The sequence below is a fragment of the Sander lucioperca genome, chromosome 4 (genome assembly GCF_008315115.2).
Source record: "Sander lucioperca isolate FBNREF2018 chromosome 4, SLUC_FBN_1.2, whole genome shotgun sequence".
Taxonomy (NCBI): Eukaryota; Metazoa; Chordata; class Actinopteri; order Perciformes; family Percidae; genus Sander; species Sander lucioperca.
Window position 1 is genome coordinate 36,099,290 of NC_050176.1, and position 72,089 is coordinate 36,171,378.

The 72,089-nt window shown below is 41.3% G+C and overlaps 4 protein-coding genes and 3 long non-coding RNA genes across 9 annotated transcripts in view; 5 read left to right on the top strand and 2 right to left on the bottom strand.

Annotated features, from left to right (window-relative positions):
• Positions 1-7,620: 7,620 nt before the first annotated feature.
• On the bottom strand, positions 7,621-9,669 carry LOC116039073 (GTPase IMAP family member 4-like). Its single transcript, XM_031283809.2, has 2 exons — positions 9,468-9,669; positions 7,621-8,828 (listed from the first exon to the last, which is right to left on the bottom strand). Exons 1-2 carry the CDS (start codon positions 9,481-9,483, stop codon positions 7,744-7,746), a joined length of 1,101 nt encoding a protein of 366 aa, XP_031139669.2. The 5' UTR covers positions 9,484-9,669; the 3' UTR covers positions 7,621-7,743.
• Positions 9,670-20,029: 10,360 nt separating this feature from the next.
• On the top strand, positions 20,030-21,560 carry LOC118494854. Its single transcript, XR_004897067.1, has 3 exons — positions 20,030-20,227; positions 20,650-20,714; positions 21,517-21,560. It is a non-coding gene; the product is annotated as an uncharacterized LOC118494854 (long non-coding RNA).
• Positions 21,561-25,219: 3,659 nt separating this feature from the next.
• LOC118494922 lies at positions 25,220-25,553 on the bottom strand. The gene is made up of 3 exons (XR_004897130.1): positions 25,510-25,553; positions 25,356-25,432; positions 25,220-25,270 (listed from the first exon to the last, which is right to left on the bottom strand). It is a non-coding gene; the product is annotated as an uncharacterized LOC118494922 (long non-coding RNA).
• Positions 25,554-29,305: 3,752 nt separating this feature from the next.
• Positions 29,306-60,675, top strand: LOC116036646 (sialoadhesin-like). The gene is made up of 15 exons (XM_036000608.1): positions 29,306-29,383; positions 30,988-31,002; positions 31,170-31,206; positions 31,301-31,374; positions 32,256-32,612; positions 32,778-33,005; positions 33,975-34,316; positions 34,450-34,677; positions 35,552-35,815; positions 53,075-53,186; positions 56,963-57,111; positions 57,499-57,595; positions 58,298-58,346; positions 58,742-58,929; positions 59,076-60,675. Exons 4-15 carry the CDS (start codon positions 31,305-31,307, stop codon positions 59,140-59,142), a joined length of 2,151 nt encoding a protein of 716 aa, XP_035856501.1. The 5' UTR covers positions 29,306-29,383; positions 30,988-31,002; positions 31,170-31,206; positions 31,301-31,304; the 3' UTR covers positions 59,143-60,675.
• On the top strand, positions 43,320-45,176 carry LOC118494830. The gene is made up of 3 exons (XR_004897033.1): positions 43,320-43,398; positions 43,809-43,981; positions 44,128-45,176. It is a non-coding gene; the product is annotated as an uncharacterized LOC118494830 (long non-coding RNA).
• A 1,358-nt stretch (positions 60,676-62,033) lies between the features above and the next one.
• On the top strand, positions 62,034-69,486 carry LOC116042139 (sialic acid-binding Ig-like lectin 7). The gene is made up of 5 exons (XM_036000609.1): positions 62,034-62,099; positions 62,194-62,267; positions 67,668-68,024; positions 68,198-68,419; positions 69,224-69,486. Exons 2-5 carry the CDS (start codon positions 62,198-62,200, stop codon positions 69,484-69,486), a joined length of 912 nt encoding a protein of 303 aa, XP_035856502.1. The 5' UTR covers positions 62,034-62,099; positions 62,194-62,197.
• A 1,059-nt stretch (positions 69,487-70,545) lies between these two features.
• LOC118494829 (B-cell receptor CD22-like) overlaps positions 70,546-72,089 on the top strand; it is a 105,431-nt gene continuing 103,887 nt past the window's right edge. For all 3 annotated transcript variants that reach the window (XR_004897032.1, XM_036000158.1, XM_036000159.1), the window contains exon 1: positions 70,546-70,846. Coding sequence is in view for 2 of the 3 variants with exons in the window: in XM_036000158.1 (XP_035856051.1) it covers positions 70,561-70,846 (286 nt within the window). In the remaining variant the exon portion in view is untranslated. The remainder of the gene's footprint in view (positions 70,847-72,089) is intronic.

Genomic DNA, 72,089 nt, shown 5'->3' on the forward strand with positions numbered 1-72,089 from the left:
GTTTTCTGTCCTGTCATGTCTAGTTTTACTTTTTGCCTTTGTTGATTGTCCTGCCCCGCCCTGATGTGTTTCACCTGTCGTGTCACCTGTCCCTCATTTGTTCATTACCTCTTGTATTTAACCCCTGTGTTCCCTTTGTCTTTTGTCAGATCGTTTTGTGTCCTGGTGCCGTCTGTTTGTATCTCCTCCCGGTCAGTTTGTGTGTTCCTGTGTCCGTCTCGGCTCCCTGGATTCCCTGTTCTTGTTTTTTTGTACTTTGGACCTTTTTGCCTGTTGCCTTCAGGACTTCCTTTGTTGTTTGCTCCCCTCATTATTTTCCAATAAATCTTTGAGTTTCAACGCTGTTCCTGCCTGCCTCCCTCTCTCTGCGTTTGGGTCCACCATTCCTCACACCCACGACAACAATGGGTTATTACTGTCGCTCTGTTGGAGGCAAATGTTCCACAGTGCTGTAGTTAGGCAGATCACAGAGATTTTATTGAGTGTAGACTTTACGGCAGTTAAGTGGAAGTAGGTCAAATTGTAATGAACTGCCCCTACCAGCAGGCGGCAGCATAGCCATATAATACTGTCAATTTACAGAGAGCATTTAAATGTGTATGATAGTTTCTATGTTAATGTTAGCTGTTAGCCCATATGTGTATAACTGGTAAGGATTTAGATATAGGCCTACAGATATACTGAATGCTGTCTATTTAATTTGGGATTTAAGTTAATGGTTTATTTGTAACTTAGTTCTAGGATCATACCCAGTATTTACTTTGTACTTATATCATTTCAGAACCACACCTCCATGTAGGCATCCATGTACTGTTGGAGAAATGAGCGTGTGTTGATTGTGAGGCAATAAAGGATAATTAAGAAGTGACACTTTATATTTTTTTTTCACTCTGTTGCTGTGATTGCTGTCTGTAGTTTGGTTTTTGCTTCTATTGTTTTTCAGGGTTTGATTACATTTATGTATGTCTTGGTTAAAATGAAACTCAATAAACACATTGTTTAAAAAAAAAAAAAAAGAAGTGACATTTGTCTGGTTCTTATCGGACCCCCTTCAGTGGACTCAGATTCACTACTAACCAGTCAGGTAACGATACATGGGTAGCACCATCGTGCACCCGTATTTTCAATTAGTTATCATTTCACAACTTAAAATTATTTCACAATGTATTGGTTCACTAATATGTTACTGTTTTAATTATTAATTAATATAGTAAATTAATAATATAGTCATTTGAATTATTTATTTAATATAAGACATTTTAGATTTTCATCATTTGCTCATTGACCTATGTAAACAAATAAACATAAACAAGAGCCAAGAGATGGTAAAGCAAGTTTATTTGAATAGCACATATTATACACAAAGGAGATTCAGAGTGCTTTATAACATGCATGAACCACATTAAACATTAAAGTACAGAATGAATAGAAACCACTGATTATATTTTGTGTAAAGAGAAAGAGAATTACTTGATTGATGCAATATGTGCTTGAGGTCCATTTGAATGGCATTGGAGAACATCAAAGTATTGATCCTGGTTTTAAAGGTAGTCAGAGTTTGTTTAAATCTAAAAGCCCTGACACAGCAAGCAGACGGCCAAGAACTAATGGTGATGAAGGGAGACTGCGGTGACGCCACACATCCCCTTTTGTCTCGGCCAAAAGATTGCACTTGAACATATCACAAAGACTAATGCCGACGGCCAACTACCACGTACGTTCTGCACCTGGGTGAGAGGAAATAACTCTCCATGCCAGCAGCCGGCGGTCATCTATTCATCATTCAAAAAGGGAAACCGGATACAAACGTTGCTCTGATACCTACAACTAAACAGTGTTTGCCTAAATCAGCAGTGGCAGCACAGAGTCTATATGGTCCCTCTGCTTCTCTCACATTGTTTTCAACCCTTTGTTATAAACAGAGAGCGCCGTCTAGTGGGCTCAGAAAATAAAGAAAATGCTTCATTTGGACATACAGCAACTACCAACCAGACTGTTCATCTCTCTGCTGGTCGGCTAGTTAGCTTGCTGGCTTGCTGCGGGGGGGCTCAGTTGTCAGTTGAGAGAGACAGGTCTACGTCTCCATATTACAGTTTTTTCCAACTGCTTACACACAAAATCTTTTCATGTTACACGATTTTTGAAACGTCTCACTCAAAGTGCAAAACTACCAACCCAGTCTCACATCAGTTCATGAAATGGTCACGTTATTTAAATTTATGGATTTGTGTACCCAGACACGTTTCTGTCGGGGTTTTTTGTGGTGATGAGCACGATTTTTAAACTAATGTATTTCAATGGGAAGCATCTTTCGTGATCACAGCACGACTACGGTAGCTAATAGTATGAAAAGCCAAAAATCTGCGTAGGGAGGTCGGTTGGGGGGGTGGATGGGTCAAACAACACAGGACTTTCACCCCGGAGACCGGGGTTTGTGTCCCGCGCGTAGACGTTTAATTTCCTTGTTGTTTTTTTACACACATCCCCCAGAGACCACGGCTCATGTCCCGGCATGTGGCATGTGGCATGTCCTTTCCCCGTTCTTCTTTTCCTAAACCCAACCTCCATAACCTCACCACCACGAAAGAAAAACAAGAGAAACGTGTCTGGGTACACGAATCAATAGATTAAAAATAACGTGACCATTTCACGAACTGCCGTGAGACCGTGTTGAAACTACACACCAAATCTCCAAAACCATAAACTATTTCTCAGTCTTTAACTCAGTTTTCAAATGCATAAAACACTTTTTTTCAAAACATTACACACAATTCTCTTCCTAAGACACTAAAATCCAACAGGAAGCGACTTGCTTTCCTTTTCCAAACACAATCAATCAAAATGCTACACTTATTTACCAGGGCACACACACACTCCTCACATGTACAAACACATTATGTCATAACTAAACACTAACCAATCACTGCTTTAGTATAGGCCTATACAGAGGTCAAAGGTCAGATTACCTGTTTTGAACAATGGATGCCAACAATAGACAGAGAGCAAGAGGAGGAGGAGGGAGAGACAGGGGACGAGGAGGAGGAGGAGGAGGAGGAGGAGGAGGAGGAGGAGGAGGAGGGGGAGGCAGGGGACGAGGAGGAGGAGGAGGAGGAGGAGGAGGAGGAGGAGGAGGGAGAGACAGGGGACGACAACGAGGAGGAGGAGGAGGAGGAGGAGGAGGAGGAGGAGGAGGGAGAGACAGGGGACGACAACGAGGATGAGGAGGAGGAGGAGGAGGAGGAGGGAGAAACAGGGGACGACAACGAGGAGGAGGAGGAGGGACAGACAGGGGACGACAACGAGGAGGAGGAGGAGGAGGAGGAGGGACAGACAGGGGACGACAATGAGGAGGAGGAGGAGGAGAAGGAGGAGGAGGGAGAGACAGGGGATAACAACGAGGAGGAGGAGGAGGAGGAGGAGGAGGAGGAGGAGGAGGAGGAGGGAGAGACAGGGGACGACAACGAGGAGGAGGAGGAGGAGGAGGAGGAGGAGGAGGAGGAGGAGGAGGAGGAGGAGGAGTTAGAGACAGGGGACGACAACGAGGAGGAGGAGGAGGAGGAGGAGGAGGAGGGAGAGACAGGGGACGACAACGAGGAGGAGGAGGAGGAGGAGGAGGAGGAGGAGGGACAGACAGGGGACAACAATGAGGAGTAGGAGGAGGAGAAGGAGGAGGAGGGAGAGACAGGGGATGACAACGAGGAGGAGGAGGAGGAGGAGGAGGGAGAGACAGGGGACGACAACAAGGAGGAGGAGGAGGAGGAGGAGGAGGAGACAGGGGACGACAACAAGGAGGAGGAGGAGGAGGAGGAGGAGGAGGAGGAGGGACAGACAGGGGACAACAATGAGGAGTAGGAGGAGGAGAAGGAGGAGGAGGGAGAGACAGGGGATGACAACGAGGAGGAGGAGGAGGAGAAGGAGGAGGAGGGAGAGACGGGATGACAACGAGGAGGAGGAGGAGGAGGAGGAGGAGGAGGAGACAGGGGACGACAACGAGGAGGAGGAGGAGGAGGAGGAGGAGGGAGAGACAGGGGACGACAACGAGGAGGAGGAGGAGGAGGAGGAGGAGGAGGAGGAGGAGGAGGAGGAGGAGGAGGAGGGACAGACAGGGGACGACAACGAGGAGGAGGAGGAGGAGGAGGAGGAGGAGGGAGAGACAGGGGACGACAACGAGGAGGAGGAGGAGGAGGAGGAGGAGGAGGAGGGACAGACAGGGGACGACAACGAGGAGGAGGAGGAGGAGGAGGGACAGACAGGGGACGACAATGAGGAGGAGGAGAAGGAGGAGGAGGGAGAGACAGGGGATGACAACGAGGAGGAGGAGGAGGAGGAGGAGGAGGAGGGAGAGACAGGGGACGACAACGAGGAGGAGGAGGAGAAGGAGGAGGAGGAGGGAGAGACAGGGGACAACAACGAGGAGGAGGAGGAGAAGGAGGAGGAGGAGGGAGAGACAGGGGATGACAACGAGGAGGAGGAGGAGGAGGAGGAGGAGGAGGGAGAGACAGGGGACGACAACGGGGAGGAGGAGGAGGAGGAGGAGGAGGAGGGACAGACAGGGGACGACAACGAGGAGGAGGAGGAGGAGGGACAGACAGGGGACGACAATGAGGAGGAGGAGGAGGAGAAGGAGGAGGAGGGAGAGACAGGGGATGACAACGAGGAGGAGGAGGAGGAGGAGGAGGAGGGAGAGACAGGGGACGACAACGAGGAGGAGGAGGAGGAGAAGGAGGAGGAGGAGGAGGAGGAGGAGGGAGAGACAGGGGACGACAACGAGGAGGAGGAGGAGGAGGAAGAGGAGGAGGGACAGACAGGGGACGACAACGAGGAGGAGGAGGAGGAGGAGGAGGAGGAGGGAAGAAGAGGAAGGAGAGCCATCTATGATGAGATCAGATTCACACTTATTCATCATGTGATCAACCACGGATTGACCAATGAGAGAAGCCCATCTTGAGTAGCTTTACAGTGGCGTCCATACTGCATGCAACTATCTATCTATTTCAGCATTACAAATCAATCAGACTTTGTTTGTGCATACAATCCCCCCCCCGCCACACAAACACATACAAACACACACACACACACACACCACACACAACACACACACACACACACACACACACACACACACCACACACACACACACACACACACCACACACACACACACACACACATTCTTTATTCTAAAAATGATACCTTTGGTTTCTATATGTTTGTAGTTGTGTTTTCTTGTGTCATACTACTGTATACAACACTGAGTTACTCTTACAAACGTGATGTTTTGTCCAATAAATATTTTCTGTTTTACTGTAACATTATATTGTTTACAACACACTTTTCAACCCCTCTCAGCAGATAACTTTCTCTCTAGAACTTTGTAAACGTAGATATACGTCTATGAAAGACAAAAGAGCTTTAGATTTAGAACAACAGTGTGTACATGGTATATCCAAAAATGTACTATTATGAAAAAAGTGTTTGTCATTTGATGCAAATGCTTCATTGTGAGATGTGTTTATGGTATTTTGAATGCAGTGTTTCATGTTGAAGGAGATGTGAGGCATTTAGCATTTTGTGTGTTCAGTTTTGGGAATTGTGTGTAGAGTTTTATGGTATAGGACATTATTTTATTATTTATTATTATCAATATTATTATTATTACTCCAACAAAGGTTTTGTCTTAATATCACATCTTTATCTCTTGTTCAGTGTAGCACATGAGCACATAGATAACTTGTTCTTGAGTGGCATCAATTATCAACATAACCCATGAAATAAAGTCTTTGTGACAAACTGTGACCAGGAACAAAATCAAATAACATAAGGATTTACTACAATACATTCATGTAAATCTGACAAAAAAACAGAACAAAAGAAAATAGTTTATATATATAGTAAAATGTTAACTTACATTATAGAATATCTCCTTGGGCTTTGTTACAGTTTTTTTTTCAACTGCTTACACACAAAATCTTTTCATGTCACACGATTTTTGAAGCCTCTCACTCAAAGTGCAAAACTACACAGCAAATCTCCAAAACCATAAACTATTTCTCAGTCTTTCACTCAGTTTTCAAATGCATAAAACACTTTTTTCAAAACATTACACACAATTCTCTTCCTAAAACACAAAAATCCAACAGGAAGTGACTTGCTTTCCTTTTCTAAACACAACCAATCAAAATGCTACACTTATTTACCAGGGCACACACACACACACACACACACACACACACACACTCCTCACATGTACAAACACATTATGGCATAACTGAACACTAACCAATCACTGCTTTAGTATAGGCCTATACAGAGGTCAAAGGTCAGATTACCTGTTTGAAAAATGGATGCCAACAATAGACAGAGAGCAAGAGGAGGAGGAGGGAGAGACAGGGGACGAGGAGGAGGAGGAGGAGGAGGAGGAGGAGGAGGAGGAGGAGGAGGAGGAGGAGGAGGAGGGAGAGACAGGGGACGAGGAGGAGGAGGAGGAGGAGGAGGAGGGAGACAGGGGAGGAGGAGGAGGAGGAGGAGGGAGAGACAGGGGAGGAGGGGGAGGAGGAGGAGGAGGAGGAGGGAGAGACAGGGGACGAGGAGGAGGAGGAGGAGGAGGAGGGAAGAAGAGGAAGGAGAGCCATCTCTGATGAGATCAGGGCCACACTTATTCATCATGTGATCAACCACGGATTGACCAATGAGAGAAGCCCATCTTGAGTAGCTTTACAGTGGCGTCCATACTGCATGCAACTATCTATCTATTTCAGCATTACAAATCAATCAGACTTTGTTTTGCACAAAGTGCATACAATCCTTTGCATTTAGCATTTTGTGTGTTCAGTTTTGGGAATTGTGTGTAGAGTTTTGAAAAAAGGAGACATAGTTTTGAAAACGTGTGTAAGCAGTTGGAAAAAACTGTAAAATAATGCCAAGGGAACACTAGATGGCAGTGTGAGAGTATGATATGATGAGTGAACCATGGAGTGAACTAGCCTTACTAACCTACAGTATATAGTAGGGATGTCCAGATCCGATCACGTGATTGGAAATCGGGCCTGATCACGTGGTTTCAGACTCGATCGGAATCGGACGTTACCTCCCGATCAGGACTCGGATATATATGTATATATATTGTCATAATTTTTTAACACATCTATAGTTATGCGGTGGCACAGAGGTAGACCCTTTTGACTCCACACAGAAACAGCAACGCGTGCGGCATGACATCACTTTGTTGCAGAGACGCTATTGGTTAAATGCCGGCAAAGTAGAACACGGAAGCAGTTTGAAGCGGAAAGCGCGAGTATGTCTGCGGTCTGGAGGTATTATAAAGTTGATGACAACAACATTGCCATAGCAAACTGTGAGATATGTAACAGAAGTGCTCTGTTTGTTAACAGAGTTGTTGAATGTTAAAATAAGGTGAATTAAATAAAAAATAAGGAACATCCTGGATCTGTTTTTTCGCTCTTCTTTATTCTTTTTTTATATATTATAGAAGTATCGGATCGGGACTCGGTATCGGTAGATACTCAAAATCAAATGACTCGGACTCGAGGGCAAAAAAACCTGATCGGGACATCCCTAGTATATAGCTCTACTTTAACAAATACAATTAGCTTTATTATCATTCACTCAGATAATAAAAACGTAAATAGTGATTTTAGTTCTGTGGATGAAATAATTGTTTCATATATTCTTGTGTAGGAGCTTCTAGAGGGTTCCTCTGTAGTTGTGCTGCCTGAATCACTCACTATTTGAACAATCCCTCAATTGTTTTTCCCAATCGGTCAATTCCTTCAACTACCATCTTGCCAACTACTACCAGAGGATACAATGGATGAAACTCCTCAGCTTCCTCTCTGGCCTCACGTTCATGTCTGTTCTGCAACTTTTCTTTTTCCTCTCTCAGTTCTTTCTCATGCTGTTCCTTCATTTTATTCATCATGTTTGCATACTCCCTTTCTTTCTCCTCTCTGTCTCTCTTTCTCTCTGCTTCTCTCTCCTCCTTCTCCCTCTTTCTCTCCTCATTCATTTCCTGCCTCTCCCTCTCCCTCTCCTCTTCTCTCTCTTTCCTCTCCCTCTCTCTCTCAGCCTGAAGTTGTTCATTCATTTTCTTCATCTGTTTTTTATATTTTTCCTGAAGTTTTCTCTCCAATTCCTCTTTTTCTTTGCGTATTTGCTCTTCTTTCTCTTTCAGGATGCGTTGTTTCTCCTCTTCGACTGCCCTCTCGGCCTCTTGGAACATCTCGGTTGTGTAGTGGCTTCCTCCGTTCTTCTGGTTTAAATTTCTGATCTTCTGGAGCAGCTCAGTGACCTGAGAGCGATCCTTCAGCTTATTATTGAAGACATGGTACTGGCCATTACATCTGGCCACGAGTTCTTGCAGGTCTGAGGATTCCATCAAGAAGTCTTCAATAGTTGTGTCAAGTTGGTCCCCATGAGTAAAGAGAACCATGCTGTATCTGTCTGCAGCCTGTCCAAAGATTTCTTGAATCCTTTGCACTGTCTGCATTTCCTCGTCGGTGTATCTGCCCAGCCGGATGACCACCAGGAACACATGGGGTCCAGGAGCAGCATAAGAGATGCACTGGCATAGATCTTTAGTTGTTTTATCCTTGCCAAACCTGGTGTCAAACAGGCCTGGGGTGTCGATAACAGCAACCTGTTGCCCGTCCACCACAGCTTTGCCCTTGGAACAGTCTACAGTCATAGACTTTGCACTGAACTTTGATTCAAAGCACTGTCGTCCCAGAATGGTGTTTCCAGTGGCACTCTTCCCAATTCCTGTCTTCCCCACCATCACTATCCTCATATTCTCATTATTTCTGCTCCAACCTGTGTAGAAGAATGCGTGACACTGAATAAGAATCAGGTTGTACATGCATTGTAGTTAATCCTACAGACCATGTCTAATTGTGAATATTTACAATGTGGCTTATAATGTTGGCTTATTTGGTTTTCTTTCCATGATCTAATATGGCTTCCATATATTGTTTAGTTCAATATTTACAGGAAAAGGCACAAGGTATTTTAAAGTACCCCATGCATTAGTGTCTAAGTGACTAATGTGTACAAGAATCTTTGAAATTGGTCCAGTATTGAGCAAGAACGGTGTAACCGGCAGCCCAGACTGGGCTGTAATGTAATCATATATGTCAAATAGACATCGTCAATTTCCATCCACCATAAGTTTAGTTCTTGCCTCTGACAGGCTCAGATTATTATTCTGTCTGATAACATTATGGTACGGATCCATACAGAGATAGACCTTTTTGTTAAGGAGTAAAATCCTTGTGTGTAACTGGAAGTGTAACTACCCAGTAGGCTATGTCTATGGAAGCATTAGTCTATAGGAGCTACACAAAAACATTACATATCTTAAATTAAGATCACTGTGATAAAATTATTTGTAATAGTGATCAAAACATAAAAAATATAACAAATTATTAAAATGGATACAGCATCATGACTTACCAAAATTGCTATCCATGTTTAGGTTGTAATAGTTCCTGTCCCTGTTTGGGTTAAAGAGTACGGAGTAGATACTACAGCTGAAGTAAAGACAGAGTTCAGAGTGTGTCTCCTGCAGCTCCTTTGGAAAGGCTCTATATATGAGCCAAACCACACCCAGGAATAGCTGCACATAATGAAAGTGAAACTAAAGCTTTATATGTGGCCCTCCCCGACCACTAACAGGAAATGGAAGAACTTATCACTTAACTACAGACCCTGGCGCACAAAGCTCCCCCTTCCCTTCAGTATTTACAAGAAATGGCAGCAGTTATCTTAAGGTCCTCATGATTCTGCCACTCCCATACTGGCTGGTGGTCAAAAAAGTTAACTTCAGGCCTATGGAGTTATATTCCTATCTTTATTCAAGAGCGCATTCTTTCAATTTGAGAGCATTTCTTACCGATATTATGTTCAGATTTTGTAATCATTTCCCTCAAAACCTTGCTCTCACACTCAAATAGCCACTGCTCGAGCTTGGATTTGCTGGACTTCTGCTCAAACGTTATGCTTGGACTCAGTTATGTTGTTGCTTCGACAGATTTCCTGCTCTCAGCTTTAGCCCTTCTCCTCGCACTCTGATTCTGCACGCTTGCAAATCTTCTCCTCTCGGATTTCTGCTGTGCTCTCGGATTGTTTGTGTTACAACCATAGACTGTTAATATTAATATTAATAGCCTATGGTCCAGTATTAAGCTAGATCGCTGCAGTTGGCAGCGGCGAAACAAGCTACAATGTAAGTTAATAGGACAATTGTCCAGCTTGTATTTACCTTCACAAAAGTGCTTATTTTGCCGATGACAGGCTCAGATTAATATTCTTAGTGTCTGACAACATTATGGAAAGGATCCCTACAGAGATAGACCTTTAAAACCTTTTACCTTTAAGACCTTTCTGTTTAACAGCTCTGAAGTTGCTAGCACTAAACCCACCAGACTCCATTTAAAAAAACAATACTTTTAGCGTGTATAGAGCCAACATATTTTAACATGTAAATCAGTAAACTATGTGGTTATTTCAACCAAAACTAGAGTTGTTTTGCTTCTGTCGACTTTAAATGAAATGTATTTTACGATGCTAAAATTACTGTTTATTTACACGGAGTCTGGTGGGTTTAGCGAACCCAATTGCGCAGATGTTTTTATGTTTTAAAAAAGGATCTAACTCCGTAACAGAAAGGTCGACCTCCTTAGAAATCATTTCTATAATGTTGTCAGACACTTAGAATATTAATCTGAGCCTGTCAGTGGCAAAACAAGCACTTTTGTGAAGGTAAATACAAGCTGGACAATTGTCCTATTAACTTACATTGTAGCTTGTTTCGCTGCTGCCAACTGCAGCGATCTCTCTTAATACTGGACCAATGTCAAAGAATGTTGTTCCATCAGTCACTTAGACACAGAAACATAGGAACATAGGGGTTGAAAAAACGGTGGTTATGTTGTGGTTGTGTATATTTCTGTTCTCTGTGGTGTATATTTCTGTTGTGTATATTTCTGTTCCCTGTTGTGTATAGTTCTGTTTCTTGTTTTATTTTGACAGTCTGTTTTTCTCCCTTGTCTTGTCTAGTTTTACTACCTGTGTTTTCCCGCCTTTTTGATTACCCTGCCCACTCCTAATGTGTTGCACATGTTCCCCAGCCCTAGTGTCACCTGTTCCTCTTTTCTCATTTACCCTGTGTATTTAGTTTCTGCATTCCCTTTGCCTGTTGTCACAACATTTTGGTTGCTGTAAGTGTGTTTCAGTCAGTGTCAGTGTGGTAAACCCTTCCCTGTGGTCTATGTGTTCCCGGTTTTTGATATCCTGTGCTTTTGTTTGATATTCTTTCTGGACTTGTTTTTGCCTACCACTGTTGGTACTCCTGAGGCCTGTACTATGAAGCAAGATTTTGCGTTACCGAGGTAACTTCAGGTTCAACCCAGGGTTTTCTGTACCACGACGGTGGATCACTCGTTACCGGGTTAAATCGCCATGGTAACTTATGCTGAACACCTGAACTGCATTTAAAGCATCGGCTATTTTTTTGCCAGCTTTCCTCCTGTTTTAGGAAGCAGTGACTGTATTGCGTTTTGCCTGTAAAACTATGTCAGTGTTCTTCATATCTATATAGAATTATAATTTGCTCTTCTTATATAAAATATGCAGCTCTGGTAGATGTTTGTGATTGGTCGTGCTGTGCAAACACCGCCTCTTTTATGTGAACGCGCGCGCCGCTGGATTGGGAAACCCTGGGTTGATTGAACTAGTTGTTAACCACCGTCGTGAAAATAAAAAATAAATATATTTTAATACTTAAACCTTTGTGAGTCATTTTTGGCCAGTTTTGACAGCTCTATGTGGATTGATCAGATGAGATGAAGATGAGAAATGTGTGCACTCTCACAGTCGTTTGTTTGCTTTCCTCACTACCGTTTGTTTTCTCGTGTGAACAGCCAAAGAGATGGATTCCTCGCACAGACGCAGAGACCAATGCCGAATCAACTAAAAAAAGGCCGACGGTGCGTGACTCACCGCAAAACCTAGGGCGGCCCAACTAGATCGACAGCCGACGATCACCTTTGTGTATCAAGGCCTTTACAGTATTTGTTCCAGCTCTCTGATGCATATTGACTGCATGCTGCTATATCATGTTTAGTTTGAACTCTGGATCTGCATAGTTGCCAAGTGTAACAAGTAGTTCCTGACCTAGAGATTGCTTTTTCAGGAACTATGATTCGATAATTAATTTGCAGCATATGTCTAATACACTGAATTTTATTTCTAAAGAAAGGAGGTAGTGAACTTGCTTCTCCAGGGCTCTCAAGTGTCATGCATTGAGCGTGACAGTCACTCATTTCGGTCTTTTGTCACGCACTCCCACCACACATTGTATTTCTCACGCGGAAAAACTATTTATAATATATTTAATATGCCGCACCGCCCAAAATTTCTCTGGCGCGCCGCTCTCACTATGGAACCGGCAGGAATCAAGTGCGTCTCCCGTGGAGTTCTTTGTTGAGCCTGCCACTTATCAGCCAATCAAAAAAAACCACCATCACATCATCCTCATATTCTTCTTTTGTTCTGTATGGAAGAATTAATAGCATTAGAAAAAGAATGAATGCTCTAGATATCTATAATCTTTTGTTAAGTGCATCAACATCGTGAAACAAATTTAAAAAAGAACATTAGACTGTAAAATATAATTCTCTATGCTTCTCATTTCAAAAGAGATTCAGTCTTCAGGAGCAGTAATTTGCAGCACATTCATATACTACACAGTAGGTTACCGCCTCAAAAAATGGCTCCTGAGAAATAATATTTGTCCCAAACTGGCTCTTGAAATTTGACAAGAAGGAGCCCATGCAAGGCAACTTTTAAGTAAAAAGTAATTCTTTACTAAACAAAGGTTAACTCAAATGAACAATGGAGTGTGTAAATCAACAATATCAACAATGCAAACAATGCATGGATGTGTTGCATGTGTGTTGTGGGAATGTTGAAGGTGCAAAACCAAAAGACAATGGTGCAGGCTGGATGACTCACGAATCGCGAGTCTCTAGTATCATTAACCCGGTTCAGTTGAGTCCTACTACAATTCAATCTAAAATGATAACAGTGCCACACACAAACCTTTTGCAACATTAGCTTCTACTATGCTAGCCATCTTAGCTGCCAAAAGCTTTATAACTTACAATTTCGTAGGCAACAACAACTCCACAAGTCAACTCAAGCGCCCGAGTGAGCAGAGAGACAGTCCCGACCCACAGACTCAGAGCCGGAAGCTCGCAGACCATGGGATTCACTCGAGAACTCACGAGTCAACGAGGGCTCGTGACTTGTCGGAGATTCATGAGTTGTCAGTGATTCATGAGTTGTCAGTGATTCATGACTTGTCAGTGATTCATGACTTGTCAGTGATTCATGAGTTGTCAGTGATTCATGAGTTGTCGGTGATTCATGACTTGTCAGTGATTCATGAGTTGTCAGGTGATTCATGACTTGTCAGTGATTCATGAGTTGTCAGGTGATTCATGACTTGTCGGAGATTCATGAGTTGTCAGTGATTCATGAGTTGTCGGGTGATTCATGACTTGTCAGTGATTCATGACTTGTCAGTGATTCATGAGTTGTCGGAGATTCATGAGTTGTCGGGTGATTCATGACTTGTCAGTGATTCATGAGTTGTCGGGTGATTCATGACTTGTCAGTGATTCATGAGTTGTCGGGTGATTCATGACTTGTCAGTGATTCATGAGTTGTCGGGTGATTCATGACTTGTCAGTGATTCATGACTTGTCAGTGATTCATGAGTTGTCGGGTGATTCATGAGTTGTCGAGTGATTCATGACTTGTCGGAGATTCATGACTTGTCAGTGATTCATGACTTGTCAGTGATTCATGACTTGTCGGAGATTCATGACTTGTCAGTGATTCATGACTTGTCGGAGATTCATGAGTTGTCAGTGATTCATGACTTGTCAGTGATTCATGACTTGTCAGTGATTCATGACTTGTCGGAGATTCATGACTTGTCGGAAATTCATGAGTTGTCAGTGATTCATGACTTGTCGGAAATTCATGAGTTGTCAGTGATTCATGAGTTGTCAGTGATTCATGAGTTGTCAGTGATTCATGAGTTGTTGGAGATTCATGACTTGTCAGTGATTCATGACTTGTCAGTGATTCATGAGTTGTCAGTGATTCATGAGTTGTCGGTGATTCATGACTTGTCAGTGATTCATGAGTTGTCAGGTGATTCATGACTTGTCAGTGATTCATGAGTTGTCAGGTGATTCATGACTTGTCAGTGATTCATGACTTGTCAGTGATTCATGAGTTGTCGGAGATTCATGAGTTGTCGGGTGATTCATGACTTGTCAGTGATTCATGAGTTGTCGGGTGATTCATGACTTGTCAGTGATTCATGAGTTGTCGGGTGATTCATGACTTGTCAGTGATTCATGAGTTGTCGGGTGATTCATGACTTGTCAGTGATTCATGACTTGTCAGTGATTCATGAGTTGTCGGGTGATTCATGAGTTGTCGAGTGATTCATGACTTGTCGGAGATTCATGACTTGTCAGTGATTCATGACTTGTCAGTGATTCATGACTTGTCGGAGATTCATGACTTGTCAGTGATTCATGACTTGTCGGAGATTCATGAGTTGTCAGTGATTCATGACTTGTCAGTGATTCATGACTTGTCAGTGATTCATGACTTGTCGGAGATTCATGACTTGTCGGAAATTCATGAGTTGTCAGTGATTCATGAGTTGTCAGTGATTCATGACTTGTCGGAAATTCATGAGTTGTCAGTGATTCATGAGTTGTCAGTGATTCATGACTTGTCGGAAATTCATGAGTTGTCAGTGATTCATGAGTTGTCAGTGATTCAAGTCTCTCCTTGAGCTCAGAGTAAAGCAAATCCACAACAAAAGCCATTCTTTCACTTCTGAAATAACATACAATGTTCTGCACGTAGCCTAGCTAGGCCTACTGTAGGTTTGGTGTATAAATGTCCATCCATCTTCGTCCGCTTATCCGGTAACGGGTCGCGGACGAAGGTCGCGGTGTATAAATGTAGTATATTAAAATGCAATTAGAGCGAGCAGACAGTCCGTAAGCTCACCTCGCCGACAACTCATGTTTTTTTTTTGTCTTCAAAAAACTTAATTATTCAAGTACAGATACACATACACATTGAAAACATTACATGTATACATACATACATGAAAAAGGGGCGCATGGAACTTACATTAAAGAGGTTGTAAGTCATTGTGAATGTTCAGAGTCCGGATGGCTTTCTTATTTGTCAGTCCTATTAAAGTTTCAAAAATGTAATTTCATGTCATTTTTAAATGAATATTCAGGTTTTTTTCAGACCATTTACATTTATGGATATAACGTTTTCCAAATAAAATTAAAATATTCTAAATGAAAACATGGCATTTTATCCAAAACAAAAGCCCGCCTTGTATGTAGCAAACAATACTGATTCAAGCGACTCAAGTGACTCGCACAACTCGGATCAGTTTAGTGAGTGACTCAGAATAACCTGAATCCTTAAAAGGAATTGAGTTTGCCAGGCCTAGTGAAAATGGGCCAGTATTTATAGCTCAAGCAAACAAGCACCATTGACACTTAGCCGTGTCATATTCCCCAGCACCGCCGTTTGTCCAAATATAGTCACTTCTCTCTCAACTTTAAGAAATAGGTGCTTAAACGACGTGTATAAACACCTGTCTCTTTCACAGATAGCATGAGAAAAAGAATGTTGTTTTTTTACATTAAAGTATGTAAACTAGTAGATCCCCAAAAATAAAAGTATGAACCCAAACATGACCATAATATAACAACATGAGTAATAGTATCTCGACTTACCATGGTAGTATTTGCTGGCCATTTCTGGTTGAGTGCAGGTGCTGGAACAGTCTTTCTGCTGCTTCTCAGCTTCATCAGCTGGCTGCTTGCAGCAAACCACACCTACAAGTAGTTCCACAGTGGACGTCATAGTGAAACTGAAACTAGTTAAAGCAGGCTTTTTTACAGTCCAAATGGGAATATCACTCTAAGAAATAAATCTGTGAACTAACAGAAAAAGTACTGGTAGCTCATTACCTGGACTTTGTCCAGTAATTAAAAAACTGAATGTTTCAGTTAAATAACCGTGTCTATCGTAAAAAAAAAAAAACAGAGAACATTTTCTGTTATTTAACAGTGTACCTACAGTAAATCAACAAAACATTTTCTGTTGTTAAATGGTGAACCTATAACTGTAAGGAAAGTCCGTAAAAATACTGGCTAATATAGCCTACTGCGTTCATATGAAGGGATTTTCTGTAATGATTTTTCACAGGCGTTTTTCCCGTATTTGGATTTGTGCAATGCATCTTGGGAACAAGAAAAAAATAGGAAAAAAATTCACAAAGCTGTTCAAAAGTTAACTGTTTCACTGGGATTTTGGAGCAACCAAAAAGTACAAATGGCAACGCCGTCCGTGCTACTATTACGGTTGAGCTGACTTAACCAGCTGATGTTATCACAAGATAAAATGGGGTCAGTTGGGCCGGCTAGTTAACGTTGACCGTAATGTAACCGTCAACGTTCACAGATATTCATTATGGCAGGTCGACAGGCTAACGACATGTTATTATAGCCGGTTCGTCTGCTTTGTACCTAGCTAACGTTACAGGCCCGTTGGCGGTGCTTAGCTGACGTTACAAATGATAACCTTAGCCCTCTGTGCCCTTCTCACAGTTGGGCAGACTATTTAGCTAGCTAACCAGATATCACAGGCTAAAACGGGGCCGGTTGGAAGAAAAAAGTGGCCCTGGACTTTTCCAGAGGATTTGACTGACCCAATGAAGCGCTTACGTAGCGAACTGGCTAGAAAAGACCTAAACGAATAAAATAGAAGCCTTTTCCTGCCATTCTTGTACAGAATGCCACTAAATGAGCGTTTCCTGATCAGTGCATTAAAAAAAGTCAACACAGGTTCTACAATAATAATTAAAATGATAAATCCATTTTGATTTTGCTCTAGATTTGGTGCATTTTTTCCACAAGAATTAATTGCTCCATATGAATGTACTACTGTACAATAGAATATGTGTAATTATTTAAATATTGCACTGGGATACATTTAATTATTGCTGAAAGCAGATAGCAGTATTCTGTAACACAGAACAAGACTTTATGCCGGTGTTTCCATTTTCTGTACGCCAACATATACATTATATTTATGTAGGTTATTTATGTAGGTATTTCCTTGTGGTGTGATAATTGTAGCCTTGAGATTGATTTGTATTGTACGTATTGGTTGTGATTATGTAAGATTAAGATTTAAATAATACTTACAATATTTAGATCATAGCAATTGAGAAATGCTAATTCCCTTTAATGCTATTCTAATATTTTTTCTTTTTCCTGCTTTACAGCTTTGCAACACATTGACACCCACAACACACACATATCCACACACACCACACATTTAACCAACGGCACTTTTCAGAGCCCCTCTCTGCACTCTTGTCTCCTTTACTCTCTCTCACTAGCCCTCTTTCAATCACTCTCTTTCCTACTCTCTTTTCAATTTGTGTATTGTTTGTATTTTTGGCCATTTCATGGCAGGAGGTTCCCAAAAAAAAACCTGCCCAAACTGCAGGGAGAAAATAAACTGTGGATTGAAAATTTGTAATTTTTGTAACCATCCACAACCCCAACACGTCAGACTCCAAAAAAAAATAGATCGCTTTAAAACACAGCAAAAGCAGTGGTTGTCGTCCATGAATAAAAACAATCTGAAGTCCCATGTTCTTGATGATGCCGCCATTCTGGTATGTTATTTACAGAATTATCTCATTCACTAAATGTATGAAGTTAGTTGTATTACTTTGACATAGGCTAATAATAAACTGGTTTTATATTTTGCCACAATATTCCATTTATGTTATCGTTCATGAGAATCTAATTCGTATGACAGTTACAAATTATAACATAAGGCTAAATTCAGCTAACTAGAGTTTTATCTAATTGATCTGTCTGCCTCTTAAAAATTGTTTTTCTAACTTGAGAAGTTGTATGCCCTTGGCCTGAAGCCCCTGCTGCTGATTGCACATCCTCCGAAGACGCCAGGGACAACATACAAAACAAAGGTTATGATACCAGTGCATGCCCACCTTAGCACATCCGCTAAGACTTGTCTAGAAAACGTGGATGCCATCTACAAATTGATGGTTGGAGGTGGGATTGCATTAATTTAATATCCATGAAATATGCATACATATTGATTTGTTGTACAATTTTTGGTGTTGATTTGTCCTTTACATTTCCAACAGCAAATACCAGAAATGTCTGTCCTAGCTGCAACCTAGATTCATTTTAAAGAGCTGGTATTGTGGAATACATGAACAAACAATATATTGTACGAAAATGTATTTACACCAATTTTTACCCTACGAAATTAGGTGAAATTCCCTCCCTGTGTAACCTATAACCAGGTAGGTTATAGGTTACATGTAACACGTAATGTATCTACTGCCTGCAGCCACCGGCATGAGACCAAACATGAGAGAGGACGACAAATATGTTGAGCACACCGGGAGCTGCTGTGCCATTAACCAGAGGCTTTGGCTTTAAAAACTTCAGACAACAATGCCCAAACAAAAGAATGACTGAATGCAAATTATGTGGTATCAAGATAAAGGATTCTGGGTGCCTGGGTAGCTCCCCTGGTATTGCACGGCCATATACAGAGGCTCAGTCCTTGATGCAGCGGCCCCGGTTTCTTTTGCGACCTGCAGCCCTTTGCTGCCCTTTCATTCAATTTCTTTCTCTCCCCTTTCGTGTCTAAAACTGTCCTGTCAGAAATAAAGGCCTAAAATGCCATAAAATTTATATTAGAAAATGATTCTGGCTCAACCACATCTCATTCTATCAGGCACCTGAAAACACACCCTGATAGGTTAGCAAATGTTTAGCTCAGCATTGGCCAGCTAATGTTTAAGCTTTCTCCAAGAGGTTAACTTTGATTGTTGTTAGCTATATGTTATGAAAAGATGATGAGCGTTTGTGGTATTAGATTTACTTTATCATTTACTGGCTGCGATGCTTTGAATTATAGTATAGGCACTTTGGCATAACTATATATTGTATTTGTGGGTGTTCCAAAGGTTGGACAAGACTCCCAGATGAACTTGAGGACCCCCACACAGTGCCACCACTGGAAGACACACCTAACCAACTACCTCAAGAAGAGTCTTTTATCTTGCATTTGGTGCCATGTGACCCATCGCCCATCCCCTATAACCAGCCACAACAACAGGAAACACCAGACCCACCACCACAACACCAGGCTCCTGCCATCCACACACCACCACCATACCAGGCTCCTGCCATCCACACACCACCACAACACCAGGCTCCTGCCATCCACACATCACCACCATACCAGGCTCCTGTCATCCACACACCACCACAACACCAGGCTCCTGTCATCCACACACCACCACCATACCAGGCTCCTTCCATCCACACACCACCACCATACCAGGCTCCTTCCATCCACACACCACCACCAGGCTCCTGCCATCCACACACCACCACCATACCAGGCTCCTTCCATCCACACACCACCACAACACCAGGCTCCTTCCATCCACACATCACCACCATACCAGGCTCCTTCCATCCACACACCACCACAACACCAGGCTCCTTCCATCCACACATCACCACCATACCAGGCTCCTTCCATCCACACACCACCACCATACCAGGCTCCTTCCATCCACACACCACCACCATACCAGGCTCCTTCCATCCACACACCACCACCATACCAGGCTCCTTCCATCCACACACCACCACCATACCAGGCTCCTTCCATCCACACACCACCACCATACCAGGCTCCTTCCATCCACACACCACCACCATACCAGGCTCCTTCCATCCACACACCACCACCATACCAGGCTCCTTCCATCCACACACCACCACAACACCAGGCTCCTTCCATCCACACACCACCACCATACCAGGCTCCTTCCATCCACACACCACCACAACACCAGGCTCCTTCCATCCACACATCACCACCATACCAGGCTCCTTCCATCCACACACCACCACAACACCAGGCTCCTTCCATCCACACACCACCACCATACCAGGCTCCTTCCATTCAGGAACCACCACAGCAGGGTCGAAAGCGACAAAAAAGAGCCAAAAAAAATAAAGGTGTGTTTAGTCTATGCATGGCTTGTTTTCCACTGATATCTTAACCCCACGTAATCAGCACAAAGTCTATTTGTGATTACTGTAATAGTTCTAATTTTTGTTGACATTTTAAGCATCATAGATTTTTTTATGGACCTGATTCAGATTAGAATTAAACGTTATGCATCAAAGTGATATTCACTTCATTGAAATTCATGCTTCATACATGAATACATACTGTTATTCAAATTGTGGAGTTACAACTAAGACTGTTGCAGGACGTGCAGACTGTCATACTTCTTTAATTCTCTCAAGTCTCACTACGAAAGGCTTAATGTGCTAATGTAACACAGTGGACAATTCTGCATTCTGAATTAACCCCTATACATAAATCACTACACGTTCTGCAAATTTGTGAAAATAAAATAGTCCTTAAATTACAGATTGCCCTCACAACCAGCTTGACATGTTCCCAGTCACTGAAATAATAAAGACAAGGATCAGAAAGGTAAGACTATGCTAATGACTAACTGGATGACAGGGTTTCCTCTCCATTAGTTACTATAAGTGATAGTTGGTCACCACAGCTAGAAAATTACAGCGAATGCTATATTAGAATTGTCAGTTAAAAAAGAAAACTAAGTTGAATTTAAGTTAAAAACAACTATAACTGTGTATAAAAGCAATGATTTTATAGCAGTTGTAGTTGCAGTTGTAAACGTATGCTTGGTATATAAAGTTACTCACAACCTAGCTCCACTGCCACTTGTTGCCTATATCAACAGAAGATCAGATACTGTTCGAGTCACAAGGGGATCCTCAAGAGGAAAAGTTCTTTTAGTCAGTTAGCCTGGTCCACTATTTATAATACATATTATTCTGTTAGTTTGTAAAGTCAGCATATATGAATTTTACTTATTGTTTGCTCCTATTTAATACAGCTTTTTTTGTCCTTAGTGGCTGTGTCTGTTCTAATTTTTTATTTTTTCACTTTATACCCTGTTGCTTTGCTTTGTTGTATATCTTTCTGCTTTTGTGTCATGTCTTGTCTTGTGCTAAGTTCTGTGTTGTGCTTTGTTTTGTTTTCTGTGATGTTTTATGCTAAGTTTTGTTTTGTTTGTGTTGTCTTTTTGATCTTTGTATTTTAAAAATCCTTTTTTAACATCGAGGGCAGGGGACTACAGATGAAAAAGACTATTGGCTAATTCTGGCTTTTTTAACCCATGGGAAATCATGTGTTTTATTAATTTGCAGTGTCCCCTTTTATAAAATAAACTGAACTGATTGTACAATGTCTTTGTCTGCCACAGGGGAGGACGGAACACCTTTATGACTGGCAGCCCTGCACTCTATGGTACATTCATTTTTTTTAAAGAAAAGTGTTAATATCAAAATGTTGAGTGCTGTTTACAATTGTCTGGTTACAGATATGCTGTACTGTCCATGCACTGTCATATCTAAAGTAAGTCATTAATATTAATAAGAATAGTGATAAGAATAAGAACAGAAACACTCTGTGTTACTGAGCTAACACTGACATTGGTTAACCACCAACAACAGCCAAACTGCACTAGTCTCCAGACTATTCTAAAACAGTATTTAGTAAATTCTACAGTAATGAATATTAATTCAATGTGTTTTACTGCTCACTAATATTTTGTCTTTCTCCCCCTTTTACATGGTCTCCATCCTGGCAGCCAGCCTGACTACCTTCCCATGCAGTCACCCTGCAAACATCCAGGATACATTGCACACTTAAAAAGCATGCTTACTAATTCATTTCTTTTGTTATTTGTCTATTATTAATTAGTTTGTTGTTATTGTTTTATGCTCAATAACATTATCGTTATATAAAATGTTTAAAACGGACAGATATTTACTGCAATACATGTAATTTGAAATTTTTTTGATTTTGTTTTATGATTTCCCTTTGACCATGTTGCAGATGCTCGAATCTGAATGGTTGTAATAAAGTAAATTGTTCTGTGGCTACTGTACTGACAATTTCAGAGCTGAATTGCCTGAACTGATATTTAAACTAAAGGAGGGGCAATCGTGAAACTTTTACACTTTATCAACAATCTACTGCTGTTAAGAACTGAAAGTTGTTGATACTCCACTACTAATACTACTGCCCCCCCTTGGAGGCATCGCAATTACCAGGTTAGTTAAAATCATTAATGTACGGTATGTATCTCGTGGCCTCAAGATAAGTGCATATAAAAGGAGAATGCACAATGGAGCAGCTTTTCTCCCCAAAAATGTGAAACACTTCAATAATTAATGAACCAGTCTGCACACTCCACTATAGGCTAACTTCAAATCAGAATCAGAAGTTTATTGATCTTTATTGATGCTATTGATAACCCGGGGGACAATTCTTGTGTCACAGTTGATGTGCACATCAAGACATTTAAAGGAATATAAATAATAATAGAAGTTGGTAAATAAACAAGTATATACATGTAAAAAGTATAAATATATATATAGGCTATAAAATATGAAGAAGAATTATAAAGGACTATGGATATGCAGCCTACAAGATTTCTTTTGGTGTCAAGCGACGGCCCTGCCGGGCGTGACAGTGGCAGGTGGGGAGTTTGACTGGGGCGGTACACTGTCAAACGGTAACGCAGGTGTCCTTAGGCGAGCTCAGGGAGGACCTTCCCCGGTACAAAAACTTGGAAGAAAATCCCACCGAAGCACCCTTCAATTTACCCCAGGGAAGGTGCACCATAAGCGGGCAGAGGTCTGCCGCTTCCCCCTAACCTTCTCCGGTCCAAAAACTTGGAAGAAAATCCCACCGAAGCACCCTTAGACTTACCCCAGGGAAGGTGCACCATAAGCGGGCACAGGTCTGCCGCTTCCCCCTACCCTTCTCCGGTCCAAAAACTTGGAAGAAAATCCCACCGAAGCACCCTTCGATTTACCCCAGGGAAGGTGCACCATAAGCGGGCAGAGGTCTGCCGCTTCCCCCTACCCTTCTCCGGTCCAAAAACTTGGAAGAAAATCCCACCGAAGCACCCTTCGATTTACCCCAGGGAAGGTGCACCATAAGCGGGCAGAGGTCTGCCGCTTCCCCCTACCCTTCTCCGGTCCAAAAACTTGGAAGAAAATCCCACCGAAGCACCCTTCACTTTACCCCAGGGAAGGTGCACCATAAGCGGGCAGAGGTCTGACACTTCCCCCTAGCTGGTTCCCTCCGAAATTTCCCTCAGGATAGCTGGCGCTCAGTCTCGCAGTTTTATCTGGTAAAGCGAATGATTAGAGACCTTGGGGTCGAAACGATCTCAACCTATTCTCAAACTTTAAATGGGTAAGAAGCCCAGCTCACTCTCCCAGCCATCTTCTGCACGATTTCGGAAACCTAGTTTTTGAAAACATAGGCCTCCAGAGAACTGCACCGAGGAGTCTCGGGGCAGTGAGACCGACCTCTGGAGACCACGGCCGGACACTTTTGACAGCTTTTACCGTAACGCAGCTGCGGTTCTCCAACACTTTCTACTGACCGATTTGCAAACGTGACCCGCCATCGGAGGGCCCCCGCCGGCCGGCTTAATGCCGGTGTTCGGCGAGATAGTATTTTGAGGCCACGAGATAGTATCTTGAGGCCACGAGATAGCTATCTTGTGTTTAACAGCATAAAAGTCCCTAAATAAAAAATTTTGAACTTGAAATTTGATGACTTCCTAGAATGACCCGAACTTTAGAAAAAGTGAAACATTACTTTTAGTCATATTTCCATGTAAGCTGTACACCACCAGGTTACAAAGATTGTCTTCAGGCCATTTCACACACACACACACACACACACACACACACACACACACACACACCACACACACACACACACACACACACACACGGTTCAAACATATTTATGTTTGGGTTGCAGATATAACAGCTACATCATTTAATAGCAGACAAATGTACCTAGTTTGTATCACATTTTGAACATGCTGGCTTAAAAGAGCTCCAAGATGCAAACAGAAATGTCAAATGTTACAACTATCCCCGGTCTCCCTACTGCTTACATTTATAACAGCTACCAGTATAGCGTTAGATGCCAGCCTGGGACCTATTCCATCAAGCAGGCTAAAGGCAAAGCCAAGCTTAAATGGCCAAGTCTGGCTAATATGAGTGAGAGTTCGGTTCCATCAAAGAGGCTGAGATTAGCCCAACTCAGTAAACCATGGAAACTATGACTGGCTAAGCCTCAACCATGGCTAAGCCAGAACTGTGGCTCAGGTTTCCGTTCCATCAATCTGAGCCTCAACCCTGTTCCACCAAGGTGGCTAATGTGAATGCCAGCCAAGTAACCATGGTAACTTATGCTGCCGGGCAAACCTGGTCTGTAGCAGGCTAAAAGTGAAGCTTAGCACCATCTATGATCAAAGAATGTCCAATAGACAGAAACAGAGTCACACAACTGTCATGGAATGATAAAATAATATGTAAAACATAATATAATATTTTGTTTTTATTATTTATACTAATATCAAATCAAAACCAAAGTTCAGTGTCTCTGACTAAGTGAGACACGACATAGTAGTGTTGAAACATTTGAATGTTATGTTGGTGGGTCACGCAGGTCAGGCTGTGGAGACAGAATGGAACATTAACTACAGTAAGAACAATGACCTTTTGCTGTGCATTTGGATTCATACTTACATCCTTTTCCATCTTCCTGATCTCAAGTTTGATCTTCTTAATCTGTAGCCTCTTATACTCCGTTGCATGGAGGAGATACCGCTTATAAATTGCACGGATGTCCTATGATGACTTAATGTGTCAGTGCAACCAACTATGCAGTTAATGGTGGGTAAAAGGGAATGGCTACTCACTTCACTTCGTCCAGCAGATGTAGTCCTCTTGCCAGCTGGGGAAGGCCTAGGTTCCTGCAGGAGGGTGTGTGGTACATTAAGGTGTGATTTTAACATTTCAAACAGAACCAGTACATTAATGATTAGGCTTACATCTTGGAGCTCACTGTCGACCGGTGAGCGTTTCATCATCGTCATAGTCATCATCATCATCATGTGGCTGTTGGCTTGGGCCTTCTCCCTGCAAATAGAGAAACGACAGTTAATGGGGGAGAGGGAGGGGGCTGACTGCATGTAGTGCAATGTTTCAACAGGTTAGGACCTACTGGGTCGACTTGGGTCCCGGCTGCATCCTCAATGTGCACTTGTGGTGGGTCAAGGAGAATAATTTGATCCCCTGTCACTATCAGACACACAGGTGCATAGTTAGTTATCCCTAATGAGGGTCTGTCACCAGAATAGGGGCAGTGATTGACATACCTTCAACATATGGGGCCCGGATCTCTGGGGCCACAGGGTTGGAGGCGCTCCCCCCCCCTCGATCCCAACTATCTTGGGCCCCTTATTTATCCCAAGGGCCAGGATCTCAGCTGGTGTGAGCTCCTCCGGCGGCGGTCCCCCACCAGTACCCATGGATGCAGTCTGCTTTCTGGTGGCTGCAAGACATGTATATATTCATAGCTGCGCATCTATTTTGACTGATACATTTCACATTACATTATGAAACACTTACCATTGCTAAGAATGTTCTTATATTTGATTTTGACCTGGTGGCCGGTCCTCCTCTGGCTACTGAGATTGCTTCTGTTGAGACATAACCGTGAGGGACACACACCATGTCTGCCCTATAGCACATTTCATACATAGAGGCAATTTAAAGAGATCATTCTTTTGATGTAACAAGGGTTAGGGCCTCCGATTGATAGGAGATAGATGATTGATTTGCTGTGACCTGCATTCACGTAGTTACTGTAACAGGGGTCCTCATCTCCATAGAATTGCTTGATTTGCTAAATGATTCTAGATAAATAATAATGCAGGAAATAAATTAAAGCTATCCCATCGATTTGCATAACAATCAGTTGATATATGTGATGAGTATCACTTTCTAACATTACTACTAGGGCTGCCAAATGATAAAATATGGATAATTTCACATAAATTGCAGTGAAACAATAATGCTATTTTAATTATGTTCATATGAATGTTACTTATTAGGGCTGTCTTTTTGTTCTTTGGGGATTTTCCTTTTAATTTTAGGGATTTGGTTGCATTAATAGGTCCACATAATTGATTAGTTTAAAACAAAAACCATCAAGAAATCAATTGGTAGATTATTGTCTACATATATTTTGTCCCTTTGATGGGGGATTTATATAACATGATGATGCTGAAATACTTAAATTTCTTTATCACTTACGCATTCAGCCTGTCGGCAATGTTCTGCCACGCCACATCCCTCACTTTATTGATTGCCGCGGTATTGCCCTTCTTTCGGATTATGTGGCTGTAATCCTCATATACCTCCATGAGGAGGGTTTGTTCCGCTGCAGAGAACATTTCTGCACGCTCTTTTCCCTTGCTTTTCGGCATTTTGGACAGTTTTCGTTCTCGACTAGAATGGGCTTTTTTTTTCCCCTGTGGGCGTGCACAAGTTGAGGCTTAACAGGTGAGGCTTGACTAAGTGTCAAGTGGAGCCAGCTGATTTCACTTGATGGAACGACTTGGAGCTAGATTGGGAAGTGGAGCTTAGTCAAGCTTCAAGCTTACACCTAAGTCTGGCAATTCTTAGCTACGTTGATGGAATACCCCCCTGTTTAGTTCTCTATTACTTGCCAGTGTGTTTTGCCTGCAACTGACTATTGATCTCTCTGTCATAGTAAAGGATTCTCTGATCTCGGTCCTGGAGACCCCGTCGTCTACACACACCATCTGGATCACAATCGTTCGGATCACGACCCACACTCGAGTCTGCCAGCCAGCTGGCTCTCTGTGCTGGTGTTCTGGATTAACTGGTGTTTGAATCAACTGGTGGCACATGTGTTGTAGGCGTTGAAGGGAATTATTTCTAAAATAAGGCCCTAAGGCCTGTCAAATCCAACTCCAGTTTATTAATTTCCATGCCTTCTTACGTCAGACTTAAGTTTACCAGGACACAAGGATCAATCTGAGACGAAGAGTTCAGTTAAGCAAGTTTACTGAAGTCCAGCATTTAAATCACAACACACGTGTGGATTCACAAAATGACTAAGTTTCCCTAACTTCAGACACCAGTATACAGAGTTCAAGTCAGCAAAGTCTATGTCAGATTATGAACCCCCCCCCTAACCATTTCCCTAATGCTTTATCATCTTCCTTGAAGAGGCGTCCCTCCTCTGTCTCCGGGCAGATCTTCCAGCTCTCTCACACACACACACACACAGACAGACCCAAGGGCCACCCCCTGCATTCCACCTCTCCGCCTGGTACAGAAAAACACATTCCTGAACTATAAGGTAATCAAAGCTTTAGCTAACCATCTGTGTCCCTAGTCCATACATTATACAGGGAATACAACTTTAATACTGAAAATAACACACCTAGATTATAGAAATATTTCTACAGCGTGTCGCTGGAAATAAATAATCTGATTGCTTCGCCTCACACACAACTCATCGGTGTTCCGTGAGAAACTACGACATGGGTCGTAGGGTTCCAGGGACATAAATTGTGTTACCGACCGACATGCAAGTACAAGCCGTTGTTACGAAAATACCATACGTTATCTAGTGAGGCTGTGTGTCTGTAACGCCACGGTATCCACTGACTGTAAACCACGGAGACAACGATCGCAGATCAACTTGTGACAACCAGAGTAGCCCAGTACACGCTTCACCGTGACATAACCAGAATACATTTAAAATGTCAGCAAATTGAGCCCCCACAGGAGCCATACAAGGCCAAACAATAGACGTACCAACAACACCTCCTCGACATGCATCACAAAAGCCACAGAAATTAACCAACTATGTAACTAATAGCAATTAGCCAAACGCCATCTGTGGTCCTAACATATTTGGCACATAATCCAGTGTGACCAACCGAACAAACAAGCTAACAAAACAAAGACACACAAGCGCACACCTTGTAACGCTGCCACACCTGTGCATAACGGTCATCCAAATCGCTGTAAAAACAGGTGACAGTCATGTTGAAGTAGGATGACCGAGTAGTAATGGAGAGTGATGTAACACATAAAGCTAAATAGTTTTATTAAAGTTTGATAATTGGGCCTGTCATGACATATTTATGACAGGTTATGTAGTCTAGGTTAATGTCAAGTTTACACAGAGATTGTTGTCGACGCTAAAGTCAAGTTGTCATGACAAAGACATCTCGCACAATGCTAACTTTGCATTAAAAGTGTCATAATTTACCGAATGACAATAACAGTCATGAACACTCAAAATGACTCCATGTTCATGAAAGGTATCATGTCATAATGACAGCGTCATGTCAGTCTTATGAACACTCCTTCAAATAAAGTGTTACCTACACGAGAACAGCCTTCCCAGAAGCCGTGCAGCTGAAGGAGTTTCTAACTCCGCCCAAACAGCTGACGAAGTCATGTGACGCTTCAGAGGAAAGGACGTCTCATCCCTCTAAACACATTTGCTCGTTGCCTCTCTCCTCCGATGATTTTCTCGTGTCTCCCGGGCCTCCTCGGTAGAAGGGACTAAGACGTGAGGAAGGGAGGCAAGTGGAGGCTTCAAGGAGGCAATTTAAGTGCTATGGGACGTACCCCTGGTCTGATCTGCTTTTGGGTTTTACTACAGCAAACCTGACACTATTGGAACTTCCTGATCTTAGTAAATTAAATGTCCAGGGTAAAAGACTTAAATGCAAATAGTTTCACTCATAAAATGTGAAAATAAAGAGCCAAAAGTGAATTTAAATGTGAGTGAACAATCAGGGATGGATGGTAAAATGTCTCAGGGTCCTGATTCAGTATCTGTGTGGCCCATTCAGGCTCCATCACTCTGAGCGCTCCCTCCACTGTCTGCTTTGAAGGCTGACTCCACCCAAACTACAAAGAGACACATTTTCTCCTTTACCTCCTGTGGTATCTAGCCATGCAGGTAGTTTCTGTTTTATTTGGCTGCATGCTGTGAGGTCTGAATGTTTTTTTAAATGTTAGGCCAAGGAGGTTATGTTTTCTAACCAGTTTGTCTGTAAGTTTGTTTGTTCCTTCCTTTTTCTGTCTGTCAACAGAATTACAGAAAATGTACTGGCCCCGTTTTCATGAAACCTGGTGAAAGGGTGTAGATCGGCCCTAGGAAGAAACCATTACATTTTGGAGCGGATCCGAACTACGGTTAGAATACACAAATTATTTCTCACTTTTATTAATGTTGTGACACAGGGCATTTGTGTTGCATGTATGTGGTGTCGGAATAATCAGAAAAATTAGTTTCAGACTGGGAAAAATCTCACTGCATTAGCATTGTGAAATAGGGCATGGCTTGGTGGAGGTCTGCACTCTCAGAGTTACCCTTCTAGTTTCCTGTTTTATCCCATTTTAAATGTAGGACATCTCTGTACACAGTTTATCCAACAGATCCATCTAAACAAGCCAAAGTCATTAAAATACTTTTTACTTCATACTTGTACCCCTTGTTTTGTGCCTTTGTCCTGCCCCGCCCTGATGTGTTTCACCTGCTGTACCACCTGTCCCTCATTTGTTCATTACCTCATGTATTTAACCTCTGTGTTCCCTTTGTCTCTTGTTAGATCGTTTTGTGTCCGTTTTGCGTCCTTGCCCTGCTAGTCTGTGTCAGTTTGTATGTGTCTGCATCAGCTCCTGTTAGTTTCAGTGTTTCCTGTTTTTGTACTTCCTTGGTTTTTTCTGGACTTTGTATTTTTGCCTGTTTTAGCCTCAGGTCTCCCTTGGTTTGTTTTTGTTCAATAAATCCCTGAGCTCCAACCTTCTGCCTACCTGCCTGCCCTCTCTTTGCATTTGGGTCCACTATCTTCCCTGCATCATAACAGATGTCATTTTCCATTCCCCTCTTATGATTAATACTCTGCTCTTCATTCTGTTCAATGTAACTGCCTCATGGTTCACAGGTCAAATACATTCCTGTTCTGTCACTACACCTGCAGACCAGTCTTGTATAAAGTACTCAAAAGCAATACTTGAGTAAAAGTACAAGTATCTTCCCAGAAAATGACTTTGGTAGAAGTTAAAGTCTCCTTTAAGAATATTGCTTGAGTAAAAGTCTTAAAGTATCTGATATTTACAGTACTTAAGTATTCATAGCAATTTTCTGATATTAAATGTACTTAAGTAGAAGTAAAAGTAAAAAAAAAAACTTTGATTATAAACTTTATGGCCAAAGGTGTGTAATGTTATCTTCATCACCACTGTCGTCGGGGTGGTCATCGTCTGTTACCATGGCGACAGAGCCTGCAGCAGGTGCTTCCATGACACTATCAGTCATTATGCTTCCTCCTCTTCTTCTTTAGTTTTGGCCTATGTTTTTTTTTTTTTTGCCACTTGGCCACAAACATCACGTCACCAACTGGAATGGAGCGTACATTATCTTGGCAATTTAGGAGCAATGATTCGCCAAACTTCCTTTTTTTCAGTGTAATAAATTTCTTCTGATTATATTTTGTAGTAACGAGTAACTAAGATGCTTAGGGGAAATGTAGTGGAATAAAAGTATACATTTTATTTAGGAAATGTAGTGGAGTAAAAGTAAAAGTTTCCGGAAATATAAATGACGAAGGAAAGTACAGATACGTGAAAATTCTACTTAAGTACAGTAGTGAAGTATTTGTACTTTGTTACATTACAACACTGCTGCAGACTGTGTGACATCCTGAATCAGTGCACATAGAGATGAACTGTCTGTTTTTCTCTTCTCTTTATGAATGCTCTTTTCTGGTGTCGGTGGGATGTTGGTGGTGAAACAGGTTTTCTAACAACAGGTCAATATTAGTTTCTTATTCTCTTTTTTGAAGTTAGTTTGTAAAACAACAAAACTTTGTTGTGGGTGTGTGCTGAAATGTGGCTCTTCATGCATATTAATGATCAAAAGAGGAAGGAAATGTAGTCTTTATCAGCCTGATATCTGTCTTCTGCTCACTGACAACAGAGGAGAGGCATCTTTAAAGACGACGTCCGTCTTCATTGTAAGTAGAAACAGTTTATTGATTAGTTTAGTGATACTGCATACCTCCTGTGTACATTATTTTATCTGCTGACATGTTTTATTGTCTCACACAGAGAGATGAGAGGAGCAGCTATGAGTTTAACTGCAGCAGCGAGTGGATTTGTTGTCTTCCTTCTCTCTGTGTCAGGTACTGTATATCTACAGTTACATTCATTCTTTAAAAGAGGGATTCTGGGAAAATGTGGGACTGAAGGTCATTATGTGTGAATAAGTGGATCAGAGTTGTGTGAAAGGCAAACTTCCAGAAACACTACAAATATTAGTTTTGTTTACAATTGTGGAAACTCGGCAGACGGTATCAGTTTAGTTTGATGTTGTGTTAATTGGACAGTATCTTTTAATTTTGTCCTTTGCATGAAGTAACTGTGTGCTAAGCACTTTTACATGCTGTAAACAGAGAATATTGTGGCTTTTATTCATAACTGTTCCCTCCTCACTCTGTGAAAACATATTACTGTTTAACCTGACCTCAGAGTGAACAGAGAGGAAACTAACCAAGAAATGTAGAGACTCATATACTTACTATTATCCCTGAAAATGTTTATGTGTATATATATATATATATACATCAGCTGTTCAACTTTTAACATATTTAACTTTTCCTTTGTGTTTAGACTTCTCTTTGCCTGTTCATTCTGGTTTAATTCTGAAATAACTTGAAAAAAAGTTATTGTTAACAGGAGTTGGAAAGTGCCTAAAAGAGGAACTTAAAACACATATGTTATGTATAATTCTGCTCTATCCTAGAAGAGTCTGTAAAATGTATTCATATTTTTTGTTGACATGTAAGAAGCACTTCTCAGGCTTATTTTAGCAAAGTTTTTTTAATGAAAGAACCAAAGCCAAAGCATCCAGAAGTAACACATATCTCTATGTCCCAACTATAATAAAATATGATGAAACCTGATGAAATTCTAAAATACAGTTAAATTAGACAGATGCATGATGAGGAACTTTTTATTACTTTTTTAATAGCTATGCTGCTTCCTGATGTTCTCTGTGTTACAGTGATACAGGGTCAGAATGGCTGGGGAGTGACTTACACCTCTACTCAGATCTGTGCTGTTAAAGGATCAACAGTGAACATACCCTGCAGCTACACATACCCATCCAGAATAAATGGCCTTGTTACCAAAGTTGAGAAAAGATTCTGGTTTACTGAGTTAAATAATGGTGAACCCGTGGATCTAACAACAACTTCAGAGTATTCAGGTCGTGTGCAGTATAACAGTAAAAACAACGTCTGCTCTCTGAGAATCTCAGACCTGAGAGAGAGAGACTCAGCTGAGTACAAGTTCAGGTTCACAACAAACCATTTAACAGGGAAATATACTGGTTCACCTGGAGTCACTCTGTCTGTTACAGGTAACTTTTCATCTGAATATTTAATAAATTACTTAGTGTTCAACATCTTGATGACAACATGAAAGTTACATGGGTGTATGTTGACAGTTCAGTCTAAAATGAAGACTTATGTTGTTCATTATTATTATTATTATTATTATTATTATTATTATTATTATTATTCAGGTCTCCAGGTGCAGGTGAGCAGATTAAAGGTTTACTGGTCCTCTAACTGGGCAGAGCTGAAGTGTCAGAGCAGTTGTCCTCTACCTGGTCATCCTTCCTACGTCTGGTACAAGAATGGACAGAACATTCAGGGACAAACATCTGATTCTTATTCAGCCTACTTGGATCCTGCAGACAGCTTTTCCTGTGCTGTAAGAGGACATGAGGACTTCCCCTCTCCTTCAGTGGGTGAGTTTACTTACAGTCTTCCTCTGACATAACACCATCTAGTGGAGCCTGAACTGCATGTAACTCAGTGGTATTTGGTGATTGGTGCAATTGAATGAAAACCTAAGCACTTATCAATTATCTCTTATTTCCTGACCTCACAATAAAGCTGTAAAAAAACAGCTCAAACTAGACATTTAGCAAAGCAAAATATGTCTGTTCTTCTTGAATCTGTTCTTTTAACTTCATTTGACACTTATTTAGCAATTATGACCCTTCATTTTAAAATGAAAACACTTCATGGGTCCAGGTTTAAACTAACATCTTTTTCTTCTGGTCCATCCACAAAACATGAGGGAAAAGAATGAAGTCAGATGTTCACAAGTCTTGAATATTTACGAGTTATTAGTGTTAGAAGATCTGTCAGATCAAGTTTCTTTGTGGAAGTGATGATGTCAGAAAATGTCACAGGAGGAAAAATCATGTCTGACACATTTTCATTATTTAATGCCCTCATGTATCTTATTAACCAGCAGAGGTCATCAGTAGACATGACAGTGTCCAAACACACTGAACCTCAATCATTTCCTTGTTTACTCCACTGAGTCAGTAACAAAGTGTCAAACTAGTAACCATGGTAACTTGCCATCATGTAGTTTATAATATAGAGGAAACTCAAGCTCCATCACCCACTTTCTGTTTCTATGAACTATTGTCAAGTTAAGTTATGTTCCACCAGGAAAACAAACTTGTCTTTAAATTAAATGTTGAATGTGTTCACATAAGATAAACTTTTCAGGCATTTTCTGACATTCTATATTTTATTCAGTTCTTGTTAGACTGATGCATGACGAGGACTTTTTATGACAATGACTGCAGATAATTAGTTCCTCCAGAACACATTGGTAGTATGATCCACTTTGTTTCATTTACTGATTGTTAATTGAAGTTATTAATTCATTGTGCTTCCTGATGTGCTCTGTGTTACAGTGATAAAGGGTCAGTATGGCTTGGGAGTGACTTACACCTCTACTCAGATCTGTGCTGTTAAAGGATCAACAGTGAACATATCCTGCAGCTACACATACCCATCAGCTGTAGGTGATGTTGATACTACAGTTGAGCAGAGATTCTGGTTTATTCAACAGTTTGTGGATCTGACAACAGTCTCAGAGTATTCAGGTCGTGTGCAGTATCACTCTGAAAACAAGGACTGCTCTCTGAGAATCTCAGACCTGAGAAAGAGAGACTCAGCTGAGTACAAGTTCTGGTTCATAACAAACCAAGGTGGGAACTATGTCGGTTATCCTGGAATCACTTTGTCTGTTACAGGTAACTTTTTATCCTGTGTGTGTGTGTGTGTGTGTGTGTGTGTGTGTGTGTGTGTGTGTGTATGTGTGTGTGTGGGTGTGTGTTGACAGTTCAGTCTAAAATTAAGACTTCTGTTCCTTATTCACATATTCAGATCTCCAGGTGCAGGTGAGAAGATTAGAGGTCTCCTGGTCCTCTAACTGGGCAGAGCTGAAGTGTCAGAGCAGTTGTCCTCTACTTGGCCGTCCTTCCTACGTCTGGTACAAGAATGGACAGAACATTCAGGGACAAAGATCTAATTCTTATTCAGCCTCCTTTTATCCTGCAGACAGCTTTTCCTGTGCTGTAAGAGGACATGAGGACTTCCCCTCTCCTTCAGTGTGTGAGTTTACTTACAGTCTTCCTCTGACATAACACCATCTAGTGGAGCCTTTAAAGGGGTGATAGAATGATTATATAGGGTATTTCACACTATCCCTTAAGGTCTCCTAATAGGATATGTAACATTGGTTGGGCTAAAAATTGCCCGAATGCTATTTTATTGGCCCTTAACTGCCCTGTGAATATGGCCCTATTTAGAACAAGAGCTTTTCTTCCAAATATGGTATGCTCATGAATATTTATATGAGCTGCGCGCTGATTGGTTTGAGCGAACCCCATAGAAACACATTGGAGACGAGACAGCAGGTCTCATATTTCAGACACTGCCATGTTTTGTTACCAAATTCACTTCTGAGACTTTTTTATGCGACAAATCAACTATATAAAGCTCAAATATGGGCCGTTTTACGAAAGTGATGGCTAATTGCAAATTTGGTAAGACGTGTCAGATTTCAGGAGGTCCACACAGTCTGACGAGACAGCGACAGCCCCGCTGCGCTCCACACCCAGGAGAAAGTCACCGTTTCTGGGTTGAGGAAAAATCATGTCTGACACATTTTCATTATTTAATGCCCTCATGTATCTTATTAACCAGCAGAGGTCATCAGTAGACATGACAGTGTCCAAACACACTGAACCTCAATCATTTCCTTGTTTACTTCACTGCGTCAATAACTGTGTCAAACTAGTATCCATGGTAACAGGACACCATAGTTTCTACAATCTGAGTTTCTAAAATAGAAGGAAGTGAAGTTTCACCACCCACTTTGTGTTTCTATGAACTAGTGTTGATTTAAATATCTTCCACTGTGAAAACAAATTCATCTTGGAATGAAATGTTAAATGTCTCTATGTCTCTATGTTTTCTCCTCCAGATGGTCCAAAGCTTCCCTCTGTGTCAGTGAGTCCCTCTGCTGAGATAGTGGAGGGCAGTTCAGTGACTCTGACCTGTAGCAGTGATGCTAACCCAGCAGCTAAATACACCTGGTACAAGGAGAAGCCAGACTCTAAATATCTCAGTAAAGGACCACGGCTCATCTTCAGCTCCATCCGGTCCTCTGACTCTGGACAGTATTACTGTACAGCTGAGAACGAGCTGGGGACGAAGACGTCTCAATACAAATTTATTGATGTGAAATGTAAGTGAAACGGCTCATTTAATAACAGTATTACTGTAAAGCTGAGAATGAATTAAGGAAATACATCAATATAAATGTGAAATGTGAGTAAAACAAAGCTCATTTAAAAACCATCATGTAACTAATGACAACTTGTTAAAGCTTTATTAGCCACTCCAGTGTTTAGTTGATCATGTTCTTTCTTCAGTTCTGCCTGTTTCCCAGTCTGCTGCTGTAGTTCACTGAGCTGCTGCAGTAGATGATGAAAAGAAAAGAGTTTTATTTACAAATGTCTCCCAGATCTGCACGGATGTTCAGGGGATTCAAACCATCAGTGATCCAGAAAACCACCTCAGACTTCTGTCCTGTTCTCAGTCCAACCCTCTTACACCAAATCTGCTCATCAATAGTTAATCAGGGCCATCATTCCAGTATTTACAACATATATCAAACATATTGTGTGGTATGATTTATTTCTGTTTCCCCTCAAAAATATGGAACATTCTTCTACTCTTCGGTTAGAATTTAATGTTTATCACTTAAGTGGTCCCAACAAAGAGATCATCCTGCTGCCAGTCACAAACCACCTCTAAAGGTGTGAATGTATGCTAACTGTGGTCTGTTTGTGTAGGTTGACAGACAGATTGCCCCAAAACATTTTTGTTCACAAAATACCTGCCCTTAATCCCAAATAAGATGTGACAAAGCCATGGTAACATTTAATATACATCATTATCAGATGTGAATGACATGAGTCTCTCTAAATCTCCTCCAGATGGTCCAAAGCTTCCCTCTGTGTCAGTGAGTCCCTCTGCTGAGATAGTGGAGGGCAGTTCAGTGACTCTGACCTGTAGCAGTGATGCTAACCCAGCAGCTAACTACACCTGGTACAAGGAGAACCAAACACTGCTTCAAGGACCAGAAAGAAGTTATCATTTCACTTCCATCAGCTCTGAGGACAGAGGGAACTACTCCTGCAAGTCTGAGAATCAATATGGACAGATTAACTCTTCTCTATTTGTAAATGTTCAGTGTAAGTCACAGGAGTCTGTCAAATATATGTGTCACACAAAATTCCTTCAAATTCATGTAGCCAATATTTATGGAATATAATCTCTCCTCCAGATGGTCCAAAGCTTCCCTCTGTGTCAGTGAGTCCCTCTGCTGAGATAGTGGAGGGCAGTTCAGTGACTCTGACCTGTAGCAGTGATGCTAACCCAGCAGCTAACTACACCTGGTACAAGGAGAATGAAGACTCACCAAAAGCATCAGGACAGATCTTCACCATCACTGACTTCAGAGCTGAACACAGTGGGAATTATTACTGTGAAGCCCAGAACAGAAGAGGACGTCAGAACTCCACCTTACATCTGACTGTTGTAGCAGGTAAGTTTTTACATTCAGCTACAACTGTAAACTTATCAGCTTGAATGTTTTCAGTAAGGGCAGGACATTGTTGAGGCCAAAAATAGGAGTTTGTTCCAGTTATCTGGGAGTCAGACTCCTCTGCCTTCCTAGAATCTCTGATACCAAGATCCAAGAAAGAGAACAGTCCAGATTTCAACTTGGGTGTGAAACAGGGCTCTCATGTCTTAATGTATCATTACATTTTTCTTCCACTAACAAGTTCATCAGCTCTTAAAATCATGTTTAGATTTTTTAAACTAAATGGATGTAATATAAAAAATATAATAAATAAAATATAATAGCCGGCAGCTGCCTTCAACCTCCTACCTAACAGTCGGCTCTATCGCCTAGTTTTTATTATACTAATAAAGTGTTTTTAAAAAAACAAAGATACATAAGTATTAGCCTCACGCTAATTTATCAAGACTAGGCCTACCGGCTAAACTAACGCTAGCTTCATGGCAACCTCTACACCTGGCGAGTCCCCACTCCCCCTCAGGATTTCCTCGTTGTTTAATAATACAAACAAAGAAATTGCTGACCTCAGGGAAGATGTTTGTCGGCTTTCCGAGGACTTAAAGACCAAAGATGCTTTGTTAACCGCCTGCTTGGACGTGGCTCATAATCAGTCGCTCCGGATCTCATCTCTCTCGGCGGCCTTCCAGGATACCGCGCCATGGGACCCAGCTGCCTGCCCACGCCCATCGTCCTGCTCGACACCGGTTATCAAGCCACCCTGGACTGAGGTGGTTTGCGGCCGAAAGAGAGCCTCGGGTAGGGCTCCATCGCCCCCTGCCCTCAGCCTCTCCAACCATTTCAATGCCTTGTCGGAGTCGGAACCGGTAGCGGCCAATGCGGCTCACCGGGCTCGCCCCGCTTCAAAGCAGACTGACCAGCCGTCGTCACGGAAGACGATTGCTACCGCGCGGCGAAAGCTTCTGAGGGATGCGGTAGTCAGACGGTCCGGTGGCCTACACTGCCTGGATCAGCCAAATGACAACGTTCCTCAAAAACAATCTCCACAACCGAACGGTAAGCAATCTTCCTCTTCTTTTCCCTGCCCATCTGAAACCGACACTGACTGTTTTGCTCCCGTCACCGGCCATCCACACCCCCCCACTCCTCGTCCGCTCTTCCCCCTAACCACAGTAATTATTGGAGACTCCATCACTAGAGACCTACGGTTTCATAATGCTGTCACACACTGTTTTCCTGGAGCCAAAGTTGCAGACATCCTGGCTAAAGTTGTGGACCTGATACCCTCATTTCCGTCCATTGTGGACATAACGACATGTCCACTCGGATTCAGGAGTGTGGGCGCACAAGGCGAGACTTTACCACTCTCATTGAGGCTTTAAAAAGCACTGGGAAGTCGTTTTTTATTTCGGGCCCACTTCCATCTCTAGGTCGCGGATCATGCCTCTTTAGTAGACTACTCTCCCTTAACACCTGGCTCCAGCTCACATGCAGCATTCACAAGATAGGTTTTATTGACAACTTCAATCTGTTTTGGGAACGTGGCTCCCTGTTCAGCAGGGATGGGATTCATCCCAATACACGCGGAAGCCAGATGCTACGTGGAAATTTGCACCACGCCCTGCATACCCAGACCTTTGATTGACTGTTTGCATCCCGTAAACACTCTCACAAGCACACTGACCAGACACACTCTCCCAAAGTCAATAATCAGAGATACAGCGCTACACGCCCCTCTGTGCTCCCTTCAGAGCAATCACCCATTTATAATCCCATAACCACGGTGTCTGTCCCCCGACTGAGACCGTTTAAACCAAACGCTAACAAAAGAGGTGCTATACTAAACAACCTAATTGGAATTAAAACAACCACTGCAACGATAGAACAGAATAGGAAAATCAAATGTGGATTATTCAATATTAGATCTCTGTCATCGAAAGCATTATTGGTAAACGAATTGATATCAGATAACCACATTGATTTATTCTGCCTCACCGAAACCTGGCTGGGCCATGACGAATATGTTAGTTTAAACGAAGCCACTCCTCCCAGTCATAATAATACCCAAATTCCACGAGGCTCAGGCCGAGGAGGGGGAGTTGCAGCCATATTTGACTCGAGCCTGTTAATTAATCCTAAACCTAAACTAAATTATAACTCGTTTTAAAGCCTTGTTCTTAATCTTCAACACCCAACATGGAAAACAGTACAGCCAATTATATTCGTTGTTGTTTACCGAGCACCAGGTCCATATTCTGAGTTTTTATCTGAATTCTCAGAGTTTTTATCATGTGTAGTCCTTCAATCAGACAAAGTACTTATTGTAGGTGATTTTAATATCCATGTGGACGTTGACAACAATAGCCTTAGTACTGCTTTCAATTCACTGCTAGATTCTATTGGTTTCAGTCAGAGGGTGCATAAGGCCACGCACTGTTTTAACCACACCCTCGACCTTGTGCTAGAATATGGCATCAAAATTGACGATTTAATAGTATTTCCGCAGAATCCTTTATTATCAGACCATTTTTTAATAACTTTCGAATTCCTACTACCAGACTATACGAAATTAAATAAAAGTTTCTACACTAGATGCTTATCTGACAGTGCTATAGCTAAATTTAAGGAAGATATTCCAACAGCATTTAACTCAATGTCATGCCTTAATATAACAGAGGACCGTTATGTTAACTTTAGTCCCTCCCAACTTGATAACTTTGTAGACGCTGCTACGGCCTGCCTACGGACTACTTTAGACTCGGTTGCTCCTCTCAAAAAGAAGATGATGAAGGAAAGGAAACTAGCACCTTGGTATAACTCCCAAACTCGTAAATTAAAACAAATCTCACGAAAACTTGAAAGTAAATGGCGTTCCACCAAACTGGAAGAATCTCGTGTAGATTGGCAAGATAGTCTAAAAAATTATAGGAGGGCCCTCAGAAATGCCAGATCAGACTATTACTCAACACTAATAGAAGAAAATAAGAACAACCCAAGGTTTCTTTTCAGCACTGTAGCCAGGCTGACAAAGAGTCACAGCTCTGTTGAGCCATCTATTCCTATAGCTCTGAGTAGTGATGACTTCATGACCTTCTTTAATGATAAAATTATAACAATTAGAGAAAAAATTCATCACCTTCTGCCCACAGCTTCTAACGGCTCACCATTGGGCGCAGGAGGGCTAGAGAGAACGATAAGCCATGATACATATTTAGACGGCTTTTATCCTATAGACCTCCAACAATTAATGTTAAGGGTCTCTTCAGCTAAGCCAACTACCTGTCTCTTAGACCCCATTCCAACGAGGCTACTTAAAGAAGCACTACCCGTGGTCAACACCACATTACTAGATACGATCAATATGTCCTTATTAACAGGTCACGTACCGCAGTCTTTTAAAGTAGCTGTGATAAAACCTATTCTGAAAAAACCCACCCTCGATCCTGAGGTCTTAGCCAACTATAGACCTATATCTAACCTCCCGTTTCTCTCCAAAATCCTTGAGAAGGTAGTCGCTAATCAATTGTGTGACTTTCTGCATAGAAATAGTCTATTTGAAGACTTTCAGTCAGGATTTAGAATGCATCATAGCACAGAGACGGCACTGGTGAAAATCACTAACGACCTTCTAACTGCTGCTGACAAAGGCCTTGTCTCCGTACTTGTCTTATTGGACCTTAGTGCTGCATTCGACACTATCGACCATACCATCCTCTTACAGAGACTGGAACATTTAGTTGGCATTAAAGGAATCGCACTAAGCTGGTTTAAGTCCTATTTTTCTGGGCGATCCCAATTTGTTAATATTAACGATACACCATCCAAATACGCTAAAGTTAGCCATGGCGTTCCTCAAGGCTCAGTGCTTGGACCAATCCTATTCTCTTTATATATGCTTCCTCTAGGCAATATTATTAGGAAACACTCAATTAACTTTCACTGTTACGCAGACGACACCCAATTATATCTGTCAATTAAGCCAGACGAAAGCGATCAGTTAGCTAAACTTCAAGCGTGCATTAAAGATATAAAATCCTGGATGACCCACAATTTTCTGATGTTAAACTCAAACAAAACATAAGTTATTGTGCTGGGACCCAAGCACCACCGAACTTCATTATCTAAAGATATAGCTACCCTAGATGGTATTGCCCTGGCCTCCAACACTACTGTCGGAAATCTAGGAGTCATTTTTGACCAGGATCTATCCTTTAACGCCCACTTAAAACAAACCTCAAGAACAGCCTTTTTCCATCTTCGTAACATTGCCAAAATCAGGAACATCCTCTCGCAAAACGATGCTGAAAAACTAGTCCATGCATTCGTTACTTCCCGGCTGGATTACTGTAATTCTTTACTATCAGGCTGCTCAAATAAGTCCCTCAAGACCCTCCAGCTGATCCAGAATGCTGCAGCACGTGTTCTGACAAGAACTAAGAAAAGAGATCATATTTCTCCTGTATTAGCTTCTCTGCATTGGCTTCCTGTAAAATCCAGGATTGAATTTAAAATCATTCTCCTGACCTACAAAGCACTAAATGGTCAAGCACCATCATACATAGAAGAGCTCTTAGTACCTTATTGTCCCACTAGAGCACTGTGCTCCCAGAACTCAGAGCTACTTGTGGTTCCTAGAGTCTCTAAAAGTAGAATGGGAGCCAGAGCCTTCAGCTACCAGGCTCCTCTCCTGTGGAACCAGCTCCCAACTTGGGTTCGGGGGGCAGACACCATCGCCACATTTAAGAATAAACTGAAAACCATCATCTTTGATAAAGCTTATAGTTAGGGAGTGAGGAGTTGCAGCGTAGTAGAGTAGAGGGAGGCAGGAAGTACAGCCCGTTCTGGCAGGGGAGAGTACGAGCCCGGTCCAGGGCCCCTCTCTTTAGCCTGCCTCTCTTAGTTATGCTATTATAACTCTAGACTGCTGTCGGAAGTTCCTTCCTTCCAAGGACACAATGAGCTGCTCCCTCTTCTCTCTTTTCACTTGTCTCCTTTTGTGTGCATCTTAGTGCCAGAAATGCTTGTTACTAACCTAGCTCTGGGGAGTTTTCTCCCCGGAGTCCCTATGCTTCTTCTTCACCGTCAGACACCATCAGACACCGTCAGACACCGCCTACCAAGAGTCTGGGTCTGTCCGAGGTTTCTTCCTAACAAAAAAGGGAGTTGCTCTTGAGGCAACCACTGTAATAGTTGGGGCTTCGTAAACTAAAGAGTGTGGTCTAGACCTACTCTATCTGTAAAGTGTCTCGAGATAACTCTTGTTATGATTTGATACTATAAATAAAATTGAATTGAAAATTGAATTGAATATACGCACATGCATGGTTTTGTCATATATCCCTCTATGGAACCAATGAGCTTAAACACGTTATAACACCCTGAATAACTGTCTGTTTTCTTTTGATCACCATATCTCAGGAGCAAGTCCGTTAATAGCTGCTGGAACAATCAGTGTTGTTCTCCTGGCTGTCCTATCCCTCTCTGTCTTCCTGTGGCTCAGGTGAGCAGTTCTGTTTCACTGAATCAATGTTTGTTAAAGCTATAGGCCGCAATTATTTTATATTAATGAACGTGTGTTACATTCAAGCCATTGCCAAATGAGTTGACACAAAGCTAATTAAGCCCATCAGCATGGCTATGTTTACAAAATGGTGTAGTCCGGCTACATTCCCTTGCAGTAGCTCGAGGGATGTGTTTTACGTCACCGCTTAGACAGGAAACATCAGCGTTCAGCTTTGGAGACAAAGAGGACTGCTGCAACAGGTGAAGGCATGGCTGAAAAGCTGAAAAACCTGAAATGTTTCAGTCAGTGATTGTACTGCTAAGAAAAGACCCGCACGTTTAGCAGAAGGACAACAATCCCACGGACCGACCACGTTGCTGTTGTATAAAAATTACAAGATAATTACCTCTTCTAAAATGTCCATGTTTTTTTTAATCCTCTGTGTCCTCCTCGATTTGAGGGATAAACGCTACTAGCAACTGTGTGGAGGAGGGGTGGGGGTGGCCCGCGATCACCGAAGGCTTGCGTCATGTGGATGAGCTGACAGTGTTGTTGTCATTACTTAGAATTCCTCATTCCTCACGCACTTTAGCTTTAAATCACTAAAAGTCAGAAACTTTGTCAGAACTAAAACATTCCATCATTTATTTTTTTAATTCTCCTGACCAGAAAGAGGAGGGCTTCCAGGGACTCGTCTGGACCAGACAACAGGGAACAGGTGAGAATAGTTACGTATATTATTCTACTATAAAAGAAAACCCATTCCATTAAAACTGCTGACTCACTTACTGTCTTTAAGGGCTCCTAGAAACCTCATCTGACTGAGAAGGACCTTATGCTCCTCTTTTTATCTCTTTTCAAAGAACTTAATTTCTATCACACTCTCTTTGATTCACTTCTTGTCTTGGATGTGACTAAATTCCTGGTAGTTTTCTTACTATTTGTCCCTTCCTTGTATATTCCTTTCCTTTTTTCTGTCATACAGCAACATGTTGGTAAAGCAGGGATATTAATTCCATCTGTCCTGGTTGCAATCCTCTGCAAGAATGCACTATTCAAATGAAAAACCTACTCATGTAAAATGCGTAGCTGAAAGTAATTGTGTCCCTGCAATGTGTACCTGATCAGAGTGAGCCAGAGGAGCAGGTTGACCTTCAGTACGCCACCATCCACGTCTCCAACAGCCAGGCAGATCCTCTGTACTCCAACATCAGAGCTGCTCAGCCCCTCAGACACAGGGAGCAACAGGAAGCTGTTGAGTACGCTGCTGTCAGGTTCAACAGAGGCAGTACTGCCCCGAGGTGAGCAGCTCCTCACACAGGAACATTATCCTCACTACATATCACACAACTTTGACATACAGTCATTGCTTTTGTGTTCCTATTACATTATGATGAGAATTATATTGTTTCATATCTTCAGAATCACCTTTTTGTCTTCTTCTCAGAACCAGAGGTCGGGACACTGGAGAGGATCCAGCTGCTTTGTACAGCACAGTCAACAACACCCGATGAACACAACAGGCATTTCATTTATAGTCTGATATTTCAATCTTTTTTCCCAAAACAATTATTTAAATTAATCAGGTAACCATTGAGTTTTATATATTGTATTTTCAGGATGGCCCTCTCCAAGAATGTACAAAGAGACAATTATAAATCTTATAGAAACTTAAATGTATTACTTAAACATAAACCAGTGTTCAGTTATTTTACTCTGTATGAGTCAGCTCTAAAGAATGAGTTAAGTATTTCATGATTTATTTCGTTAAATTGTATATATGCTATGAAAGGACAATATTCAGTGACCTTTTATGTGCTGTTTGAATTAGTCTCTAACTGGTCTTCCTCCCAAACGTCCCCGTTCAGACGCTAAAACATACCTGAAGTAGTTGTTAATGCAACAAGGGATGTGATCCCCAACTGGCTTCCCACCTGCAAACACTGGAAGTTGTTTTTGTTGGAAAGCACGGTCAAGCCAACAATGGCAATGTTTTCGTATATCTTTTTTTGATTTATTTTTTTATGGATATATTTGATGGTGACGGTAGAGACAAAGTCAGAAAATGTGAGGAGAAAGTTATAACGTGCAACAAAGGTTGCTGGCTGGAATAATACCTTTGACGTTGCGATTAACTGATTGGCGTCTTAATCATTAAGCCTTTAAACATTTTCTGACATGCAAATTAGCACCAAAAACAAATGACAGCAGAGGTCAATCATAAAGAGAAGACTTGGGTAGAAGTGTTCAATCTTTAACAACGACTCTTCAAACTCAACTGACTATATTGCATCACCGTTGTCAGTGGCTTCAAATCTTTTTGTAATCATTGGTGTGTTTTTATGAAAGGCTTTTAAATGTAAAGACACCAACTTCCTTTTAAACCAGTGTGCATGATGGGATCACAGAGAAGCAGTGAAGACCTCAAAGTTTAAACTGTAAGTAAGTACAATTTATTTATATATTTTGTGCTTTTCACAGACAGGGTCACAAAGTGCTTTACAATGTGCATAGACAATAAAAAATAGAAAAATAGTCTAAGAAAAAAATAAAGTAAAAATACAACAGATAAAATTATCAATAATTAAAAGACAGAGGTTACCCAAAAGCTAGCCTGAACAAGTGAGTCTTCACTTGTCCCTTAAAACAGTCCACATTCTCAGCAAACCTAATGCTGGTTGGCAGAACATTCCAGAGTCTGGGTGCCATAGCAGCAAAGGCTCTATCCCCACATGTCTTCAGACGAGTGCGTAGCGTGGATAGTAGATTTTGGTTGATAGACCTGAGAGACCGGGAGGGGGTGTGTAGGTGAATTATGTTGGCAAGATAAGCAGGGGCCTGACCATTTAGAGCCCTATAGGTTATGGTGAGAATATTGAATTGGATCCTGTAGGTTACAGGAAGCCAGTGAAGGGACCAGAGTAGAGGAGTGATATGGGTGCGCCTGTGACCTGGAAGGGCTGGAAGATTTTTACCAGGGGACACATTTCCCCTGAGTAAGTACACTCACCTAAAGGAATATTAGGAACACCTGTTAAATGTCATGTTAATGAATTATCTAATCAACCAATCACATGGCAGCTGCTTCAATGCATTTAGGGGTGTGGTCCAGGTCTAGACAATCTCCTGAACTCCAAACTGAATGTCATAATGGGAAAGAAAGGTGATCTAAGCAACTTTGAGCGTGGCATGGTTGTTGGTGCCAGACGGACTAGTCTGAGTATTTCACAGTCTGCTCAGTTACCGGGATTTTCACGCACAACCATTTCTAGAGTTTACAAAGAATGGTCTGAAAAAGGAAAAACATCCAGTATGCTGCAGTCCTGGGGGGTGAAAATGCCTTGTTGATGCTAGAGGTCAGAGAAGAATGGGCCGACTGATTCAAGCTGATTGAAGATCAACTTTGACTAAAATAACCACTCGTTACAACCGAGGTATGAAGCAAGGAAAAGGAAGCTACAATTTGCACAAGCGCACCAAAATTGGACAGTTGAAGAATAAAAAATGTTGCCTGGTCTGATAAGTCTCAATTTCTGTTGAGACATTCAGATGGTAGAGTCAGAATTTGGCGTAAACAGAATGAGAACATGGATCTGTCATGCCGTGTTACCACTGGCCAGGCTGCTGGTGGTGGTGGTGTAATGGTGTGGGGGATCCCTTTCGCCTTCAGAACTGCCTTAATTCTTTGTCATTGATTCAACAAGGTGCTGGAAGCATTCTTTAGAAATGTTGGCCCATATTGATAGGATAGGGTCAAACAGTATAAGTATGGTGTTCCTAATAATCCTTTAGGTGAGTGTATATTCTAAATGACTAAAGTTGCAACTTCTTATTTTGCTGCTGTGCTGTTGTAGAGAACATGTGTTTCATGTGTAGTTTCCAGCTGTTGCTACTAGATATAAGTAAAGAGTTATATTTTACTATTTTACTGATAACAGACCATTTCTATTTTTTGTATTTTGTATTCCATGTACTGCATATAGACTTTTGTACTTGTGCTATATTGTTTTTTGTCTTGCTTAAATAAAAAATAGTTAGTAAACATTTAGTTTGCCCTCTTATGTTCTTTGGCCTGACGAGTCAGTATTTGTCCAGTACAATCTCTTAAATGGCTCATTTGATGGGTTTTTGTAGTCTTTTTGTGCTTGTTGTTAAGCCTTTGACATCCCATTTGTCTTCTGCTCTGATTAAACCGATTTGTTTCTCAGAGTAGACAATAATCTAAATCCTCCTAAATGACACTAGACGTCCCCATCTTAGAGTTTCCTCTTAAAGGAACACACCGACTTATTGGGACTTTAGCTTATTCACCGTATCCCCCAGAGTTAGATAAGTCCATACATAGCCTTCAGAAGGCGAAGCACTGCTACTTCTGCTACTTGGGCGGAGTGATTTGCCCCCAGCACCTGAGAAGCCCCGTGGTGAGGAGCAGAGAGTTCGCTCAGAGTTGGAGTAATATCACTCCACCCAAGTAGCAGAAGTAGCAGTGCTTCATCTTCTGAGAATTAGTTCCCAGTATGTTTACAGTTAGAAGATGGCTGTGTCTCATGTGACCTTGTTATTTGTACAAGCTGTGACTATACAAATCACTAACTAACTAGGAACATGTTGGCGTTATTTTGTCACTTATTGGGAGCAGTAGGCTAGTTGGAACCGGTAACCTCTAGGATCAGACAGAGTTACGACATGCACGGAGATGAGAAGGGTATGTGTAAGAACGTTGCAAGGCGTGGTTAAGTTGAAATGGGGGGCCGACAACACCACCTAGGTTTTGCTGAGGCCTAGGACCTCTTAAAACTACCAAGTTTCAAATTTAAGATACAAGATTAACAGGTCCTTTATATCGGGGGAGAGCAGTAAAACCAGTGGTGTTTAAAACGGTGAGTAAAACCAGTGTAGAGGAATAACAAATTTATTTAACAAAGAATAAAACAATTAAAAGTTCCTCCTTAAAAGAATTTAAAAGCAAAACCACAACCAACTAAAATCAATCAATCAATCAATCCATAAACCACCGCGCACCACTGAACAAAGGAAGCTAACGTTAGTTTAGCTAACAGCTAATTCGGCTAACCGCTAGCTGAGACAGCATGTAATAACTTTAAAAGACCCTCAAAATAAAACCTGAAAATAACCGTTAACATATATAACGGCTTATGTAGCCGGCTTTACCCAGTGTTAAGTGTGAGTTAACGTTATTTTAGACTGAATCAAGCTGTCAGCTAGTGGTTAGCCGAATTAGCTGTTAGCTAAACTAACGTTAGCTTCCCGGTGGAGGCTAACGTCAGAAGCGTGCAACTGATCGTGATTCGTGCAGTGTCGTAAATCCTCGTGACGGATCATGCAGGCAGCTCCCCCTCCCCCCCTCATCACTAGCATGAGTTCCACCAATCAGAGGCATCACTGTGGGATTGTGGGATTGTTCAGGATTGTGGGTAATGAAGTACTTATCCAAGACATCGCGAATAAAAGACATTTATCTCTAAACAAGGTTAGCGCCCCATGATTTTTGGCGTCTATTTGAGCATATACAATCGCTTAGTCATGTCGGCAAGCTGGTTTTAAGTCTACCATCAACGGTTACGATTTTATGGCTTATACTGCAACTGTCAATGGAGAAATTACATTGTATTTTTACTTCCGGAACCCGCTGTGGGCGGGACTGTTGCGCTCTATATGTATGGACTTATCTATAACTCTGGGGGATACGGTGAATAAGCTTAAGTCCCAATAAGTCGGCGTGTTCCTTTAAGACCCATTCAGAAATCTGCTGAGAGCAAATTTTAGTAAGAAACAAGAGAACTGTAAGCTAAGAGAAGGGGAGGGGTTGACCCCATTGCTTTGGATGTTCCTATGAAGTTCCTAACGGATAAATAAAGTTCTTTGGCAGAGGTCTGCGCTCTCAGAGTGCCCTTCTAGTGTCCTGTGTTTTTATTCCATTTTAAATGTAGGACATCTCTGCACACAGTTTATCCAACTGATCCACCTAAACAAGCCAAAGTCATTAAAAGTAACTTTTTTCTTATCAACATCATTATATCACTATGTGTGTCTACACCAAACCCTACCAGTTTGATTGTTTATGTGTGTTACATGTTCATGTTTAGTTACCACTAACATGCATGTGAGTTTCTCACAGCTCAGTGTTCTGCATTTCTCTGCAAAGAGAAGCAACCTGACCGCAGAGAGAACAGAGAAGAGACAAACCAAGAAAAGAATATACATATTTCCATCCCCTCTTGTAATTAATACTCTGCTCTTCTTCTGATCATGTAAACTGCCTCATGGTTCACAGGTCAAATACATTCCTGTTCCATCACTACACCTGCAGACTGTGACATCCTGAATCAGTGCACATAGAGATGAACTGTCTGTCTGTTCTTCTCTTCTCTTTATGAATGCTCTTTTCTGGTGTCGGTGGGATGTTGGTGGTGAAACAGGTTTTGCACCAAAAGGTCAACATTAGTTTCTTACTCTCTTTTTGAAGTTTATAGTTTGTAAAAACACACAAAATAACTTTATGTGTGTTGTGGGTGTGTGCTGACATGTGGCTCTTCATGCATATAATGATCAAAAGAGGAAGGAAATGTAGTCTTTACCAGCCTGATATCTGTCTTCTGCTCACTGACAACAGAGGAGAGGCATCTTTAAAGACGACCCGTCTTCATTGTAAGTAGAAACAGTTTATTGATTAGTTTATTGATACTGCATACCTCCTGTGTACATTATTTTATCTGCTGACATGTTTTATTGTCTCTCACAGAGAGATGAGAGGAGCAGCTATGAGTTTAACTGCAGCAGAGAGTGGATTTGTTGTCTTCCTTCTCTCTGTGTCAGGTACTGTATATCTACAGTTACATTCATTCTTTAAAAGAGGGATTCTGGGAAAATGTGGGACTGAAGGTCATTATGTGTGAATAAGTGGATCAGAGTTATGTGAAAGGCAAACTTCCAGAAACGCTACAAATATTAGTTTTGTTTACAATTGTGGAAACTCAGCAGACGGTATCAGTTTAGTTTGTTGTTGTGTTAATTGGACAGTATCTTTTAATTTTGTCTTTTGCATGAAGTAACTGTGTGCTAAGCACTTTTACATGATGTAAACAGAGAATATTGTGGTTTTTATTCAGAACTGTTCCCTCCTCACTCTGTGAAAACATATTACTGTTTAATCTGTTCTAAAGACGACCCTGGTTGTTTTTTTAAAGGAATACTGGTCAGTAAAGGCATCACATACCGTCTCAACTTCTCTTTATTGATCACACATCTGAGCCCAACCCTGCTACTTCCTTCTGTACTCTCTGACTTCAGTGTTCTGCATTTCTTTTTAGTTTTCACACTCAGCATCAACCTGACCTCAGAGTGAACAGAGAGGAAACTGACCAAGAAATGTACAGACTCATATACTTCCTATTATCCCTGAAAATGTTTTATGTATATTAATATACATCAGCTCTTCAACTTTCAACATATTTAACTTTTCCTTTGTGTTTAGACTTCGCCTGTTCATTCTTGTTAAATTCTGAAATAACTTGAAAAAAGTTATTGCTAACAGGAGTTGGAAAGTGCCTAAAAGAGGAGCTTAAAACAGATATGTTATGTATAATTCTGCTCTATCCTAGAAGAGTCTGTAAAAGGTATTTGTATTTTTTGTTGACATGTAAGAAGCACTTCTCAGGCTTATTTTAGCAAACGTTTTTTTAATGGAAGAACCAAAGCCAAAGCATCCAGAAGTAACACATATCCCTATGTCCCAACTATAATAAAATATGATAAAACCTGATGAAATTCTAAAATACAGTTAAGTTAGACAGATGCATGATGAGGAACTTTTTATGACTTTTTTTAATGGCTGCAGATAATTGGTCTGATAACTGAGGATTATGAAGCTTGTCCAGATTACCTTTCCCTAGATCATGTTGGTAGTATGATCACTTTGTCTTATTAACTGATTGTTAATTGAAGTTATTAATTCATGCTGCTTCCTGATGTGCTCTGTGTTACAGTGATACAGGGTCAGAATGGCTGGGGAGTGACTTACACCTCTACTCAGATCTGTGCTGTTAAAGGATCAACAGTGGACATACACTGCAGCTACACATACCCGCCCACAATAAATGGCCTTGTTACCAAAGTTGAGAAAAGATTCTGGTTTACGGATCCGACAGTCTCAGAGTACACAAAGCATGTGCAGTATCACTGTGAAAACAATTTCTGCTCTCTGAGAATCTCAGACCTGAGAGAGAGAGACTCAGCTGTGTACTATTTCAGGTTCACAACAAACCATTCAACAGGGAAATATACTGGTTCACCTGGAGTCACTCTGTCTGTTACAGGTAACATTTTCATCTACATTATTTAATAAATTACTTTAAAGTGTTCAACATCTTATTAAGTTACGTGTGTGTGTGTGTGTGTGTGTGTGTGTGTGTGTGACTGTGGTCTTGTGTGTGTTGTTGTTATTGTTTGACAGTTCAGTCTAAAATTAAGACTTCTGTTCCTTATTCACATATTCAGATCTCCAGGTGCAGGTGAGCAGATTAGAGGTCTCCTGGTCCTCTAACTGGGCAGAGCTGAAGTGTCAGAGCAGTTGTCCTCTACCTGGTCATCCTTCCTACGTCTGGTACAAGAATGGACAGAACATTCAGGGACAAACATCTGATTCTTATTCAGCCTCCTTTGATCCTGCAGACAGCTTTTCCTGTGCTGTAAGAGGACATGAGGACTTCCCCTCTCCTTCAGTGTGTGAGTTTACTTACAGTCTTCCTCTGACATAACACCATCTAGTGGAGCCTTTAACCTTTTGTACTGTACCTTAACTTCATGTAACTCTGTGATATTTGGTGATTTATTTTGCAGATTTGTATGAAAACCAAATCACTAATCAATGATCTCTTATTTCCTGACCTCACTGTAAAGTAAAGCTGTAAAATAAGAGCTCACACTGGAAATGTAGCCACACAACATTTGTCAACATGTCCTGCGTCTGTTTAAAATATGTACTTGTGTCTTTGTTTGACATTTTTCTTCTTTGAAATGTGTTATTCAGCAATCTTGACCCTTCATGTCAGATGTAAAACACGTCATGGGTAAAGGTTTTAACTTTCATTTTTTATTCTGGTCCATTCACAAAACATGACTGAGAAGAATGAATCTGTCCATTCAAGTTTCTTTGTGGAAGTGATGATGTCAGAAAATGTCACAGGAGGAAAAATCATGTCTGACACATTTTCATTATTTAATGCCCTCATGTATCTTATTAACCAGCAGAGGTCATCAGTAGACATGACAGTGTCCAAACACACTGAACCTCAATCATTTCCTTGTTTACTCCACTGAGTCAGTAACTGTGTCAAACTAGTATCCATGGTAACAGGACACCATAGTTTCTACAATCTGAGTTTTTAAAATAGAAGGAAGTGAAGTTTCACCACCCACTTTGTGTTTCTATGAACTAGTGTTGATTTAAATATCTTCCACTGTGAAAACAAATTCATCTTGGAATGAAATGTTAAATGTCTCTATGTCTCTATGTTTTCTCCTCCAGATGGTCCAAAGCTTCCCTCTGTGTCAGTGAGTCCCTCTGCTGAGATAGTGGAGGGCAGTTCAGTGACTCTGACCTGTAGCAGTGATGCTAACCCAGCAGCTAAATACACATACTGGTACAAGGAGAAGCCAGTCTATAAATATCTCAGTGAAGGACCACAGCTCATCTTCAGCTCCATCCGGTCCTCTGACTCTGGACAGTATTACTGTACAGCTCAGAATGAATTAAGGAAATACATCAATATAAATGTAAAATGTGAGTAAAACAAAGCTCATTTAAAAACCATCATGTAACTAATGACAACTTGTTAAAGCTTTATTAGCCACTCCAGTGTTTAGTTGATCATGTTCTTTCTTCAGTTCTGCCTGTTTCCCAGTCTGCTGCTGTAGTTCACTGAGCTGCTGCAGTAGATGATGAAAAGACAGTTTTATTTACAAATGTCTCCCAGATCTGCACGGATGTTCAGGGGATTCAAACCATCAGTGATCCAGAAAACCACCTCAGACTTCTGTCCTGTTCTCAGTCCAACCCTCTTACACCAAATCTGCTCATCAATAGTTAATCAGGGCCATCATTCCAGTATTTACAACATATATCAAACATATTGTGTGGTATAATTTATTTCTGTTTCCCCTCAAAAATATGGAACATTCTTCTACTCTCTGGTTAGAATTTAATGTTTATCACTTAAGTGGTCCCAACAAAGAGATCATCCTGCTGCCAGTCACAAACCACCTCTAAAGGTTTAGATGCTTTTACACAAAACTATTACTCATTTCAACACAAGATGTAGCACCAAAGAAATCCAACCTAATTTTTGGTACCTAATTTATTTTATCTCCTCCAGATGCTCCAAAGCTTCCCTCTGTGTCAGTGAGTCCCTCTGCTGAGATAGTGGAGGGCAGTTCAGTGACTCTGACCTGTAGCAGTGATGCTAACCCAGCAGCTAACTACACCTGGTACAAGGAGAACCAAACACTGCTTCAAGGACCAGAAGGAAGTTATCATTTCACCTCCATCAGATCTGAGGACAGAGGGAACTACTACTGCAAGTCTGAGAATCAGTTTGGAGAGATCAAGTCATCGTCTCTGTCAGTAGATGTTCAGTGTAAGTACCAAACATCTGGAGAAAAGGAAATCTGGTGACCCAGCAGTAAGAGACATATGTCATGTAGCCACAGGGAACCTGGTTCACATGTCATTTCTTTGGTACAGAACTCTTATTAACAATCTCCAAAGAAGTGATGTGAATGTATGCTAACTGTGGTCTGTTTGTGTAGGTTGACAGACAGATTGCCCCAAGGTCAAGGAGTCTTTATTATCCCCGAGGGGCAATTCGTTGTGCAGCAATAGAATGCATCATAAACAACACATAATCCATACAAACAACAGACACTATCAATAGAGGGCACAAAAAATACATACTACACAGAAGTCCTCATTTCACATTGAATTATTAACAAAGCCTATAGCAGCAGGGACAAAGGAGTTTTTGTGTCTGTTTGTCCTGCATTTAGGCAGACAGAATCTGCGGCCAGACGGCAACAACACGAAGTAGCCGTTCAGGGGGTGGCTTATATCAGCCAAGACTGACTGGGCCTTCTTCAAGGTCTTTGACTCATATAGCGATTTTAAGTCAGTCAGGGAGTTGTCGGAAATTTTGCCACACACTTTAGTTATGTATTGCAGCCTGTTTTTGTTTTTAAGAGTGAGGGACCCAAACCAGCTCACAAAGGCAAAAGAAAGAATAGTTTCAATAAAACAACAATAAAACATCCTCATAAAAGTCTTAACATTAAAATTGCGAAGTTTACGATAAAAAAACATGCGCTGGTGTGACTTTTTACATACAGCGTCAACTTGAGGCTCGAAGGTGAGTTTGTCGTCTATTATAATACCAAGGTATTTGTATTGCTTCACTACTTCGATAGCTTGATCGTTAATAAGGGTGGGAGAGAGGGTGGGGGGATTCTTCCTAAAGTCAATCAGCATTTCTTTAGTTTTTTCCGCGTTAATGTTCATAAAAGACGATTTGCACCACTGTAAAATCAGTTAAGGTAGCGCCATACTCAGGGTCGTTGTGCGTCAGCAGCGACACTATTACCGAGTCGTCAGCGAACTTAATGATATGACGCCTGGTGTGCTGGCTTTTGCATGCATTTGTATATAAAATAAATAAGATCGCGGAGAGGACACAGCCCTGGGGGGAACCAGTGGAGGAAAAGAGAACATCGGATAAGATGCTATTCACTCTCACGCGTTGAGACCTGTCAGTTAAAAAGTTCATCAGCCAACAGATAAGACTAGGATCGATATTAAAAGTATTCTTTAAAATCCCTGCTAAAATATGTGGTTGAATGCAATTAAAGGCTGAAGAAAAATCAATGAAAAGCAGCCGCACAAAGCTCTTTGCACCCTCAAGATGGGTATAGATCAAGTTAAAAAGAGTACATGCTGCATCTTCCACTCCCCGTTTTGGTCTGTAAGCGAACTGAAGCGGGTCTAGTAGATCTTGTACAGAGTTCAAAAGTTCGTCTTTCACGATCTTCTCTAACGTCTTCATAATAAGGGACATGAGTGCCACAGGCCTAAAGTCGTTAAAAGACTCTGGGGCCTTATTTTTAGGCACCGGAACAATAATTGAGTCTTTCCAAAGATTAGGAACGGTGTGGAGGTGTAAGGACATTTTGAAAATAAAACAAAACATGTCTACCAGCTGTTCAGCACAATTCTTTAATATACGGCCTCCAATGGCGCCCGGGCCAGGACTTTTCCTTTCTATAACACCTCTGAAGAGTGTCAGGACCTTATTTCTGTTAACCTGGACATTGCTCTGCCCAGGGGCAATGTTATTAAAGACTGACAACTCCTCATTAAAGTCATAAGTATTAAAACGATTATAGAAAGTGTTCAGTTCATTTGAGAGGGCACGGTCTGACATGCAATTCAGGGAAATCGGACACTTCTTAGACTGCATCCCCATCATGGCTTTCACACCCTCCCATGCAGGATGTGAGTTGCCTGTGCTCAGCATGTTCTCAACTTTGTCCTTATAGTTACATTTTGCAAGCTTAAGTTCCTTTTTAGCTTGTTTTTGAAATACTCTATATTGAGTCATGTTACCTCGGTTGAAGCTAATATTTCGTTGATTAATTATGCTTTTAACAGATTTGGAGACCCAAGGTTTATTATTTGGATATATGGAAATGAGTTTTCTAGGAATGACTAACTCCTCACAGAAGGTGATGTATGCGGAGACAGTCTCTGTAAGCTCATCAATATCCTTACATTCATTTTTAAATAGATCCCAATCAGTACAGCAGTAGCATTCCTGTAGACACTGGATTGAGTCCTCTGACCAAACCGGAACCAACTTTCTTTCGTTTCTCTTCAGTACCGGTTTGTAGGACGGAACCAAATAAACAGAGTTGTGATCGGACATGCCAAGTGGAGCTCTGCTGTAGGATTTATAAGCACCTTTAACGGATCCATAACAGAGGTCCAGCCTTTTGGTCCGTTGTGTTGCACAGGTGACATATTGATAAAAATTACACAGGGACTTCCCTGGTTTACAGTTATTAAAATCGCCCATGACGAAGTTTGGTGCTTCAGGTGAAATCCCCTGAAGCCGCTGCACACACTTCACCATAGCCCGAGTCGCTAGGTCGGCATTAGCCTTCGGGTGAATATAAACAAGAGTTACAAATATCTGTGGGAATTCCCTGGGCAGATAGAAGGGGCGTAGAGATACAGACAAAAGTTCTATATCAGGAGTACACAGTTTTTCTCTGACAATCACCGTATTGCACCATTTCTTGTTTACATAAAGACATAAACCTCCACCAAGTGATTTTCCCGTCACTGTGGAGTCTCTATCAAGACGGACAGGTTCGCCAAAACAATCCAACTCAAAATCAGAGAGTGGATCCTGATCTTTGAGCCACGTCTCTGTCAAGGCGAGGAGACAGGCGGATCTGTATTCTGAAAGGAACTTTACTTTTGCCTGAAGCTCGTCCACTTTATTTCGAAGGGACTGGACGTTGGCACGGATAATTGAAGGAAGAGGTATCCGACGATGGCCTTGTCGCTTCAATCTTTGTCGTACGCCGCCGCGTCTCCCCCTTTTCCTCACTCCTGTCCTGGATGCCCAACTCTGGTTCTCTGCGGGGACTGCCGACCGGATGATCTCTGGTGGAAGAGCCGCCTGGGTGTCCACAATTCCCGCATCGGAGTTACGCAGGAACAGGAGAAACTCGCGGGTATATTAGGGGGACTCCTTTTGTTCGCAGAGTACGCCCAAAAGTTTGCATAACAGCGTAAAAAGGATAAAACATCCCATCAAACTAAGGTGAGTCATTGTTATGACCGTCACACGCAGATCAGTTAAAATCCAGGTTAGTAGGGACGCTGAAACCAGGTTAAACGTTAAAAGACAACACTCTCACTCTCACTCTGCTGCTGCCTGTCGCCATTACAGCGCCAAGATCACCCAAGATCACAAAACATTTTTGTTCACAAAATACCTGCCCTTAATCCAAAATAACATGTGACAAAGCCATGGTAACATTTAATATACATCATTATCAGATGTGAATGACATGGATCTCTCTAAATCTCCTCCAGATGGTCCAAAGCTTCCCTCTGTGTCAGTGAGTCCCTCTGCTGAGATAGTGGAGGGCAGTTCAGTGACTCTGACCTGTAGCAGTGATGCTAACCCAGCAGCTAACTACACCTGGTACAAGGAGAATGAAGACTCACCAAAAGCATCAGGACAGATCTTCACCATCACTGACTTCAGAGCTGAACACAGTGGGAATTATTACTGTGAAGCCCAGAACAGAAGAGGACGTCAGAACTCCACCTTACATCTGACTGTTGTAGCAGGTAAGTTTTTGCATTCAGCTACAACTGTAAACTTACCAGCTTGAATGTTTTCAGTAAGGGCAGGACATTGTTGAGGCAAAAAATAGGAGTTTGTTCCAGTTATCTGGGAGTCAGACTCCTCTGCCTTCCTAGAATCTCTGATACCAAGATCCAAGAAAGAGAACAGTCCAGATTTCAACTTGGGTGTGAAACAGGGCTCTCATGTTTTCATGTATCATTACATTTTTCTTCCACTAACAAGTTCATCAGCTCATAAAATCATATTTTGATTTTTTAAACTAAATGGATTTAATATGCGCACATGCATGGTTTTGTCATATATCCCTCTATGGAACCAATGAGCTTAAACATGTTATAACACCCTGATTAACTGTCTGTTTTCTTTAGATCACCATATCTCAGGAGCAAGTCCGTTAATAGCTGCTGGAACAATCAGTGTTGTTCTCCTGGCTGTCCTATCCCTCTCTGTCTTCCTGTGGATCAGGTGAGCAGTTCTGTTTCACTGAATCATTGTTTGTTAAAGCTATAGGCCGCAATTATTTTACATTAATGAACGTCTGTTACATTCAAGCCATTGCCAAATGAGTTGACACAAAGCTAATTAAGCCTACCAGCTCCACACAACTCTCTCTGTATTTCTCAGCATGGCTATGTTTATTAAATGGTGTAGTCCGGCTACATTCCCTCGCAGCAGCTCGAGTGATGTGTTTTACGTCACCGCTTAGACAGGAAACATCAGCGTTCAGCTTTGGAGACGAAGAGAACTGCTGCAACAGGTGAAGGCATGGCTGAAAAACTGAAGAAGCGCTCACGAAATGTTTCAGTCAGTGATTGTACTGCTAAGAAAAGATCCGCACGTTTAGCAGAAGGACTACAATCCCACGGACTGACCACGTTGCTATCATTTAAAAATTACAAGATAATTACCTCTTCTAAAATGTCCATGTTTTCTTTAATCCTCTGTGTCCTCCTCGATTTGAGGGATAAACGCTACTAGCAACTGTGTGGAGGAGGGGTGGGGGTGGCCCGCGATCACCGAAGGCTTGCGTCATGTGGATGAGCTGACAGTGTTGTTGTCATTACTTAGAATTCCTCATTCCTCACGCACTTTAGCTTTAAATCACTAAAAGTCAGTTTGTCAGAACTAAAACATTCCATCATTTATTTTTTTAATTCTCCTGACCAGAAAGAGGAGGGCTTCCAGGGCCTCGTCTGGACCAGACAACAGGGAACAGGTGAGAATAGTTACGTATATTATTCTACTATAAAAGAAAACCCATTCCATTAAAACTGCTGAGTCACTTACTGTCTTTAAGGGCTCCTAGAAACCAAATCTGACTGAGAAGGACCTTATGCTGCTCTTTTTATCTCTTTTCAAAGAAGTTAATTTCTATCACACTCTCTTTGATTCTCCTCTTGTCTTGGATGTGACTAAATTCCTGGTAGTTTTCTTACTATTTGTCCCTTCCTTGTATATGCCTTTCCTTTTTTCTGTCATACAGCAACATGTTGGTAAAGCAGGGATATTAATTCCATCTGTCCTGGTTGCAATCCTCTGCAAGAGTGCACTATTCAAATGAAAAACCTACTCATGTAAAATGCGTAGCTGAAAGTAATTGTGTCCCTGCAATGTGTACCTGATCAGAGTGAGCCAGAGGAGCAGGTTGACCTTCAGTACGCCACCATCCACGTCTCCAACAGCCAGGCAGATCCTCTGTACTCCAACATCAGAGCTGCTCAGCCCCTCAGACACAGGGAGCAACAGGAAGCTGTTGAGTACGCTGCTGTCAGGTTCAACAGTGACAGTACTGCCCCGAGGTGATCAGCTCCTCACACAGGAACATTATCCTCACTACATATCACACAACTTTGAATTTAATACATTGCTTTTGTGTTCCTATTACATTATGATGAGAATTATATTGTTTCATATCTTCAGAATCACCTTTTTGTCTTCTTCTCAGAACCAGAGGTCGGGACACTGGAGAGGATCCAGCTGCTTTGTACAGCACAGTCAACAAGACCCGATGAACACAACAGGCATTTCATTAATAGTCTGATATTTTTTCTTTTTTCCCCAAAAAAATATGTAATTACTTAACTATTGATTTTTATATATTGTATTTTCAGGATGGCCCTTTCCAAGAATGTACAAAGAGACAATTATAAATCATATAGAAACGTTAATGTATTACTTAAACATAAACCAGTGTTCAGTTATTTTACTCTGTATGAGTCAGCTCTAAAGAATGAGTTAAGTATTTCATGATTTATTTCGTTAAATTGTATGTATACTATGAAAGAACAATATTCAGTGACCTTTTATGTGCTGTTTGAATTAGTCTCTAACTGGTCTTCCTCCCAAACGTCCCCGTTCAGACGCTAAAACATACCTGAAGTAGTTGTTAATGCAACAAGGGATGTGATCCCAACTGGCTTCCCACCTACAAACACTGGAAGTTGTTTTTGTTGGAAAGCACGGTCAAGCCAACAATGGCAATGTTTTTGTATTTCGTTTTAAATTTCTTTTTGTATGGATATATTTGATGGTGACGGTAGAGAAAAAGTCAGAAAATGTGAGGAGAAAGTTATAACATGCAACAAAGGTTGCTGGCTGGAATAATACCTTTGATGTTGTGATTAACTGATTGGCGTCTTAATCATTAGGCCTTTAAACATTTTCTGACATGCAAATTAGCACCAAAAACAAATGACAGCAGAGGTCAATCATAAAGAGAAGACTTGGGTAGAAGTGTTCAATCCTTAACGACGACTCTTCAAACTCAACTGACTATATTACATCACTGTTGTCAGTGGCTTCAAATCTTTTTGTAATCATTGGTGGTTTTTATGAAAGTCTTTTCAATGTAAAGACACCAACTTCCTATTCATTTTGAACCAGTGTGCATGATGGGATCACAGAGAGGCAGTGAAGACCTCAAAGTTTAAACTGTGACCTGGAAGAAGATTTTTACCAGGGGACACATTTCCCCTGAGAAGTATATTCTAAATGACTGTAAAGTTACAACTTCTTATTTTGCTGCTTTGCTATTGTAGAGAACATGTGTAGTTTCCAGCTGTTGCTACTAGATAGAAGTAAAGAGTTATATTTTACTATTTTACTGATAACAGACCATTTCTATTTTCCTGCCAAGTGGATTTCTGTATAAACAATACTGTATATATTTACCATGTAATTCTTCTTCTCTCTTTTTTAACCAGTTAAATCACAACTAGACTTATTGTGAGTCAAATATCAATTATCAGTATTATTGTACTTATTTTGTGAATGACTTCCTCTGCCTCATCTGCTCATTACGATCATCTATATTGCTGTCTTATTATTACATTAACAATTATTTGTACTTTTAACACCATGTACTGTATGTAGACTTTTGTACTTGTATTATATTGTTTTTTTGTCTTGCTTAAATAAAAATAAATTAATAGTTAGTAAACATTTAGTTTTGCCCTCTTATGTTCTTTGTCCTGATGAGTCAGTATTTGTCCAGTACAATCTCTTAAATGGCTCATTCGATGGGTGTTTGTAGTCTTTTTGTGCTTGTTGTTAAGCCTTTGACATCCCATTTGTTTTCTGCTCTGATTAGAATAGAATAGAATACCTTTTATTGTCATTATACACATTTACAAGATTGAAAGCAACTCCTTTCCAGTGTCAACATGAAATAAGTAGTGCACAGAAAAAAAAAGGGGTAAGGTGCACAGTTCTGAGAGCTATATACATATATAAAAATATAAAGATAGATATGGTTTTATGTACTGTGTGAAATGCAGTGTGAAGTACTGATATTGCACAGTAATTCAATTACACAGAATTGTCAATATTATCAAAAAGTATTAAATATTAAATATTGCACAGTAGGTGGGTAGAAGAGAGTCTGGGGGTTGGGGGTAAGACTGTAAAGTCAGTGCATGTGTGAGTTCAAAGTGGTTATGGCTTTTGGGAAGAAACTGTTCTTGAACCTGTTAGTCCTTGTTCTGATGCAGCTGTAGCGCCTCCCTGAGGGCAGCAGACCAAACAGATCAGAGGGGGGGTGGGAGCTGTCCTTGGTGATGTTTTCTGCTCTGCTGAGGCAACGAGAGGTGTAAATGTCCATCAGGGAGGGGAGAGGGCAGCCGATGATCCTCTGTGCTGCCTTTACTACTCTCTGTAGCCTCTCCCTGTCTGCCACGGTGCAGAGTAGACAACAATCTAAATCCTCCTAAATTACACTAGACGTCCCCATCATAGAGTTTCCTCTTTAGACCCATTCAGAAATCTGCTGGGAGCAATTTCTAGTAAGAAACAAGAGAACTTTAAGCTAAGAGAAGGGGAGGGGTTGACCCCATTGCTATGGATGTTCCTATGAAGTTCCTAACAGATAAATAAAGTTCTTTGGCAGAGGTCTGCACTCTCAGAGTGCCCTTCTAGTGTCCTGTGTTTTTATCCCATTTTAAATGTAGGACATCTCTGCAGTTTATCCAACTGATCCACCTAAACAAGCCAAAGTCATTAAAAGTACCTTTTTCTTATCGACATCATTATATCACTATTGTGTGTCTACACCAGACCCTACCAGTTTAACTGTTTATGTGTGTTACATGTCCATTGTGCTGGTGGATGTTACTAATATTGAACCCTGCCTGCACACTGTGTGACATCCTGTCTCAGTGCACATAGAGATGAACTGTCTGTCTGTTTCTCTCTTCTCTTTATGAATGCTCTTTTCTGGTGTCGGTGGGATGTTGGCAGCAATACAGGTTTGGTACCAAAAGGCCAACATTAATTTCTTTCTCTTTCTTTTTTAAGTTTATTGTTTGTAAAACAACAAAACTTTATGGTGTTGTGGGTGTGTGCTGAAATTTGGCTCTTCATGCATATTAATGATCAAAAGAGGAAGGAAATGTAGTCTTACCAGCCTGATATCTGTCTTCTGCTTACTGACAACAGAGGAGAGGCATCTTTAAAGACGACGTCCGTCTTCATTGTAAGTAGAAACAGTTTATTGATTAGTTTATTGATACTGCATACCTCCTGTGTACATTATTTTATCTGCTGACATGTTTTATTGTCTCACACAGAGAGATGAGAGGAGCAGCTATGAGTTTAACTGCAGCAGCGAGTGGATTTGTTGTCTTCCTTCTCTCTGTGTCAGGTACTGTATATCTACAGTTACATTCAGTCTTTAAAAGAGGGATTCTGGGAAAATGTGGGACTGAAGGTCATTATGTGTGAATAAGTGGATCAGAGTTGTGTGAAAGGCAAACTTACAGAAACGCTACAAATATTAGTTTTGTTTACAATTTTGATTGTTTTTGTGTGGATTAGATATCAGCAGGATCTTCTCTTGTGTTGGCCAGCATCTTTGACTTTTGTCTTTTGCATGAAGTAACTGTGTGCTAAGCACTTTTACATGCTGTAAACAGAGAATATTGTGGCTTTTATTCAGAACCGTTCCCTCCTCACTCTGTGAAAACATATTACTGTTTAATCTGTTCTAAAGACGACCCTGGTTGTAGAAACGACAGCTCACTTTATCACGGTGAAGTTTTTTTTAAAGGAATACTGGTCAGTAAAGGCATCACGTACTGACTCAACTTCTCTTTATTGATCACACATCTGAGCCCAACCCTGCTACTTCCTTCTGTACTCTCTGACTTCAGTGTTCTGCATTTCTTTTTAGTTTTCACACTTACCTCAGCATCAACCTGACCTCAGAGTGAACAGAGAGGAAACTAACCAGGAAATGTACAACTCATATACTTACTATTATCCCTAATAATGTATTATGTATGTATATTAATACATATAAGCTCTTCAACTTTCAACCTATTTAACTCTTCCGTTGTGTTTAGATTTGTCTTTGCCTGTTCACTTTGGTTTAATTCTGAAATAACTTAAACAAGTCATATAAGAATTATTGTTAACAGGAGGTAGAACATAAGTTAAAACATATGTTATGTATAATTCTGCTCTATCCTAGAAGAGTCTGTAAAAAGTATTTTTTGTTAAGACGTAAGAAGCACTTCTCAGGCTTATTTTTGCAAAACAATTAACACATACATACATACAATAAAGTAACACATTTTCCTATGTCTCGACTATGATATAATCTGATAAAACCTGATGAAATTCTAAAATGCAGTTAAGTTAGACAGATGCATGATGAGGAACTTTTTACGACTTTTTAATGGCTGCAGATAATTGGTCTGATTATTGAGAATGTCCAGGTTACCTTTCCCTAGATCATGTTGGTAGGACTGATTAATAACTGAAGTTATTAATTCAATGTGATAGATTGATAAGATGGCAGAAGGTAACAGCAGAGGGGCAGTTGCTCTTGCTGCTGTTACTGGCGTTAGTCGGCCTCGAACAAAACCCTTGATCTATGAGACTGTTGATGGGAAAACTATCGTAGAGGATGAGTTTCTTAACTTCCTCGTGGTTAAAATAAAGACATTGAGTCAGGACGAACTAGTCCTTTTAGCATCAAACTACTCAGAATCTGAGTGGATTGAGTCTTCAAAGAAAGTGCTGTTTGAACTCTGTCCCAACACGAAGCAACGCAATGTGACATTTAAAGGTAACCAGAAGGATGTAAACAACATCACAAGTTGCCTGAAAGTATTAAACGAGGGTGGGGAAAATATCGTACGGTTTGTTTCCCATTACCTGGATGAGTTGCCGCCTGTGACGTTTAACAACATGCCGTTTCCAATCTACTCTGCAAGATGGAGCGTCTGCACGTTGAGATTTGTGCGCTGAGGCACTCAATAAAACTCCAGGCTGATGTCGGCGAGGATCTGCGGTCTGTCACCTCCATTATCGACCGCAGAGTTGCTATAATGGAGTTATCTGGTGCCGTGTGTTGGTAAGAAGCATAACCAGGACATGTTGAATGCAGTTGGAATCTCCAGTGGCAGTGTAGGCCTATTGGTTGGGGCTTCTCCTGTGGATTTCTCCGGCAGGGAGTTGTCTGCGGATGCTAGCACCTTTGGGTCTCCTGATATCGAATATTCCACGACTGCTGTCCCGGCTCCAGCATTGTCTACGGAGGCAGTGGGGGTAGGCAGCGCTAGGATGCGTGCGGAGGCTTCCACTGCGAATGGAAGCTTTAAAAATACAGTTGCTTCTTCAAATTCACCTAAATGAAGCCTTGTGGTGAAGCAAGCCTGACAACAGAGGGTTGAGAGGGTCTGCCCCAGTAAAGCAGCGCACTGACAAACCTGCGCACAGGAGGCCAAAGCCTGTTACTGGCATGAGTGCGCAAAGTAACATAAAAGTGGTGCGAACAAAACAGGTTAGTGCCTTTGCTACAACATTCTCACCAGATCTTCATGCAGAGGCACTGTGTACATATTTTAAAGAAAAACTCAGCCGGGATGTTCATTGTGATCGTATTGTAACTGTGAACACCAGATACAGCTCTTTTAAAGTGACTGTTGAGTGTGAGGATGTTGCAATGGTGTATAACCCGGAGCTATGGCCTGAAGGCTCTGTTGTGCGGCGATATTATGAGCCACGCACAGCAAGAGTTAAAGGTTCCAGCACGACCATCTCTACACCTGTTGCAAAGGGGCCTGTTGGAGCTGCGGCCCCGCTATCTTAATCTTCAAACATGCGTGTTGCATCCTATAACTGTCGGGGGCGGCGTGTCGGCAATACTGCTGGAGATAGGGTTCGACGTATGGTTGTGGATAACCTGCTGCAAAAATGCGACATTGTATGTCTGCAAGAAACTTTTTTATCTAAATAGGATCTAGGAAAATGTAAGTTTTTTTAATGACAGTTTCCACGGAGCTGAGGAATCCACAGCAGACCTTACTATGGGTATAGTGAGAGGACGGATATCAGGGGGTGTGGCTATCCTATGGCACAAGAAGCTGGACTCAGTGATGAATGTCATCAGGACTGGTGTATTGCTGCACAATTGAAGTTTAAAAATAAATAACTTATTATTCTCAATGTATATATACACCTTATGGGTGTTCACAGAATGGAGACATATTTAAATAGGCTTGCCTATATAAATTCCTTTATTCAAGAGAATCATTACACAAGCGTTTGTGTAATGATAGTAGGGGATATGAACGCAGACCTTACAGACAGCCAGTCTCTGTTTGCCAGACATATATTACAGTTTTGTGAGGAGAATAACCTTATACTGTCCAGCCAACTGCTTCTACCAGCAGATAGGTATTCTTATATAAGTGAAGCCTGGCACACAACATCATGGCTTGACCACTGCATTAGCACTGCTGATGCCCATGTGATCTTGCAATCTATAGAAATTCTATATGGGACATCCATGTCAGACCATGTGCCGTTTGCTATGAAGCTTGATGTGGAGAGTCTTCCTGAGTTGACCCAGGGGGTGAATGATAGCTGCAAGACTAAATTGGATTGGGCAAAACTCACAAATGACAATCTCTTGTATGAAAACTGAGGTTCTTCTCGGTAATATTTGTATACCCAAACATGCTATTATGTGCTCGGATGTGAACTGTAATGATATCTCCCACTGTGACACCCTCTGTGCCATGTATGACAGTATTGTGGGTGCAATGTATGAGGCTAGTAGACCATACTTTATTCTACCAGTAAAAACAAACAACATTAAGCCTGGCTAGAACAAGCATGTTGAGGTACACCATGCAGAAGCTAAGGTAGCATTTAAGGCATGGGTGCAGGCAGCCAGACCCAGAAATGGCCTTATCCTTGAGTATAAAAAGCTTACCAGCACCAGACTCAAATATGCCATCCGCTACATTGGTAAACATGAACAGGCTATGAGAGCAAACTCTATGGCTGAGAAACTTCTGGGTAAGGATGTCATTGGCTTCTGGAAGGAGGTGAGAGCTCTAAATAAGGCCAATACATTGCTTCTGTGTGCCATAGAGGGGGTATCTGGAGCTGATAATATAGCTGAGCTGTGGAGGCAACACTACTCTGCCTTATTTAACTGTGTTAAAAGTGACCCCTACAAAGTGGCAAATATTGTTAACAGTATTCCAGAGATAATCACCTCCAGTGCAGTCTGCCAGGCAGTAGCACAGCTATCTGATAAGAAAGCAAGTGGGTCAGACCACATCACAGCAGAGCACCTTAAGTTTGCTAGCCCAAAGGTGGCAGTACTGCTTGCCATTTGCTTTTCTGGATTCATGACACATGGCCTGCTACCTGAATCTATGTTGTCTGTTACGCTTGTGCCTATCATCAAGGAAAAACTGGCAAGGTTGGGAGTTTGGATAATTATAGGCCAATAGCCCTAGCCAGTGTGATATCTAAAGTACTGGAAAGGATTTTTCTTGATCATCTATGTCCTTATATTGGTACCACTGACAATCAATTTGGCTTCAAAGCTAAGCTTGGTACTGATGTGTGTATCTATGCCTTGAAGGAGGCAACACAGGGGTACATAAGGCAGAATTCATCTATGCTAATTGGGTTTATTGATGCTTCCAAGGCCTTTGACAGAGTCAATCATTATAAGCTATTTGAAAAACTGAGCCAAAGGGGTGCCCCTGACAGCATTACAAGAATCCTGGCTTATTGGTATGTCAACCAGAGTATGCAGGTTAAATGGGGTAATACAGTCTCTGCCTCCTTTGGGGCAAGTAATTGTGTAAGTCGGGGGACTCTCACCAGTACTCTTCAGCTTGTACATCCAACCAATTGACAAGATGCAAAACTGGCTGTATGATTGGTAACACCTTGGTTAACCATGTCATGTATGCTGATGATCTGGCCATTTTCTCTCCCAGTAGTGCTGGTTTTCAGCAGCTACTGAATATCTGCTCTGAATATGGGGTGAAATATGATGTGTTGTATAATGCCAAAAAGAGTGCCGTCTTGATATGTAGGACAAAAGTGGATAAAGATCTTTGTTTTCCAGACTATTATCTGTCAGGACAAGTGATGAGTGTCTGTAATAAAATTAAATATCTGGGTCACTACATTACAGATCAATTATCTGATGATGAGGATATATACTGGCAGCGTCGCATATTATATGCCCAAGCTAACACGTTGGTAAGAAAATTCCACATTAGCACGGATGATGTCAAAATTAGTTTGTTTAAAGCATATTGCGCTCCTTTTTATACTGCTCCCTTATGGACTAAGTTTCAAAAGGCAAGTATGCAGAAGCTTAAGGTTGCTTATAATGACTGTATGAGGATACTGCTCAACAAACCCAGGTGCTCTAGTGCAAGTGACCTATTTTGTAATGCAGGGATCAGCACCTTCCAGGCATTGTTGAGGAGTCTTAGCTACAAATTCATTTGTCGCCTGAACGTCTCCCAGAACAGCATTGTTATGCTGCTAGTAAATCCCAGGTTCAGTGCCATACGATACCAATCATCACTATGGAAACACTGGTATAGTGTCTTTTATAGAAATGCAGTATTGTTGTTTCTGTTGATTTTATTTCTTTGTATATGTTTATCTTCCTCTTTTTAATGTATGTTGTATGTCATGTCTGTGTCCTCTGAATGGACCTTGAGTCTGGAAATAAAGTTGATGAATGTGCTCTCTGTTGTGCTCTGTGTTACAGTGATACAGGGTCAGAATGGCTGGAGAGTGACTTACACCTCTACTCAGATCTGTGCCTTCAAGGGATCAGCAGTGGAAATACGCTGCAGCTACACATACCCATCCACAATAAATGGCCTTGTTACCAAAGTTAAGAAAAGATTCTGGTTTACTGAATTAGGTAATGGTGAATCCGTGGATCTGACAACAATCTCAGAGTACACACAGCGTGTGCAGTATCACTCTGAAAACAACGACTGTACTCTGAGAATCTCAGACCTGAGAGAGAGAGACTCAGCTGAGTACAAGTTCAGGTTCATAACAAACCATTCAACAGGGAAATATACTGGTTCACCTGGAGTCACTCTGTCTGTTACAGGTAACTTTTTCATCTGAATATTTCATAAATGACTTAGTGTTCAACATCTTGATGACAACATTAACATGATTACATGCATTTGGGTGTGTGTTGACAGTTCAGTCTAAAATGAAGACTTAGGCTCATTATTATTTATTATTATTATTATTATTATTATTATTATTATTATTCAGATCTCCGGGTGCATGTTAGTGGATTCTCCACATCCTCTAACTGGGTAGAGCTGAAGTGTCAGAGCAGTTGTCCTCTACCTGGTCATCCTTCCTACGTCTGGTACAAGAATGGACAGAACATTCAGGGACAAACATCTGATTCTTATTCAGCCTACTTGGATCCTGCAGACAGCTTTTCCTGTGCTGTAAGAGGACATGAGGACTTCCCCTCTCCTTCAGTGTGTGAGTTTACTTACAGTCTTCCTCTGACATAACACCATCTAGTGGAGTCTTTAACCTTTTGTACTGTACCTTAACTTCATGTAACTCTGTGATATTTGGTGATTTATTTTGCAGATTTGGATGAAAACCAAATCACTAATCAATGATCTCTTATTTCCTGACCTCACTGTAAAGTAAAGCTGTAAAATAAGAGCTCACACTGGAAATGTAGCCACACAACATTTGTCAACATGTCCTGCGTCTGTTTAAAATATGTACTTGTGTCTTTGTTTGACACTTTTCTTCTTTGAAATGTGTTATTCAGCAATCTTGACCCTTCATGTCAGATGTAAAACACGTCATGGGTAAAGGTTTTAACTTTCATTTTTTATTCTGGTCCATTCACAAAACATGACTGAGAAGAATGAATCTGTCCATTCAAGTTTCTTTGTGGAAGTGATGATGTCAGAAAAAGTCACAGGAGGAAAAATCATGTCTGACACATTTTCATTATTTAATGCCCTCATGTATCTTATTAACCAGCAGAGGTCATCAGTAGACATGACAGTGTCCAAACACACTGAACCTCAATCATTTCCTTGTTTACTCCACTGAGTCAGTAAGTGTGTCAAACTAGTATCCATGGTAACAGGACACCATAGTTTTTCTACAATCTGAGTTTCTAACATAGAAGGAAGTGAAGTTTCACCACCCACTTTGTGTTTCTATGAACTAGTGTTGATTTAAATATCTTCCACTGTGAAAACAAATTCATCTTGGAATTAAATGTTAAATGTCTCTATGTCTCTATGTTTTCTCCTCCAGATGGTCCAAAGCTTCCCTCTGTGTCAGTGAGTCCCTCTGCTGAGATAGTGGAGGGCAGTTCAGTGACTCTGACCTGTAGCAGAGATGCTAACCCAGCAGCTAACTACACATACTGGTACAAGGAGAAGCCAGTCTTTAAATCTCTCAGTGAAGGACCACAGCTCATCTTCAGCTCCATCCGGTCCTCTGACTCTGGACAGTATTACTGTAGAGCTGAGAAGGAATTAGGGAAATACATCAATATAAATGTAAAATGTGAGTAAAACAAAGCTCATTTAAAAACCACCATGTAACTAATGACAACTTGTTAAAGCTTTATTAGCCACTCCAGTGTTTAGTTGATCATGTTCTTTCTTCAGTTCTGCCTGTTTCCCAGTCTGCTGCTGTAGTTCACTGAGCTGCTGCAGTAGATGATGAAAAGACAGTTTTATTTACAAATGTCTCCCAGATCTGCACGGATGTTCAGGGGATTCAAACCATCAGTGATCCAGAAAACCACCTCAGGCTTCTGTCCTGTTCTCAGTCCAACCCTCTTACACCAAATCTGCTCATCAATAGTTAATCAGGGCCATCATTCCAGTATTTACAACATATATCAAACATATTGTGTGGTATTATTTATTTCTGTTTCCCCTCAAAAATATGGAACATTCTTCTACTCTCTGGTTAGAATTTAATGTTTATCACTTAAGTGGTCCCAACAAAGAGATCATCCTGCTGCCAGTCACAAACCACCTCTAAAGGTTTAGATGCTTTTACACACAACTATTACTCATTTCAACACAAGATGTAGCACCAAAGAAATCCAACCTAATTTTTGGTACCTAATTTATTTTATCTTTTCCAGATGGTCCAAAGCTTCCCTCTGTGTCAGTGAGTCCCTCTGCTGAGATAGTGGAGGGCAGTTCAGTGACTCTGACCTGTAGCAGTGATGCTAACCCAGCAGCTAAATACACCTGGTACAAGGAGAACCAAACACTGCTTCAAGGACCAGAAGGAAGTTATCATTTCACCTCCATCAGCTCTGAGGACAGAGGAAACTACTACTGCAAGTCTGAGAATCAGTTTGGAGAGATCAAGTCATCGTCTCTGTCAGTAGATGTTCAGTGTAAGTCCCAAACATCTGGAGAAAAGGAAATCTGGTGACCCAGCAGTAAGAGACATATGCCATGTAGCCACAGGGAACCTGGTTCACATGTCATTTCTTTGGTACAGAACTCTTATTAACAATCTCCAAAGAAGTGATGTAAATGTATGTTGACTATGGTCTGATTGTGTAGGTTGACAAATGAAAGTCATGCTAATATTTAATACAAACATAATTTCATGTGAATGACATGGGTCTCTCTAAATCTCCTCCAGATGGTCCAAAGCTTCCCTCTGTGTCAGTGAGTCCCTCTGCTGAGATAGTGGAGGGCAGTTCAGTGAATCTGACCTGTAGCAGTGATGCTAACCCAGCAGCTAACTACACCTGGTACAAGGAGAATGAAGACTCACCAAAAGCATCAGGACAGATCTTCACCATCACTGACTTCAGAGCTGAACACAGTGGGAATTATTACTGTGAAGCCCAGAACAGAAGAGGACGTCAGAACTCCACCTTACATCTGATTGTTGTAGCAGGTAAGTTTCTTGACTTTTACCTACAAACACCTGTTTACTGCACTAGACCTGATTCACATGTTAAGCAGCCCATAACTGGTCAGACCTGTGGCCCTGACTTCTCTTGTAATGAAGTCCTTCGAAAAACTGATAAAAAGAGATATCATTACCAAGATTGATGCACATCTACTTGACCCTCTTCAGTTTTCATATAGAGCTGGCTGGGGAGTAGAAGATGCCACTGCGACCTTAATAAACCTTGTTTTAAAACATCTTGAAGGAAACAAAAATCATGCCAAGCTGCAATTCGTTGACTTTTCGTCAGCTTTTAACACAATCCAGCCCCACATTCTAATTGATAAACTTATCAATAATTTTAGCTTAGATTTTAACATTGCAGTCTGGATTCTTGACTTTTTAACATCCTGAACTCAGAGAGTGAGGGTTAATGGATGCACGTCTGGGGAATTGATATCATCCACTGGGTCTCCCCAGGGCTGTGTCCTTTCCCCTCTCCTCTATATTCTTTATACCGACGACTGCTGTAGTCAGCACGAATTCGCTGATGACTCTGTGATAGTCAGCCTCCTACATGACAGTGAAAACAGCCACGGTCCTGTAGTTGTTGAATTTGTAGATTGGTGTGAAATGTGCAGAAAACTAAGGACATGTGCATTGATTTTAGACACATTACCATTATCAAAGGACAGACTGTAGACTATGCTGAAACCTATAAATATCTTGGGACCATAGTGGATAACAAGCTCAAATTTACTTTCCACTCTGAAGCGTTATATAAGAAAGGCCAGCAGCATCTGTATTGCCTGAGGAAACTGTCCAAGTTTCATGTCGACAAATCCCTCATGATTCTGTTCTACAGATCTTATACTGAATCTGTCCTGACCTTCTCCCTTCTCTGTTGGTTCGGAAATCTTAACATCAAATCCAAAACTGCACTAGACAGAGTTGTGAAGATGAGCAACAAGATATTGGGTGTCCAACAGTGCACATTATCAGACCTGTTCCATGGACAGATAGTCAGGAAAGCTAATGCTATTCGCTCCGACAGTTCCCACCCCTTATTCTCTGAATTTCAGTCCTTGCCGTCTGGCTCCCGTCTAAGACATCCATCTGTAAGGAGCAACAGGTATAAGTACTCCTTTATACCTGCAGCCATTTCTTTACTGAATAGGGGTCAGGGGAGGAGTCTTCTTTGATCTCTTGGCTACCTCATTTCGTCCTCTTTCTTTTTATTTTCTTTCTT

Bases quoted from the DNA above. Each gene is read 5' to 3' on its own strand.
- LOC116036646 (XM_036000608.1), top strand. From the start codon at position 31,305: ATGAGAGGAGCAGCTATGAGTTTAACTGCAGCAGCGAGTGGATTTGTT. The intron at 31,375-32,255 runs GTACTGTATATC...TCTGTGTTACAG, and splicing joins CTTCCTTCTCTCTGTGTCAG to TGATACAGGGTCAGAATGGC. The intron at 58,930-59,075 runs GTGATCAGCTCC...TCTTCTTCTCAG, and splicing joins AGTGACAGTACTGCCCCGAG to AACCAGAGGTCGGGACACTG.
- LOC116042139 (XM_036000609.1), top strand. From the start codon at position 62,198: ATGAGAGGAGCAGCTATGAGTTTAACTGCAGCAGCGAGTGGATTTGTT. The intron at 62,268-67,667 runs GTACTGTATATC...TCTGTGTTACAG, and splicing joins CTTCCTTCTCTCTGTGTCAG to TGATACAGGGTCAGAATGGC. The intron at 68,025-68,197 runs GTAACTTTTTCA...ATTATTATTCAG, and splicing joins AGTCACTCTGTCTGTTACAG to ATCTCCGGGTGCATGTTAGT.